This window comes from Salvelinus alpinus, chromosome 20 (assembly GCF_045679555.1).
Source record: "Salvelinus alpinus chromosome 20, SLU_Salpinus.1, whole genome shotgun sequence".
Taxonomy (NCBI): Eukaryota; Metazoa; Chordata; class Actinopteri; order Salmoniformes; family Salmonidae; genus Salvelinus; species Salvelinus alpinus.
This window is the reverse complement of record NC_092105.1, coordinates 26,742,819-26,803,766: the sequence shown is the minus strand read 5'-3', so window position 1 is coordinate 26,803,766 and position 60,948 is coordinate 26,742,819. Positions and strand designations below refer to the sequence as shown.

Here is a 60,948-nt window from a genome sequence, read left to right as displayed (position 1 = left end):
TGAAGGAAGTCTATACATACCAGTTCAAATGGCTGTGTTGTCACAATGTTTGTCAGAGGAGCTCTTGTTTCATGGGCTGGCTTTTTCTGCTTGACACAGCTACAAGTTTTAGTCACATAGTGCTCGATGTCAGATTGCATATATGGCCAGAAGAAGGGTCACGTACTAGTGATACAGTGCGGTCAGTACCTTGGTGTCCCATGTTATTGTGCAACTCTTCCATCACTTTACCTTTGTACTGCTCTGGTAGAACTAACTGCTTGCGGGCTGTAGTGATTCTGTACAGAATGCCATCACTGTCTATTGTCAATTTGTCCCATTCTCTGAATAGGCAATTTGTCTTTGGACTGAATTCCTTTTGCTCTTTAACTGGTGGTTTGGAACCAGACAGTTTGAAATTGAGCACAGGACGGATGACCGGATCAGATTTGTGCTTCTCTTATCCCATCTTTTGGGATCGAGCTGGTTGTTGCAGTGGTTGTCTCACCTTCAGCTGATACTGACATAGCTGCAGCTGAAAGTGACCAAGGTACAACAGCCTCTTTCTGTACCTCAACTGCTTGTATCGTGGCGGCAATGGTGTCTGGTGGAAGCTCCTCAGAACATTCTCTCATCAGTGACTCTACATCCAGTGGCATCCTTGACAAAGCATCTGCATCACCGTTCTCTCTGCCTGGCCTGTACTTTATTGTAAAGTGGAAATCAGCCAATTCTGAAACCCACCTGGAAGTGGTTGCGTTCAGTTTTGCAGTAGACACAATGTAGCTGAGCAGGTTGTTATCGCTGTATACAGTGAAGGTCGGAGCATAGTACAAATAATCATGGAACTTATCAGTGATTGCCCATTTTAGAGCTAGAAATTCTAGCTTGCCCGAGTGGTAGTGATAGTTCTTCTCAGCTGCTGTTAAGGTTTGAGAGCCATAAGCAATGACCCTAAGCTTCCCATCTTGCTTTTGATAAAGAACTACTCCCAAGCCTTGGTGTGACGCATCAATGTGTACAACAAATGGCTGAGTGAAATCAGGGAAACCTAAGACTGGTGGGTGAAGCAAACACTCAATCAGCTGTTCAAGTGCCTGTTGATGCTGGTCAGTCCACAGGATTGGCTTGTTTGAGGGCACCACATGACTTACTTTCATTGTTTTTGTTTTCCGTGGGTGGTCAGGTAATTTCTCTGAATCTGCTTTCAGGAGGTCATACAGGCAGCTGGCCCTCCTAGAAAAGTATTTGATGTACTGTCTGTAGTAAGTGAGTAAACCAAGCATTTGTCTGAGCTGGCCCACAGTCTCTGGTCTGATTTCTTTCAATGCTCTTACTGCTTCAAAATCGTCTGGGTCAACTCGGCTGCCCTCTGCAGACACTATTCTGCCCAAATAACGGACCTGGGGTTTAAAGAGATCACACTTACTTGGTTTGAGTTTAATGCCATACTCTCTGAGACGCTGCAAAACTTTTCGCACATCATTCACATGGCTGACGAAGGTTTTACTGAAAACTAGCGTGTCGTCCAGATAAGGAATGCAGATGTTATCCCGGAGCCCTTCCAAACACTCCTCCATACACCGCTGAAAAGCTGCAGGAGCGTTCATGAGGCCAAATGGCATACGTATCCCACTCATAGAGTCCCCACGGGGTCACAAATGCTGTCAGTGGTCTGCTTTCTTCAGAGATGAACCGCTGGTGATACGCTTTTCCCTGATCTAAGAGGGAGAACCAGGAATTACCACCTAAACTGTCCATGATGTCTTGGACCTGAGGGATGGGCTGGCGGTCGGGATGTGTCTTTCTGTTCAGGTCTCTGTAATCTATACACAACCGGAGGGTCCCGTCCTTCTTACGAACGCACACGACAGGTGAAGAATATGAAGAGTTTGACTTCCTAACCCAGCCCTGTGCTATGAGGTCATAAAGGTAACCCTTCATCTCCTGATACAGTGGCCTGGGCACTGACATGTATGTGCGCTTGACTGGTTCAGAGTCCTTTAGAGAAATAGTCATTTTCAATCGTTCAATGCAGCCAATGTCATTGTCTGATCTGGAGAAGGAGTGACACTCTTCTCTAAGCATTTGCCTAACAACCTCTCTCTGCTCTTCGGTTAGGTGAGTTAAACCTACTGGTGGATCCCACTGTTCAGTAGCAGTACATGGAGTTCGAACGCTGGTGTGATTCACTGTGGCTGGGGTGACAGTTTTTTCAAAGACTTGGGCAGGTAACACAGTCATAATGGTTTGTACTGTACCGACTATTGTGCGTCCTAGCAGGGCAATGTCGTGGTCAGTGGGGTTAGAGACATCAAGCCTGATAACTGGAAAAACACCTTTCCTGACTCTGACTAGTGTGTCAAAGAACTCAAGGTCGTCTGGCCACTGCGGGTTCAGGTCTGGCTGGAAAAGCATTGTCATGTCCTCTGAAAGGCTGGGAAGCTACACGGCACTCAATCTGAATGCTACTGTGTTTTGGTACAGCCACCTTCTCTTTCTTGGTTTTCACTGCGTATTCATCTGTCTGTTCTGCGCTAACAGCCTATATAAAAGCTCTCACCTTGTTTCTTTTGAGGCTTGGGAAAGCTGTTTTTACTGTACTGTATCGTTTAGTCTTTTCGGTCATTGTCAGGATGTGCTCGATAATATTGAAACCTAGGATGGGATGAGATAGGTGACAGCCTTTCATTACCAGCACTGGGATGATCAGTTCCTTTGTTTCGTCAGTTTCAGAGGCTAGCCGAAAAGTTGTTTCAATCCATCCCAGGTACGGCATTTCAGTCCCATTTGCTGCAGTCAACCTTAGATCAGCAGGTGAGTCCAGGATTCCTCTTTCCATCGTTCATCAATGACCGATACCTGAGAGCCTGTGTCCCATAGAGCTTGGAGGTGGTGGCGATTCAGGTGACACTCAATAAGGCACTGTCTGCCGACTAGCGAGGTGACCTTACGGGGGTGGCAACCTTGAGCTAGGGATGGTAAGGAGTGGGCATTTTCCTCTGTGCAGGAAAACCTTTCACTGGTAGAGTCAATTTTCAGGTGAGTGCATTTTTCCTTATGTTTAATCCAATGTTCGTTTTGACATACTTTGGAACAGTACAGTGTCTCTTTACATGATGAACATTGTTTCAGGTTCTCAAATGAATCTTCTCTGGCACAATTTGCACATTTCTGGGACTTTTTGGTAGCTACGGTTAACACTCGTCCCTCAGCGGTAACCCTTGCCCGTTTAAAGGGGCCTCCCTTGATGGTCTGACTCCCCTGATTTTACATCCAGCTTGAAAATGTTCTCCACTCCCACATCGGAAGCAGTGTGTGCAGCGTGCATCTGTTCTGGCCTGCTGGCAGACAAAACACCTCCTTGGAGCTTGAGCAGAGCAGTTGGCATACCGGTTAGGTGCATATTGATGCTGCACAGGGTCAGGTGCTTGGGACTGACTGTAGTTGCTGTAATACTGCTGCTGGGAAACAGGTGGCTGGGGGTCCCAATCTGGCCTCCTAACTGGAGGTGGGGCATAGGCACAAGGCGGTGACTGAAACATAGGCTGCTGTAATGTCTCCTTAATCTGAGCAATCTCTGCACCGAGACCTTTTAGAGAAGCTACACCTGTCTTCACCTGTCACCTGTCTTCAGCTAACTCTGTTAACAGTTCTGCGGGTATCTTAGCTTTGGCTTCCTTCACAGGACACTTTGCGGATGGCGTATCTTCTAACTGGACTACACTTACAGTTGTAGCAGGCTGTGGGGCATTAAACCGCTTTTTGTTTCGTCTTTCTATCTCATTAGCACAAGCAATGTTAAGCTTCTCTAGCAAAACCTCATCTGATGTTTCGCTATCTAGCAGGAGAGGCCGCATGTCTATCCTGATACTGTCACTCTGGAGACCTGTAAGGACTGTGTGTAAACACATGCGCTGGACTAGAGCAGGGTCATACTTAAGCCCTGATTCTGACTCCTGGGATGCAAACAGTACTTTTTGCCTCAAATCTAAGACGCGCATCAGGAAGCTTTGAGGGGTCTCCTTGCTATGCTGTGCTTCTGAAGCTAGCTGTTTGTAAAGCTCTGTTGCACTCTTCTCTTGGAAGTGGGAACGCAGGATACATCTAAGTGTGGGAAGAGTTAGCTGGGGTTTACCTTCCAAGTAGCTGCGTAGCTGTGAGCCTGGAGAAATAGCCCTGACTACTGCATCTACTATTTCTACCTCAGGATAGCCTCTGTTAAGTCCACTCTCGATCTGATGGGCAAGGCTGGAAAAAATCAGTTTATCTTTCTGGCCCGGTTCACCTATCTGACCAGAAATGTTTAACTCTTTGCACCAGTATGAGCTGGGCTGTGCATTGGGTGAGAGCGGCACGCTCCCCTGAAGATTGGCATGGGGTTGGGGCTGACGCAGAGAATCACTGGCTTTGGCTGCAGTAATCTGCTCAGTTCCCACCCCTTGTTGTGGGGTTACAGTTCTCAGTTCCTCTATTCTGTGATGTGTTCCGGCTGTTTCAATATCATGGTCAGTTTGCCCTGTTTTGTTATCTATGCCACTTATCATCTCTGTCATTGTGTCTTTAAGTAGCAACAATTCCGACATGCCGCCATCTTCTAACTCTGCAACTTCCTCTCTTTCAAGGAACATCATAATGTGAGTCATCAATGATATGCGGGATTTGTCTTGAACATCTCTTCTCTGTTTGCCTGATATGTCAAGGAAATTACATATCTCTAGTAACTTGTCTTTAGTCAGGGTGTACAATTCTCCTACTACCTCTTCCTGTAGTTCTTCCAAGGCGGTTGTCATGTTGACAGAACAGGAGGAACTTTTACTGTGCAGGAGTTGACTCTGAATTAGATGGTCCTTACTGTCTCTGATGGTCGATCGATGGCCTCAGTTGACACGTACTTAACCACCAACTTCCAGCTCCCCTCGAACAGCAACACTTTCCTCACTGCAGCCTGCCTGAGTTGTTATGTGGGGATTTAGCTGGCTCGGAATTCAGCGACCAGGATGTGGAAACTGGACATCTGGACCTCTACTTGAGCAGAGGTCAAGGGTCACAGTACATCAAGTAACTGACGCAAGCAGTAAAATTAGATTGAAAAAAACCAGAAAAATACACCTTATAGATCAGCGGAGACTGTGAAGCAACACAAACATTGGCAGACATGCATGCACACACACTATACATACACATTGATTTAGTACTGTAGATATGTGGTAATGGTGGAGTAGGGGCCTGAGGGCAAACAGTGTGTTGTGAAATCTGTGAATGTATTGGTATTTTAGCTGAATTGAGGCTTATTCAAGACTTAGGGATCAATATTGCTGTTACAAGATTAGCCAATATCACACCCAAAGTTTAAATGCAAGCCAGTGTGTGTGCGCCAGACGTCAGTGGATAAAGCGCAGCATGACCAACTAATGTCAATGTAAGTTAAAGCCTATAGCCCAGGCCTGGGAGCAGAAAGGCAGAAGGATGTGCACCAGCTAGCCATAAGGCCTCCATGAGGGATCAGTGACTCTTTACAAATAATCAGACTCATTACACTATTTAACAACATGTAATCCCCTGCATTACCAGCATCTCTGTGTGGTGCCAAGAGCTCTCCCACAGGGTCAGTGGATGGCTAGCCATCTGTGTATATGCGCTTCTCAGATTCCTCTGCTAACTGGGAGCAATGTTCCCACAATGCAAACACACTTCATATTCTAACCTGTACTGTGCCTTTCATAACAAAAATTAGTCATACTGATGTGGTCTTTTAGATATTCTGAACTTCAATCTATTTTGATGTGATCCATATGAATAAATAAACAGGGATGTTCGAGATGAGTCCCAGAATTTCAGTCAGAGAAATGAAAGTAAGGAGGATTGGTTATTCACCAAACATACTAAAAGCATGTACATTATGTACTCTGTAGAAAAACACATTGGCCCCTCATCCCTGACTGTGGAGGTGAACCAGCAAAAAACACCTGGCGTCTCTCCCATGACACCCTTCTGCAAGCTCCAACTCATCAGGATCTTAATTAGACAGATTTCCAGAGGTGTGGACTCGAGTCACAAATATGACGACTTGCAACTCGACTTTAACACCAATGACTCGTGACTTGACTTGGACTTGAGCCATATGACTCGACCTGACTTGATACCCTCCCCAAGCGCAAATATAAAAAAGTATGCTATTTTAAAAAGTGTGCAGCACTTCAACTCTTCATTTAACGGATTCAAGTTTGAATCGGACAGCAGCCAATCAAATTGTGCCAGCTGAGAAATAGTTGTGCGTGGCTATGCAGAGGAACGTCGGCAGGTGAATTCAGACGGAGCCCTTGGAAAGATGATACCCCAATATATTATTTTCGGATATACAGACTACGCTGTAGTCAACAAAAAACAGATTGCAACTTGCAAAACATGCGGGAAGAAAATGACAGACGGAGGCGCAACAACTTCCAACTTTGTTCGACATTTGAAGCTGCACAAAGAACGGTAAGTCGTGGCTAATATAGCCGACAGCTATATATAAATTTGCTAGTATAGCATGTAGGCTAACATAACATTAAATCAATGAGCCTTCATGCAGTCAGCCAGTGCGGGAACGTGATCATTGCACCCAAGATTGAGACCAGGCAAGATTGTGCTACTGCCTCGCTCAATATTTTTTTTATATGCTTACAGATTTGAACAATACCAGATGAACATAAGTGTCACAAGTGAACCACAACAGTCTCCAATCTCACAGTTAATGGAGACCCGTGTAGGGCAGTACAGGATTAATCATACACAGCAGAAAGCTATCAACAATGCAATACTGTCTGACCTGGTTATCGATTGCAACTTGCCTCTGTCTATTGTGGAAAACAAGAGTTTTCGTCACTTTCTGTCAGTGGTTGACAGTAAGTACAGCCCAGTGTGTCGTAGAACACTCTCGTTGTACGCTCTCGTTGGCTGGCCCTTGCTTCATACTCGTCGCCAAACCCACTGGCTCCAGGTCGTCTACAAGTCTCTGCTTGGTAAAGCCCCGCCTTATCTCAGCTCACTGGTCACCATAGCAGCACCCACCCGTAGCACACGCTTCAGCAGGTATATTTCACTGGTCACCCCCAAAGCCAATTCTTCCTTCGGCCGCATCTCCTTCCAGTTCTCTGCCGCCAATGACTGGAATGAACTGCAAAATCACTAAAGCTGGAGACTCTTACTTCCCTCACTAGCTTTAAGCACCAGCTGTCAGAGCAGCTCAGAGATCACTCCACCTGTACATAGCTCATCTGTAAATAGCCCATCCAATCTACCTCACCCCCATACTGTATTTATTTATTTATCTTGCTCCTTTGCACCCCAGTATCTCTACTTGCACATTCAACTTCTGCACATTCTACCATTCCAGTGTTTAATTGCTATATTGTAATTACTTCGCCACCATGGCCTATTTATTGCCTTACCTCTCTTATCCCACCTCATTTGCACATGCTGTATATAGATTTTTCTACTGTATTATTGATTGTATGTTTGTTTATTCCATGTGTAACTCTGTGCTGTTGTATGTGTCGAACTGCTTTGCTTTATCTTGGCCAGGTCGCAGTTGCAAATGAGAACTTGTTCTCAACTAGCCTACCTGGTTAAATAAAGGTGAAATAAAATAAAAAAGAACATTGACATCAAAAGTAGAGAACCTCGCTACAGAGAGATGTTCAAAACTGAAAACTCAGTTGAGCAACACAGACCATGTTTCAGTCACAGTGGACATTTGGTCCGACCGAAAGATGAGGGGGTTCCTTGGTGTCACTGTGCACTGTATGGAGAAAGATGGCGAGAGGATACAGATCAAGTCCAATCTCTTGGCCTGTGACCGCTTCAAAGGCCCACACACGGCCGAAAGAATCTGTGAGCAGTTTGAGGTCATATGTGATGAGTACAGCATTAAAAATAAATTGCACTATATCATTAGTGACAATGCTGCCAACATGAGAAAAGCATCCACGGTGTGCTTCCCTATTGAACAAGAAGATGAAGTACATGACGAAGATCACCTTGATGACCCAGAGCTCTGGAATGACCTAACCCTGGAAGACCAGCAAACAGTGGATGCTGCTATTGCAAAAAAACAGCGCTTGCAGTGTTTTGCCCACACTCTCCAGCTGGTGGTGGGAGACGGCTTGAAAGAAACAAAGTGATGACTCCTTCTCTTTCAAAGTTATCAAAAATCAGCTCACTGCTGCGTACAAGCACAACATTCAAAGAGGTGTTTGATGCTGAATTTGGGGAAAGAGGCATCCCTGCTGCTGTCAACACAACATGGAACTCAACACTGAGACAAGTGAAGGCAGTTATCCAATGTGACCATCTAAAGATCAGTCATGTTCTAGAAAAGGCTGGGCACAAGGAGTTGTTGTTCACAGTACGGGAGTGGAATAAGTTGAAGGAGTTGGTGGACATCCTGAAGCCATTTGGAGAAGCAACAGATATGACACGGGGAGAAGATAGTCACAATCAGTTGTTGTTCCCTCGGTCATGTCCTTGATTTCACCACCTGGAGCAGCGGAAGCCTCGAGTCCATTTCCTGAGTGGCCTGGTCAGAAGTCTCCAGGCATCCCTGAACAAAAGATTTCTTGGAATCTTCAATGTGAAAATGGCCAGGACACAAGATGGAATAACTGCCCCCTTTTCAGATCCAGTCTACCTCAAAGCAGCTGCCTTGGATCCAGATTTTTCTCTGATGTGGGCGGAGCACCATGTGCTGGTCAACGAGTAGGTGGCACAAAGAGTGAAAGGTAAATATTGAGTTTGAAGTAACTTTTTCTCATAATTTAATCCAATTGACTGCAACAATAATACTTTTTCAGTGTAACCCACATCACCAATACCGGCCTTTTTGTTTCTGCTATGCTTTTACATGTTTTGCCAGAACGGATTCTGCAAGATGCTACAGGGACTGAGCAAGCTGTGCCTCTTGTTAATGAGGAAGAGCGAGAGGACCATAGTTTTGGACAAGAAGAAGGGCTGTTTGCAGCATACTGTAAGAGGCAGAAGAAAGCTATTGGGACCACTCCAGCAGTACTTTGACATATGCAAAGGACAGAATGCCCTCTTGTTCTGGGCAATGAACAGGAAGGCTCTTCCTTCACTGTCCCGAGTGGCCATCAGGGTCTTGGCAGTGCCTGCCTCGTGCTCCAGTGGAGCGTGTCTTCAGCCATGGTGGCATCATACTGCGGCCTCATTGTGCACATATGACTTAGACTTTTATCAAATTTGGTCTTTTGCAAATGCAATGTATCATAGGGCCCTGAGATAAGAGAAAAAATGACTGTTTATGCATTACACAGAGACTCCATGTTCAGGTTTCATCTCCCATCTTTGGGATCTGGATTGTTTTCTCAGACATTCAGGCCAGTGTTCAAATTGTAAGCCTACTTGAAGTTCAGTATCAGTTGTTTTGATGTACCTTTTAATAAATGATTAACTTTTATGGCAGGATTGTTTTAGGTGTGTAGAGTATATCTGGAGAGAGCACTACAATATTTAGTTTTTGTTGTCATATTGATGTGTCTTTCTCATGGCTACCCATGTATTTTCCATGGAAATATAAAGTTTATTTGGAAAGTAATAAATATATATTTGTCAAAGCATTCATGATTTGCATAAATGTAATATACTATTACTCTTAAATATGAAATGGTATTACATTTGGTGAAGAGCACATTATGACTTGTTTAGTACTCGAAACTCAACGTTTAGGACTTGATAATTGACTCGGACTTGCCTGTCTTGACTTGGGACTTGAGTGCTAAGACTTACTTGTGATTTGGTCCCACCTCTGCAGCGTTCCACTACGATCATTTAACAGGGCTTATAGTCATACTTTGTCAACTGATCCGTCACCACATTTAGCTATCAGAGGAGACACATATTGCTATGGGAGCAAACATAAGCAAATGAGACAGCGCATACAGTCAACATATACTAATGACTCCATTCAAAAGAGTGGCTCACAGGAAAAGGGCTGCAGGTAGCCTAGTGGTTAGAGTGTTGGGCCAGTAACTGAAAGGTTGCTAGATTGAATCCCCGAGCTGACAAGGTAAAACTCTGTCGTTCTGCCCCTGAACAAGGCAGTTAACCAACTGTTTCTAGGCCGTCATTGGAAATAAGAATTTGTTCTTAACCGACTTGCCTAGTTAAATAAAACGTTACATAAAAAAAAAGACAAATGGATGGCGCCAAGTTAGCAGACAAATGTGTATTTAAGAAAAGCACTCAGACTTATTTGATATGTTCTTGCCACAAACACACTGGCTATGCCATGGAGGTCTGTAGTACTGGTTTAAGATTTATTGTGGTGTTGGTCATATCTTTACAGAGGTTATATACAAATTAGTAATATAGATGGAGTTATCGAAAAAAAAACAAAGAATTTAAACTAAATATTTTGATTCCAATATAAAAAAAAGTGTGTTTTCCTTTGATGTATGAGAAAAAGATAACTGATTTGAATTATATAGACAACTATCTTGATATTTATTTATTCTTAAAGCTAGATGAAAGAAAAGCATTTATCCACACTTATTTTAAGATGTATTCCAGTTAAGAAATCTTAACAGTTTCAACAGAAAATGTAAAATCTATAAAACACCCTGGACTAGTCCCTTCTAAACCAGGTTCAGTGGTACAAAATGATACATTTGCTATGCCTTTGCACATTTGTTTCTGTATTCAAAAATACAAATTAGACTCGGTTTCAGAAAATCTGACTATACCATACATGATCTGCTTCAAGCCCCTTAATCCCAGTTTGATTACTTAAGTAATCTTAACATAGATCTCAAAATCATCAGTGAGGTTTACATTTTTGAAAAGCTAGCAGTCCCGCCGTTGAATATATCCTCCAAAAAATAGAAACCCTCTATCGAATAATTGCATCCCTGTATAATGAAGAAAAAAAACACGGAACTGATTGACATATTTTAAGCAGAGACAAAATTGCCCCATTTCACATAAAAATGATCACACACACAACTACCTGATGTAGAATAACAAAATGGGAAAATTTAAAACAGAAAGTGAGGATTGCAAATCTCCAACTGCGCTCCCAGTGAAATGAAGAGGTTGTACAGAGACGATGTCACACTTTGCCCACGGCGACGTCACTAGGACTCACAGATCAAGGTCTCCACCACAAATTTGCTCTCAAAGTGACGGATCTTGTGGCAGTTGAGAGCTTCACGCTTCTGCATACCTGTAATGTGGGAGATGGAAAGGTTAAAATGCTGATCTACGCCTAATAAAAACCTGTATGAGATGCCACAATATGGTGGTTGGTTGTTCATACAGGCTCAGACTCATTGGGAGAACATTCTTTTAGAAAGATATGAGTCAGATACACTACATGACAAAGTATGTGGACACCTGCTCATTGAACAGCTCATTCCAAAATCATGGGCTTTAATATGGAGTTGGTCCACTCTTTGCTGCTATAACAGCCTCCACTCTTCAGGGAAGGCTTTCCACTAGATGTTGTGACATTGCTGCGGGGACTTGCTTCCATTCATCTACAAGAGCATTAGTGAAGTCGGGCACTGATGTTGGGGGGATTAGACCTGGCTTGCAGTCAGCGTTCCAATCTAGCCCAAATGTGTTCAATGGGGTTGAGGTCAGGGCTCTGTGCAGGCCAGTCAAGTTCTTCCATACCAATCTCGACAAACCCTTTCTGTATGGACATTGCCTTGTGCACGGGGGCATTGTCATGCTGAAACAGGAAAGAGCGATCCCCAAACTGTTGCCACAAAGTTGGAAGCACAGAATCGTCTAGAACATAATTGTATGCTGTAGCGTTAAGATATCCCTTCACTGGAACTAAGAGGCCTAGCCCGAACCATGAAAAACAGCCCCACACCATTATTCCTCCTCTTCCACCAAACTTCACAGTTGGCACTATGCATCCGGGCAGGTAGCGTTCTCCTGGCATCTGCCAAACCCAGATTCATCCGTCGGACTGCCAGATGGTGAAGCGTGATTCATCACTCTAGAGAACGCATTTCCACTGCTCCAGAGTCCAATGGTGGCGAACTTTACACCACTCTAGCCAATACTTGTGATCTTAGGCTTGTGTGCAGCTGCTCGGTCATAGAAACCCATTTCATGAAGCTCCCGACGAACAGTTCTTGTTCCAACGTTGCTTCCAGAGGCAGTTTGGAACTCGGTAGTGAGTGTTGCAACCGAAGACAGATGATTTTTACATGCTCCAGCACTTGGCGGTCCCGTTCTGTGAGCTTGTGTGGCCTACCACTTCCTGGCTGAGCCGTTGTTGCTCCTAAACGGTTCCACTTCACAATAGACTAGGGCAGCTCTAACAGGGCAGAAATTTGACTAACTGACTTGTTGGAAAGGTGGCATCCTATGACGGTGCCACATTGAAAGTCACTGAGCTCTTCAGTAAGGCCATTCTACTGCCAATGTTTGTCAATGGAGATTGCATGGCGGTGTGCTTGATTTTATACACCTGTCAGCAACGGGTGTGGCTGAAATAGCAGAATCCGGGGTGTCCACATACACTATATATACAAAAGTATGTTGCAATGCCCATGTGGTAGTTTTGTTAGACGTGTGTGCGCGTGCGAATACTTGTACGCGGACGTGTGTGTGAGTAGTGTGTTAGGTATGGGAGGTCTAACAGCGTGCTTAGAGACCAGTCAGTCATGATCTCAAGCTAAAAAGGGCTGAATGTAAGAGAAGCCTATTTCCTTTGGGCACGTTAGCATAGTTCTTCACTAAGAACTATGAAGCGTGCGCAAGGTGTGATGTATGGTGTGTGTGTGTATTTATGCAGGTGTGTACTGACCCAGGATCCTGTCTCTGCGCTGAAGCTTATAGGTGTCCTTGCCCTGGCAGAGGTTGTTGATGAAGAATCCCAGTTGTTCCACGTTGTCCAGGCGCTCTGTCACCACCATCTCCTCATGGACCAGGTAGGACTGGGGCATGTAGGCACCAGCCTGGGGAAGAAAGAGGAATAAAACATCGACTAACACATCCTATCATTAACATCATGAGATACTAAGTGGTTCATTTCAAAAACATTTAATGTCAGTCTCTCTTACAACATTGTAAAAACAGTATAAGGTTACATTGGGTGCCCAGACTAGTGCGTAAGAAATCGAATGTATTACTATCATTATTGTAACATGGTTCATAAAGCAGTTCCTGTTACCTTGATGTTGACCAAAAGCTCCAGGAAGTCATTGGGAGGCATGACGATGGAAGTGTTGAGGGGGATGACATAGCACTTGTTCAGGAACAGGTCCAGGTAGGCAGTCAGTCTCTGTGGAGAACCGCCAATAGAACAGACTAAGATAACAACCTTAAGAAATGCCACTGAACACAAACAATCCATGGTCTGTGGATTGTTATCCCCACAGAAACAAACAGGGGTTAGCAAAAAACAGCAGGGTTGAAGTTTTCAATTCAGTCAAGTCTTACCCTGTGGAAGTCGTGGACGATGTCGGCGGGGTCGCCGTCTTCGAACTCGGGCACGGGTACGTTGATGAGAGCCACATCCTGGTCCGCCAGTATGCGGATGTTCTCCTGGATCATCTTGAAGCTGGAGGGCAGGTCCAGCTCCACATCCTCCTCCTCCTGGATCATCATTGTCTCCTCATGGTACTTCACAATGTCCTCCTCACGGTACTTCACCCCACACACAAACACCCTGCCCTCCTGGTGGACGGGAGGACACAGAAAACATTTATATTCCCACTTTTCACTGCATGGAGCTCTGCCCTTCTAGCAGAATGTATCTTTTGCCATGTCAAATTAAAAAAACTCTAAAACATGTCATGTATTCAAATACAATAAATACAACATTCCAATCCTGCCAGTTACAGTATTCAATAACCCCTAGATAAACACAGGGGTCAGAGTGGTCCAGTCTCACCTCCAGGATGTAGTACCTGTAAAGGTAGGCCCCTCCCACAACCACGCCAGACAGCATCAGGGCCAAGCCCAGGCACACGCACCAGCACCAGGCCTTGGACTGCTGACGCACTGGCAGAGCCACCTCCGGATCCTGAAGAAACAGAGGGAAGAGGCAGAATGTGAGGCAGACAGACACACACACATACTGTATTTACAGGTTTCTAAGTCACTCAATCCCTCATCTTGCTCTCTTGAAACACTTCTCACTTCTGCCCATCTCTAACCTCTCCTTTCTCTGCCCTCGCTCTCCATTCATTTCTCTCACTTTCCTTTTCCACCTCACCCCTGTGTTCAAGGCAGTGTAGGAGGGATGGGCACAGCCACACTAGATATGAGAGTTTTGGCAACACTCCTGGTTCAAAACAACAAAAAGAGGTAGGGTTTGTTCAGAGGGGGTGCAGCACATTGGCAGGGGGGCTGCATGGCAGGCGGAGACAAAACAAAGGCTGTGTTTAAGGAACGGATGAAGAGGGCTTCATTCTCCCCAAAGAGGCACAGAGTAGGGTCGAGTGATGATGCAAATCAGCATAGCAAGAGAGCGAGACGAAGAGATAGAAAGGAGAAAAAAAGGTAGGTAGAGAAGGAGAACATAGAGAAAACAGAGGGTGGGGAGAGTAGACCATCTACAGTGTATATTCCTAATGCCTTGACATATTATTGTAGTCAATTTGTGATATCATAGACTAAGGCCAGGAGATGGGTTTGATCCTTGGATCTTGGTGTAATACAGCTGGTCTTAGCTCTATTAAAAAAAAAAAACTTGTGAACTAAAACACTAGCACTTGATTCACCCCAGACACTCCCAAACTTCCTGATCTTTATTAGGGAATTTCAGATGGGTCAAAGATCTAAGGAGGACTGCAAACCACCCAAAGTCCCTGCTGGCTATAATGAACAGCTAAGTGCTCTGATCAACAGCCATAGATTGAGCTGATTGAGGTTGACTGAGGGAGTGAGTCATGTAGACAAACGACACAGTGTTTATCAAATCGCAAACATGGGATTTCACGATAAGGTCTCTTCTTTAAAAACCCTCCACCACCTTCGTATCCCCTTGTGAAGGGACTTTCTAGACATGGGTCGACCCCTGGTCTAGCTGACCAAGGTAATGAGTATGGGCATTGGCGGAAAATCATTAAGTCTCAACATTCTTCAGTAATGCCCTGACGGAAAATTTCTCTACATTTCAACAAGAGGAAGTTCTAGAGCTGGCTTCCGAAGAAACAAGTTTGCTGACTGAGAACATTATTGTTGTTGAGCCCATCTGTACAGTTGAGGAGTATGACTGCATGAGTAAGCGTTTCTGGGTCCAAACAATAGTGTGACAGGAAGTGCCCACATTCTCAACCAAACTTCAGCAGAAAAGCTATAGCACAATGAGAAGCAAGCAATTCGCCCTTCCCAAGTAGTAAGAGCTAGCCTGACCTCAATCAAGTTAATGTCAACACAAATCTCAGAGCAGCAGGGTGGCGTTTCCAGGGAGACCCAAAGCAATAAAAAGAGAGACTAGGAGGGAGAAACACAGGGGAGTAGGCTAATAGCAAAAACCAAGAGGGAGCAAGGGGGAGAGGAACACTAACGTATATCCCATTATATCCACTCTGTTCGGAAGCCTTGGCTGCAAGTGATTTCCTAGAGAGGGAAAAAAGGGAATATTTGAGGCTTTCTGGCTGGTTTAACTTCTAATCTCTTCCCCATGAGATCAAAATGCCAGGGTGGTTTTGCCTTTGCTGACCGAAGGGGAGTTTCCAGGGATAGGCTTTGACTTACTGTAAGAGTAAATAGGGTCATATAATGCACTAAAACAGGAACTTCTGCTTCATTAGCAACAAGAATGACAACGTCTGATTCAAATGCTGTGTTGGGCCTACCTCACACCATTACACCCAGTGAAAAAAAAAAATCCCCATCATGGATGGTTTTGTAACTGAGTCTGTATGTGCACAAAGCCATGAACGGTTTGGTTACAATCGGTTTGGAGTCAGAGGCTTTATTAAAGTTTACTTTCATCCCACAACCGCACATTAACCTCAGGTTTTTTTCTCATGTTGAACTTTGATAGTATAAGGCTGCTCCACTAAAATTAAACTTGGTCTCAGTTTTGTTCCTCCAGTCTGTTCCAATTCACTTCCTTTTCCTTTTGTGTTCTTCTGCTCTGACTATGTTGGTTTCCCCATTTCTGCAGGAAGAAAGGGAAGAACATACACACATCCAGAAGCTGTATGCAGATACTGGACATCAGCGTAAATGTTATCAAGAAACATACTTTTGTCCCTGAAATAGACAATATGGGAGCATAGCTTAGTGTACACTGCAGAAAACCTAGTCAAGTGTTGTAAAGGCCCAGTGCAGTCAAACGTTTTAAATACACTGAACAAAAATATGAACGCAACTGTTGGTACCATGTTTCATGAGCTGAAATAAAAGATCCCATAAATGTTCCACATGGACAAAAAACATTTCTCTCACATTTTGTGCAGAAATTATTTTACATCTCTATTAGTGAACATTTCTCCTTTGCCAAGATAATCCATGCACCTGACAGGTGTGGCATATCAGGCATAACAGCACGATCATTACACAGGTGCACCTTGTGCTGGGGACAAAAGGCCACTAAAATGTGTAGTTGTCACACAACATAATGCCACAGATGTCTCAAGTTGAGGGAGCATGCAATTGGCATGGTGACTGCAGGAATGTCCACCAGAGCTGTTGCCAGAGGATTGAATGTTCACTTCTCTACCACAAGCTGCCTCCAACATCATTTTAGAGAATTTGGCAATACGTACAACCGGCCTCACAACGTCTAACCAAGCCAGCCCAATAACAGCAAGTTTTCAGTTACCCCTCCCAGACAGTCCTATCAAAATTCATGCTTGAGAAATTGCTCATAGCTAGGAAGCTATTTTTATTTCATTTATACCATTTTATAAACAATCACAGTAAGGTACTTAATTGTCACCCAGAAATGATTTGATATTGAGATAAAAACAGCTGCATTGGACCTTTAAAAATACTGGATGTGCTGTACTTTATGTAGCCTAATATTGTCCTATACTTTAAGCATGTTTACTCTCCCCTCAGACAGAGATGGTCTTCTGCTCTGCTAAGCCCCCTCAGACCACTGGCTCTAGGCCTACATCTGGGGCTGCAATCACATCGCTCAGTCACGCTAGGGTGACAATCAATGCTTTGTCTGTGTGTCCAGTCACACCAAGGAAACCACTACACACGAACACTTGTGCTCCCTCTCAGATAAATGCCATTTCTGCCTATGGTACAATGAGACGCCACATGAACTGTGTGTTTGAGGCTTGCTGTGTCTTTATGAGCTTCAAATTGTTGTTGTGCGTGTCCTCGTCTTTCTCTCTTTGGAAAAGCCACTACAGACAAACACGTATGCATCGCCTTTGACTATGTAATCATTGTGGTTTCACATGGTATAGAGGGCACCATTTGCTATGCTACATAAGTTGGGGGCTATGTGTTTCTATGTTATTTCTCCCTAGGGCCTTGAGGGTGAACTCAGCTGCTTATGCTTCCTCTTGTAAGAAAACAAAAATAGGTTGCGTCAGAGCCTGCTCTCCCTTGGCTCAACGTCTTCTTCCAGCCTCTACCTCTGTTCCGAGGACTGTCTGTCCCTCAGCTATGGGTTCCTGCAAGTTTCCACATGCTCCCCAACCTGCTGATGCCACAGATAACAAGCATACAGCAGGTGTGGCCAAGTTTCCAGTATGCAAACTACCTGGCCTAGACTAATTCAGTGGTACTGACCGTCTTCATAAATCAAGCCATGCTGTATTACCGCTGCATTTACAACCTCAAAAATAATAAACACAAACGGGAGATGAGTACAATTTGTTTTCTATAGTATGCCTCTTTTTAAATTACCTAACAAGGAGAGAAAATACTTCCCCTTCTACTTTCGCACTGACAGAACATCTTAATTCTAAAGTTCAGGAATGTAACACCCTGAAAAGAGGTAGAATTTCAGTAGCTCGGAGACAGGTAGTGTTTTACTGTGACCGAGGAAGAGCTCACATTGCACAGGCAACTAAATCCTTATCTTCTTCCTTTTCCACCCCAACATGCCCAGAATATATCCTCAGTAATGCTCAGTGAACTTATGGCCAGCACGTCTTATTTACGAACCTTTCTAACCACTTTAGGGCTAGCAAATTTGACCATTCACACACTATTTCTGCATAAAACGGTCAAATCATTGCAATATTATAGCATAAAACTGACCCATCAAAAGGTGGGCTTGTAATTTCAACCAATCACTGCACATGTACCGCATAATATGGTTCAATCAAGCACCACAAAGGTTTTCCCTCAGCGCATTTTTGCGACCAATTGCCATGAAAAATGTCAGAATTACCACAGCAAAATCAAGCATTTTTGCATGCAAATATCACACAAAAATCCCTGAAAAATCATGGGGGGACTGACTAGGCCAAGTCTATGCACTGGTGAATATTCGTCGCTCCTACTTTGCATTCACTTCCATACAACAAGCCATTTCCCTCCCATCTATAGAGACTGCTAATGACACATTCAAAACAGTCAATTTGAACTTTCATTCTATTGTACATTTGCATGCTCCATCCATGATTTACATGCAACAGTTTATGCATTTATGTACCAACGTGTTGCCAAGGTTGTCTAATAACAACTAGCTCAGTAAGTAGCTGATGTGTTCAGCTGACAGGAAAAGACTGAGGTGCTAACTCGATATCAGATCTGCTTCCGTATTCAAACAAGCCGACCAGACAGACATGCCCTTGAAAGTTGCCTAGTCGAGGCCATGCAAACTACATAGGGGGGGATCTGCTGACAACCAACTCTCTTGACTTCCTAATGTCAACTCTCTGGGCAGCCATCTTGTTTATAAAGTGGCTAGTAGGCAACTTGGAAAAACAACATGCGTTTAGCTAGATCTACTGTTTCTATAACTGGCAGTCTTTTGGTCATATCTTACCCACACAGGCACACTAATAGGTTTAACCTGACAAAGGTTAAGGCAAATAACAATACCACATTCTAGGGGTGCCTCTGTGTTGTTAAGGGGTGTATGTCATTATGAAGTTGGCCTATACTTACATAATATTATTGAACTATCAAGTGGTTGCAGGGCAGACTCAGGCTTGCTCTTGGTCGAACCCTTGACAGCACATAGGACACACCCTCGCAGCTGCACTGTGCCGGCTGCCAATCACTCTGCCCCTGTAAATGAGAACTTGTTCTCAACTGGCCTACCTGGTTAAATAAAGGTGAAATGAAATGAAACCTGTTAAATCAGGCAGTGTGAACAGAGCCAACCCTCCCACTGTCCGTCTCTCACTCCATCTGATGAGCTACTGACCTACACATTCCCTTAGACGGCTTCCCTAGCCAGGCGAGCGGCATCCTGCCAGCAGGGAAGTGGTGTAAAAACACCCTCCATTTTATGGAGCATTTTTACCTGAGACTTATCCCAGTGTTTTACTAAAAAGGCTCAAACTATTGAGTTTCCACTTCCATGGACCGTCTCCAGTCTCACGGCATCGGCGGACCTGCTCCGACTTGGTGCCACGGCCTGGCCACCGGTTCCTTTCATCTGGCTTCTACAATACAATGAATGGCTAACTGAACATTGGTAAAACACCTTGTCTTGATGCAGAGGTTGTTGATTCTGCTCGCCCAAAGTCCTGTATCACACTTCTGATGGAAACACAGTTCCCGAAAAAGAACACTAGAGCTTACATTAACATAGACACTGGCAACACACTGGTGTGGGGTAAGTCTCAGGTGAAGAATTCCCCTGAAATGCATTTGAAGCCTATGCCTGCCTAGCTAACCTGAATGCATGCTGCCTATTGGGCCCAAGAGTAGGCTACTTTGGTCATCTTGCTTTGTCTCTAAACTCATCCGAGTGAACATTTGGCCAGCAAGAAAACACTGACTACCCCAAATAAAAACAAGATAACTGTCCCCTAAACTACCCCAAAAAGTTCAAAGGTGCAAACATACTGTATAGGGTGATTCAATGCCAGCATGGGCAGATTTTTTTTGTTTTGTGGTATTAGACTGTTCTGGCAATTATCACATAGAACCTTCATTGGAAGGTTGTTTAATATGCTTTTTTTGTAACACAACCAACCATACACAATACAGACAACACCTTGGTGTCATTATACTCCTAATAGTGGGCTCTAAAATATGGAGTATCGCTACATTCTGAAATACAATTTCACATCCATATATTCAACATGAAAACTATTAATATGTTGCTATGTGCATAATAGCAAAATGTAGGGATTGAGATTGAGGCAGCAGCATCAACATCCCTGTGTTTTGAGAGAAATGTCTGGGTTTGACAGGTGTTGCTCACGGTTTGAGCAAGGAAACAATAACTGATTGGATAAATTGATCAAAGTGCTGTGCATAGCCAATATATGAAGGGCCTACATATCAACTTTCATAGCGAATGCTTTTGTTCATATGTTTTGTGCGTATTATTTGAATATTGCCAAATGCATCAGTAAAAAATATTGCGCCTCTAATGGAACCCTTGCTGTTGATAGATTGCAAAGCAGCATACAACTGACCTAAACGTTTGGAAATAAGTTCACTTTCGCATCCATAGCCTTTAAAATGCATCTCAAGTGCATTGTTCAGTTCACATCTAAAGGCTGGGGGTCATTTAGGATGTTGTTTTTTCAACAGGACAATGACCCAAAACCCAACTCCAGGCTGTGTAAGGGCTATTTGACCAAGAAGGAGAGTGATGGAGAGTGCTGCATCAGATGACCTGGTCTCCACAATCACCCGATCTCAACCCTATTGAGATGGTTTGGGATGAGTTGGACAGCAGTAAAGGGAACAGCTAACAAGTGCTCAGCATATGTGGGAACTTCTTCAAGACTGTTGGAAAAGCATTCCAGGTGAAGCTGGTTGAGAGAACACCAAGAGTGTGCAAAGCTGTCATCAAGGCAAAGGGTGGCTACTTTGAAGAATCTCATATTTGTTTAACACTTTTTTGGTTACTACACGATTCCATGTGTTACTTCATTGTTGAGGTATTCACTCATTCTACAATGTAGAAAATAGTAAAAATAAAGAAAAACCCTGCAATGAGTGGCTGTGTCAACTTTTGACTGGTACTGTATATATATCTACAGAAATAAGCTAGATATTGCTTCTGTTGGCTGTTTGAGTGTTTGTTTAATAGCCTACTGATTCCGTGAGCACCAAGCCTCATGCAACGGCAAAATGTTGGGTAAAGCAATTTCACAGATTTGGCAGTTTTTAATCTTTGCTATGCTGTAATAAAGGCTTTACAATTTTTTTCCGTTAGAACAGACTGCTATTAGGTATCATTTATTTAGTGTTGTTTACACTGTTCCAAACAGGCATTAAAAATGAATCTAACAGCACCTGTTTGTCACATAATATGCATGCAGCTCTCGCTCCTATACTCTCCTTTTTCTTGATTTCATTGTTATTATTACAATGATCATTATTATAATAATGTTGATATCATTAGTAGGCTTTGTATAGTATCCTTGTATAACCACCACCTAGCTGTAGGCCTAAGAGCATGTCCTGTTTAGTCTTAATACCGTAACTTATTTCAATATATAGGCTACTGCATCAAATCAATCATTAATTTGTTCATGCATCAGAGCATACGAGACATTCATGCTTTGAAATGCAATCAAGCATTTTAGTTTTAAAATTAAATAAGGGAGCTTTGAATTAGAGGTCGACCGATTATGATTTTTCAACGCCGATACCGATACCGATTATTGGAGGACAAAAAAAGCCGATACCGATTAATCGGACGATTATTATTATTATTTTTTATATATACAGTAGATCACAAAAGTGAGTACACCCCTCCCATTTTTGTAAATATTTGAGTATATCTTTTCATGTGACAACACTGAAGAAATGACACTTTGCTACAATGTAAAGTAGTGAGTGTACAGCTTGTATAACAGTGTAAATTTGCTGTCCCCTCAAAATAACTCACACAGCCATTAATGTCTAAACCGCTGGCAACAAAAGTGAGTACACCCCTAAGTGAAAATGTCCAAATTGGGCCCAAAGTGTCAATATTTTGTCATTTTCCAGCACTGCCTTAACCCTCCTGGGCATGGAGTTCACCAGAGCTTCACAGGTTGCCACTGGAGTCCTCTTCCACTCCTCCATGACGACATCACGGAGCTGGTGGATGTTAGAGACCTTGCAAGCCTCCACCTTCCGTTTGAGGATGCCCCACAGATGCTCAATAGGGTTTAGGTCTGGAGACATGCTTGGCCAATCCATCACCTTTACCCTCAGCTTCTTTAGCAAGGCAGTGGTCGTCTTGGAGGTGTGTTTGGGGTCGTTATCATGTTGGAATACTGCCCTGCGGCCCAGTCTCCGAAGCGAGGGGATCATGCTCTGCTTCAGTATGTCACAGTACATGTTGGCATTCATGGTTCCCTCAATGAACTGTAGCTCCCCAGTGCCGACAGCACTCATGCAGCCCCAGACCATGACACTCCCACCACCATGCTTGACTGTAGGCAAGACACACTTGTCTTTCTACTCCTCACCTGGTTGCCGCCACACACGCTTGACACCATCTGAACCAAATAAGTTTATCTTGGTCTCATCAGACCACAGGACATGGTTCCAGTAATCCATGTCCTTAGTCTGCTTGTCTTCAGCAAACTGTTTGCGGGCTTTCTTGTGCATCATCTTTAGAAGAGGCTTCCTTCTGGGACGACAGCCATGCAAACCAATTTGATGCAGTGTACGGCGTATGGTCTGAGCACTGACAGGCTGACCCCCCACCCCTTCAACCTCTGCAGCAATGCTGGCAGCACGCATACGTCTATTTCCCAAAGACAACCTCTGGATATGACGCTGAGCACGTGCACTCAACTTCTTTGGTCGACCATGGCGAGGCCTGTTCTGAGTGGAACCTGTCCAGTTAAACCGCTGTATGGTCTTGGCCACCGTGCTGCAGCTCAATTTCAGGGTCTTGGCAATCTTCTTATAGCCCAGACCATCTTTATGTAAAGCAACAATTCTTTTTTCCAGATCCTCAGAGAGTTCTTTGCCATGAGGTGCCATGTTGAACTTCCAGTGACCAGTCAGTATGAGGGAGTGTGAGAGCGATGATACCAAATTTAACACACCTGCTCCCCATTCACACCTGAGACCTTGTAACACTAACGAGTCACATGACACCGGGGAGAGAAATGGCTAATTGGGCCCAATTTGGACATTTTCACTTAGGGGTACTCACTTTTGTTGCACTCACTTTTGTTGCCAGCGGTTTAGACATTAATGGCTGTGTGTTGAGTTATTTTGAGGGGACAGCAAATTTACACTGTTATACAAGCTGTACACTCACTACCTTACATTGTAGCAAAGTGTCATTTCTTCAGTGTTGTCACATGAAAAGATATACTCAAATATTTACAAAAATGTGAGGGGTGTACTCACTTTTGTGATATACTGTATATATACACTGCTCAAAAAATAAAGGGAACACTTAAACAACACAATGTAACTCCAAGTCAATCACACTTCCGCACAGCCCTCCATGTGCTCGCCAGAGGAAGCCTGACTGCCATTAGGTACCGAGATGAGATCCTCAGACCCCTTGTGAGACCATATGCTGACACATGCACATTTGTGGCCTGCTGGAGGTCATTTTGCAGGGCTCGGGCAGTGCTCCTCCTTGCACAAAGGCGGAGGTAGCGGTCCTGCTGCTGGGTTGTTGCCCTCCTACAGCCTCCTCCACGTCTCCTGATGTACTGGCCTGTCTCCTGGTAGCGCCTCCATGCTCTGGACACTACGCTGACAGACATAGCAAACCTTCTTGCCACAGCTCGCATTGATGTGCCATCCTGGATGAGCTGCACTACCTGAGCCACTTGTGTGGGTTGTAGACTCCGTCTCATGCTACCACTAGAGTGAAAGCACCGCCAGCATTCAAAAGTGACCAAAACATCAGCCAGGAAGCATAGGAACTGAGAAGTGGTCTGTGGTCACCACCTGCAGAACCATTCCTTTATTGGGAGTGTCTTGCTAATTGCCTATAATTTCCACCTTTTGTCTATTCCATTTGCACAACAGCATGTGAAATTTATTGTCAATCAGTGTTGCTTCCTAAGTGGACAGTTTGATTTCACAGAAGTGTGATTGACTTGGAGTTACATTGTGTTGTTTAAGTGTTCCCTTTATTTTTTTGAGCAGTGTATATAATAAAAAATAATTAAAAAACGGCGCCCAAAAATACCGATTTCCGATTGTTATGAAAACTTGAAATCGGCCGTTCCGATTAATCGGTCGATAGCTCTACTTTGAATGCATGCAACTGTTTTTAGACTGCTATAATAAAAGGTACACATATTTAGTGTTGTCTAAACTGTACCAAATGGCCAGAAACAAAATACTATTGTAATCCAACAGCAACATAACTCACAACACTTACTGCTATACCCTTGATCTTGATCTCCAGTAGTTTCTACAACTAAGTAAAATGTCTTCCATAGATCTGACTTCACCTTTCCCTCCTGAGCAACCAGTAAACATTCACCCGTTCCAAGTTGCTTTCATGTCCTCCGCATCCATTTTGCTGTCGACATTACAGTGTTTGGAGTTTGTTATAACCAATTTATTGATGTTATTATGATAGGCTATAGGTCAGGCCCTATTGGTCACATGTAAAGAGAGCAAGGGTTGAGCGAATGGTTTTCCTAAACAAATTAGGGATTTGAAATGTTGCAGCTTCAGCACAGAGAACGCAATTAACACTTGCTGTGCTGTGGTGCCTTTTCTCTGCAGTAGGGAGGAGAGCGAGACAACATGCGCCAGTCACAAAGGCACTCGCTGTCATTATTATTATTATTTTTTAACAGTGTGCCCATCGGGCTCTTAAGTTATTTGTGTCTTAATTATTTAATCAAATAGTGTGCTTAAAGCATCAGACAAGCTCAATGCATATGTAGTTGATTTTATTCAAACATAGGGTGTCTTTATATGGAAAAATAAGTTTAAACAGTTAGACCAATCGATTGGTCGAAAGAACAGAACGACTCTCGGTAGACCAATACAAAATGTTTGGGGGGGGAACAGCGCTAGTTTAAAGAGTATATTGTGCCAAACCATACATCTAAAAATAAGCTAAATCAAAAAGGGTACTTTTGAGACATTTATAATAATATTTAATGTTGAATAAATTAATGTGAACATTTTATATTCAGAATATAGAAATACTCCATATTTTAGAGCACACTATAAGGAGTATAATGACACCAAGATGTTGTCTGTACCATGTATAGTGAAAGGATCATAGTCTTACAAACGGCATGTATAGGTCTAAAAAGGGCCCAAAAATGGCCACTTTCATTATATTTTTTAAATGTGTGATACAATGTAAAAAGCATGTAAAGTTATGTGTGTGGCAAATTCCAAACTTTTTCCCAACAGATATTATCAATAAATACATTCCAATAAGGCATGACATAAGGTATAGATACAACATCCTGCTGAAACAAGGTTCGTATCGCTCTGTTGTTGAATGGACCAAAAGAGAAACAAATCTTTCCTACTGATGAGTCAACAGGGTCAACGGAAGGTAGGCTCTGAGGGTCAGGTCTTGACAAGTTCCTGAATAATAAAGCAACACCTGAGGAAATGGCATCTAAAACAATTGCAAAATCTTTAGGTGCTACAGGGACCTTGGAAAAGTGATAAGAATTCCTTATAACTGAGTAAAAGACTCTGTGCATTTACCAGTTGGCTCACCAATAGGATATTATTTCGGAACCAATATTCTAAAAACAAAGAAGTATTTTTATACAATATATCCCGATTATTCCATATATAATATCTATGTGGAGAATAATTATGCTTATAAATTAAGGACCATGACAAGAAAACCTGCCGATGAAAAGCAGAATGTTTCACTGGAACTTTGTCAATATTATAATTGCAAACCAACATGAAGTTAAGGCCACCAAAAGTAGAGAAGAGGAATAAGGAATGAGGAATAAAATTCCACATAAAAGTGGGTCTTCTTAGGAATTGTTTTATCCAATTGATCTTAAAAGTATTATTTAAGGTAGTAAAGTCCAGAAAATTCAGCCCACCATTCTCATAAGTGTTCATTACAACAGTTTTCCTAATGTAATGGGTACGGTTTCTCCACAGAATGTTGAAAAGCATCTGGTCTATCTCCTTGCTTATTTTACTGTCAAGATATAAAGATAGAGCGTCATATGTTAGTCTAGAGATTAGAGGTCGACCGATTAATCGGGGCCGATTTCAAGTTTTCATAACAATCAGAAATCGGTATTTTTGGGCGCCAATTTGCCGTTTTTTTTTACGCCTTTATTTAATCTTTATTTAACTAGTCTTTATTTAACTAGCAAGTCAGTTAAGAACACATTCTTATTTTCAATGGCGGCCTAGGAACGTTCTGCTCGGGGGATCCAATCTTGCAACCTTACAGTTAACTAATCCAATGCTCTAACACCTGATTACATTGCACTCCACGAGGAGCCTGCCTGTTAGCGAATGCAGTAAGCTAAGGTAAGTTGCTAGCTAGCATTAAACTTATCTTATAAAAAACAATCAATCAATGACTGTCATTGCTCCAATGTGAACTTAACCATAAACATCAATGCCTTTCTTAAAATCAATACACAAGTATATATTTTTAAACCTGCATATTTAGCTAAAAGAAATCCAGGTTAGCAGGCAATATTAACCAGGTGAAATTGTGTCATTTCTCTTGCGTTCATTGCACACAGAGTCAGGGTATATGCAACAGTTTGGGCTGCCTGGCTCTTTGCGAACTAATTTGCCAGAATTTTATGTAATTATGACAACATTGAAGGTTGTGCAATGTAACAGGAATATTTAGACTCATGGATGCCACCCGTTAGATAAAATACGGAACAGAATAAACGTTTTGTTTTCGAGGTGATAGTTTCCGGATTAGTCAAAGGTATATGGTTTAGAGAGAAATAGTCGACGCGTTATAATTCCTGTAATAACTTGCGGCTGAATTTGAAAGGGGTTCCTTCGTTATTTTACTGTTCATGTCTTCCATAGAGAATGTCTTGATCTACTTCAAATAAGATCTGTGTTTCGTGCAGGCTTAAACCGCCTCGACGTTTTGATACCCGTGTAAATCTCACTAGGATAAGGTAACGTTTGTCAACATATTTTCATAAATCCACTCTACAAAAAAATGTATCTTCGCTTATATTTAGCCAATATTGATCAGAGTTACCTTGTCCTATGGATATCTACACGGTTATAAAATTGGCACGGTGATGTAAGCCTACACGAAACACAGACCTTATTTTAAGTGAATCTAAAAATATCCTATGGAATAAATGAAGAAACCGCTTTTCAGATTTTGCTAAAAGGTGTCATGGGAATTATGACTCGCACTTTGGTTGTCAATTCTTACCATGCCCATTATTAAAATAGGATTTCCTGCATATAGAAATTAAAGTTTTTGTTTTCAACATTCATCACAGGTAACTTAAACTCTATTTTTATTCAAACAGTTGAGAGTATTTGTCTCCTAAGCAGACTCTTCAGTATCATTGTCACTTCAGAGCTGTGTGCGTGTGTGTATTTGTGTATTATATTAAGTTAAAATAAAAGTGTTCATTGTTCATTCAGTATTGTTGCAATTGTCATTATTACAAAAATGTGTGTGTGTGTGTGTGTGTGATATATATATATATATTTATTTTTAAATAAATCGGCCGATTAATCGGTATCGGCTTTTTTTGTCCTCCAATAATCGGTATCGGCATTGAAAAATCATAATCGGTCAACCTCTACTAGAGATACCTTCAGCCTTGGTTATTAGGACTTCCTTTTAAAGGTAAGTCCCTCTCTAGCCATTGATTTAGCTACTTCTGGGTTTTGTTAATGAGGGGGTTAAAATTTAGTAAGCCTCTAGACTTCTGATCCTTTGTAATGGTTATGCCTAAATATGTAAGTATTTTTACTGGAATACCATAATATGAAGGTGTCACACAATCTTTGACAGCCATCAGTTCACATTTATTAGTGTTAAGGTATAGACCAGACGCTTTGGAAAAGGATTGTATCACATTGATCGATATGGGAATTTGGTTAGCATCTTTCAGAAAAAGTGTAGTATCATCAGCCAGCTGGCTTATAATAATTTCTTTACCAGATATGGAAATACCTTGTACAGGACTATTATTTAAAAAAATTGTAAGAAGTTGGGTGATTAATAAAAACAGGTACGGCGAGATAGGAATTAGGCAATGTTGTCCTCTCTTTAACTCAAATCTAGATGAGGAGCCATATTTCAATTTGATAGAGCTGTTACCATTTGCATAGAGAGTCTTAATAGCCTTACAGAAAAAAATCCCCAAAGCCACATTTCTCAAGGGAGTGGAAGAGGAACTGATTCTCTACTGTGTCAAATGCTTTATAAAAATCTAAAAATAATATGAAGCTATCCTCGGTTATTAGGTCTGAGTAGTCAAGTATGTCTAATATTAGTCTGACATTGTTAGAAATATATCGGTTCCTCATAAAGCCAGACTGTGTTTCAGCAATGATTGCATCCAGGACATCTTTAATTGTTTTTGCAAGTAGTAAGGCTAATATCTTATAGTCATTATTAAGAAGACAAGTTGGATGCCAGTTATCGTTAAGCGGCACTTATTTTTTAGGCTTGGGTATCAGTGTTATTAACCCCTGACTCATTGTAGGAGGGAGAATATTGTTTTTAATACTCTCTAAAAAGACTTCAAATAGGAAGGGAGCTACTTGTTCAGAAAATAATTAGTAAAATTCTGATTTAATTCCATCAACACCTGGTGATTTATTGTTCTTTAGATGTTTGATATACTCTATAATCTCTTCAACTTTGATGGGCTCATCACACTGTTTAGATTCTATATCACTGATAGAGTGAACATTATTCAGTGAGTCAAAAAACATATATATGGATTGCTGACAGTACGTATAGCTATACAATTTTTGGTAAAAATTGCTACAGTATTTAGCGACTCACCTTGTCCTCGGGAATGAGGGTTTCGCAGTCCTTTTTCACTTCCTTCTGCCCGAGGGCCGAATTAAAAGAAACCTTCACCATCGTGAAATGCACACTTTATTTGATTTCGAAAAAAAGAGAACGACTGTGTTTATCACGTCGAAATTGTTTGGTATCTTGCTGTAACAACTCCTAAATCAGACGTCGTAGTTTAACACAACTCGTACTGCTTAACTCAAACGCAATAGCAGACAGACTCTTCTCTACTTTTCTTCAGTATTTAGTATAGCTAGATGTAGCTCCGCCTCTTTCTCTTTTTGATTTAATGACCAACAGAGGGCGAGAACCGTCGCTAGCAAGCTTTCTTTCCAGACAACAAAATATTAGCTCAATTTCCTGTCCTGCGCAGTGGCGTGGCAACAACCATGGCGGTGGCTGACAAATCTACAAAAGAGCGGTTATTATTGGTACTGGACGATTTAGAGGTGTTATCCAGGTACGAAATTATTATTTTCTCACCCTTTAATAATTGTTATCTTAACAGCCATTCAAATGATCTAGTTTGTCGCTAATTCAAAAATGCCTTTGCCTACGTTTCTTGTACTGAGTGTATTGTTAGCGACCTGAGTAGAACCAAAGATTTTTATAACTAAACCAAGAGAGCACAGCATGTCGTTTCCAATGGGAACAAATGAGCCATAGTGGGCATAATAGGTAAGGAAGGGTCAAGAGCCAGCACGAGTTAGTGAGATCCTATTGGCGCGTTCTAGCGTCATCTGCATATTTCCGTTAGGGAACGCCTACTGTGAATTACTCGTGTACAATAACTCTTAAACAACTAGATTAAAAAAACAACCAAACAAACAAAAACTTTTGCAAAGGGTAAAGTCTACAAACCTTGGTCCACTCTGTTTATAACAGATTCTAGTTTTGAGAACAGAGAACTGTATTGAGATCAAATGATTAATCGACTTCGGCCAAAATCTATCTCGTTCCATCTTCTCCCACTGCCCGCCATTGGGCTTCCTCTCACTACCATATTTGGAGGTGAGGGGAAACGCCAAGCAGATGCTTCAAATTTATACATCCAGTGAAATATCTGTCTCAATCTGTGGTTGTACACTCAGAACAGGGTCCGGTTTCCCAAAATAATTTTAAGACTAAGTTCATTTTAGAACCATAGTAACATTTTAAGGCTAAATTCAGTTTAGGATTCTAAGATTAATTTAGCCTTAAGATGCTTGTGGGAAACCGGTCCTAGAAACGTAGGCATTTATAAATGGGTTGGACTTATTGAATTGACAACCTGGTCTCAGAGTATGTTGGATTATTCTGTAAGTAAATTCGAAACACTCTATATTGTATATGTTACGTTTCTTATGTTATGTATTAATATGTGGATGTCCATCACCCATTTATGATATGTTACAAACTACAATTCGTATTATTTTATGAATTTGCAAAATGTACATAACAAATTTGCAAAATGTACAATATTTTACGAATTTGAGAAATGTACAATATGTTCGGAATTTGCAAAACATATATGTTACAAATTCTAGCTAGGTGGCTAATGCTAGCTGGGTTATGGGAAGGGTTAGTAAACATGCTAAGTAGTTAAAGTAGTATGAAGTTGAAAAGGTGCTAAAAGGCTAAAGTTGCCCGTGATGAGATTCAAACTCTCATTTCGGTTGCTAGACATTTGCGTATTACGCCCGACAATCCCCCACCTTTCATTTTTACCTTAAGTAACCATCTGTCTTATGTAACCATATATCTGAGATACGTACAGAATAATAAGAAATGCTCTGAGACCAGGTCCGAATGGATGGTCAGGAGGACTATATTAACTCATCTTTGCAAACGCAATGTTCAAGTAACTGATTGGCAGTAATTTATTATCTGGTCATTTTCTCTGTCAAGTATTGTCTTTCAAACTGAGAAGTTCTCTTTTCTCTCCATTATCATGCATAGAAACTAAACCCAATATTACTCATATTTCAGGGAATTGATAGAGATGCTTGCACTGTCAAGGAGCCAAAAACTCCCTCAAGGAGGCGAGGACACTCAGGTAACAGGCTAACCCAATAATGGACTAAAGGAGCTTAACGTTACTCCGTAGGACCTTAGATATTCTGTTTAAAGGCAAATTGGCTTTGGAAACCAAAACAGCCAAATAATCTAAACGTGAATAAATTTTGGTACGGTTCTAGAAACATAAATCCCTTTACTTTCATATCACGTAAGAACTATTTCACAAATGCAAAATACACACTTACTGTACACTGTTTTAACAGTATTTTTCAGTAACAACACGTGTCTTCCAGTTTACACACGTTTGTAGACGCAGATGTCTAATTAGCACAGATTGTTCACTCTGTCTTCTGTCTGTTTTCTGTAAAAAAGCACTAACACCGAGGGGGTTTGATTAATCTGGTCCAGGGTACACTGGGCAATGCCCGGTCACTTCAAGGGCTAGTAACAGGCATCTGATTTAGCATTGAACTGCATAACGTGTTAAATATATAGACAGGTTGGTTGTTTAGCAACAAAACCGACACGTGTGCAACTACGGGGCATAACAGACAAATTTGGCTTAGATTGACAACATGTAAACTATATTTAGTCTCCAATGTTTATTGAAAACATAAATACATTTACACAATGGGTACTTGTTGTCTCTCAAACACACTACATGTGTCAAAAAGTATGTGGACTAGAGGTCGACCGATTAATCGGAATGGCCGATTAATTAGGGCCGATTACAAGTTTTCATAACAATCGGTAATTTTGGACGTCGATTTTGCCGATTTAAAATAAATAAATATATATATATTTTTTTACACCTTTATTTAACTAGGCAAGTCAGTTAAGAACACATTCTTATTTTCAATTACGGCCTAGGAACGGTGGGTTAACTGCCTTGTTCAGGGGCAGAACCACAGATGTTTACCTTGTCAGCTCAGGGATTCAATCTTGCAACCTTACGGTTAACTAGTCCAACGCTCTAACCACCTGCCTCACGAGGAGCCCGCCTGTTACGCGAATGCAGTAAGCAGCCAAGGTAAATTGCTAGCTAGCATTAAACTTATCTTATAAAAAACAATCAATCAATCATAATCACTAGTTATAACTACACATGGTTGATGATATTACTAGTTTATCTAGCGTGTCCTGCGTTGCATATAATCGATGCAGTGCGCATTCGCGAAAAAGGACTGTCGTTGCTCCAACGTGTACCTAACCATAAACATCAATGCCCTTCTTAAAATCAATACACATTAGTATATATTTTTAAACCTGCATATTTAGCTAAAGGAAATCCTGGTTAGCAGGCAATATTAACCAGGTGAAATTGTGTCACTTCTCTTGCGTTCATTGCACGCAGAGTCAGGGTATATGCAACAGTCTGGGCCGCCTGGCTCATTGCGAACTAATTTGCCCGAATTTTACGTAATTATGACATAACATTGAAGGTTGTGCAATGTAACAGGAATATTTAGACTCATGGATGCCACCCGTTAGATAAAATACGTAACGGTTCCGTATTTCACTGAAAGAATCAACGTTTTGTTTTCAAAATTATAGTTTCCGGATTTGACCATATTAATGACCTAAGGCTCGTATTTCTGTGTGTTATTATGTTATAATTAAGTCTATGATTTGATAGAGCAGTCTGACTGAGCGATGGTAGGCACCAGCAGGCTCGTAAGCATTCATTCAAACAGCACTTTCGTGCGTTTTGCCAGCAGCTCTTCGCAATGCTTCAAGCATTGCGCTGTTTATGACTTCAAGCCTATCAACTCCCGAGATTAGGCTGGTGTAACCGATGTGAAATGGCTAGCTAGTTAGCGGGGTGCGCGCTAGTAGCGTTTCAAACGTCACTCGCTCTGAGACTTGGAGTAGTTGTTCCCCTTGCTCTGCATGGGTAACGCTGCTTCGAGGGTGGCTGTTGTCGATGTGTTCCTGGTTCGAGCCCAGGTAGCGGCGAGGAGAGGGATGGAAGCTATACTGTTACACTGACAATACTAAAGTGCCTATAAGAACATCCAATAGTCAAAGGTATATGAAATACAAATCGTACAGAGAGAAATAGTCCTATAATTCCTATAATAACTACAACCTAAAACTTCTTACCTGGGAATATTGAAGACTCATGTTAAAAGGAACCACCAGCTTTCATATGTTCTCATGTTCTGAGCGAGGAACTTAAACGTTAGCTTTCTTACATGGCACATATTGCACTTTTACTTTCTTCTCCAACACTTTGTTTTTGCATTATTTAAACCAAATTGAACATGTTTCATTATTTATTTGAGGCTAAATTGATTTTATTGATGTATTATATTAAGTTAAAATAAGTGTTCATTCAGTATTGTTGTAATTGTCATTATTACAAATAAATGAAAAAAATCGTCCGATTAATCGGTATCGGCTTTTTTGGTCCTCCAATAATCGGTATCGGCGTAGAAAAATCATAATCGGTCGACCTCTAATGTGGACACCCCTTCAAATTAGTGGATTCGGCTATTTCGGCCACACCCATTGCTGACAGGTGTATACAATCGAGCACACAGCCATGCTATCTCCATAGACAAACATTGGAAGTAGAATGGCCTTACTGAAGAGCTCAGTGACTTTCAATGTGGCACCGTCATAGGATGCCACCTTTCCAACAAGTCAGTCTGTCAAATTTCTGCCCTGGTCAACTGTAAGTGCTTTTATTATGAAGTGGAAACGTCTATGAGCAACAACGGCTCAGCCTCGATGTGGTAGGCCACACAAGCTCACAGAATGGGACCGCTGAGTGCTTTAGCGTGTAAAATCGTCTGTCCTCGGTTGCAACACTCACTAGCAAGTTCCAAACTGCCTCTGGACGCAACGTCACCACAAGAACTGTTTGTCGGGAGCTTCATGAAATGAGTTTCCATGGCTGATCAGCCACACACAGGCCTAAGATGCTCAATGCCAAGCATCTGCTAGATTGGTGTAAAGCTCGCCGCTATTGGACTCTTGAGCAGTGGAAACGCTTTCTCTGGAGTGATGAATCACGCTTCACCATCTGGCAGTCCGACGAATGAATCTAGGTTTGGCGGCTGCCAGGAGAACGCTACCTGCCCTAATGCATAGTGCCAACTGTACATTCTGGAGGAGGAATAATGGTCTGGGGCTGTTTTTCATGGTTCGGGCTAGGCCCCTTAGTTCCAGTGAAGGGAAATCTTAACGCTACAGCATACAATGACATTCTAGACTATTATGTGCTTCCAACTTTGTGGCAACAGTTTGGGGAAGGCCCATTCCTGTTTAAGCATGACAATGCCCCCGTGCACAAGCGAGGTCCATACAGAAATGGTCTGTTGAGATCGGTGTGGAAGAACTTGACTGGCCTGCACAGAGCCCTGACCTCAACCCCATTGAACGCCTTTGGGATGAATTGGAACGCCGACTGCGAGCCAGGCCTAATCGTCCAACAGAGTCAGACCTCACTAATGCTCTTTTGGCTGAATGGAAGCAAATCCCCACAGCAATGTTCCAACATTTAATGGAAAGCCTTCCCAGAAGAGTTGAGGCTGTTATAGCAGCAAAGGGGGGGACCAACTCCATGTTAATGATTTTGTAATGGGATGTTCGATGGAATGTGTCCACGTACTTTTAGCCATGTAGTGTACATTTGGGAGGGGGGGCGCCCCCTTGTCAAATTGAACAGTAATCTGCACCGCTCTGTCATATCTGTTCCATAAAACAAATGTTTATTTTCTAATTAGTTTTCATTGGGAATGCAGATTAAAGCATTTTTTATCAAAAACAATCACTTTTGCATGTGAAAACACAATCTTACTTTGTACTACACGTGCTTAATTACGTCACTTTTGTTTTAAGCCGACATTGCCCTGGGCTTTGAACGGAGCACCTGGCTCATGCCAGGAGGCAGCCCAGTTCCAAATCGAATGCAGTCAACTTTCAGCCGGTGCGAACCCCCTAACATTTTTGGAGTGAAAAAATGTATTCCTCGCTGATATGAAACACATTATGCTTTCAAAACCGTATCGCAAGCGATGCATGTTAATGTTCAGACCGAGCGTTGGGGGTCTTAAACTCCCCCAATCAGATGCCGTCATGACTCTTATGTGTAATGTAATGGAACTGAGAGTCAGGATCAAGGGCTAGTAACAGGCATCTGATTCAACATAAAACTGTACAATGCGTTCGCTATATAGACAGGTTGGTTGTTTAGAAAAAAAGACAAGGTTGGCTAAGATTGTTGACAACATGTAAACTATTTCATCTCCAATGTTTATTGAAAACAAAGACATTTGCACAATAAGCACTTGTTGTCTCTGAAATACATTGTTACAGTTGTGGGTTAGCTAATGAATTGTAGCCATATTAACATAGATGTGACATCAGTCAAAACAAGACATGGTATCAAGAACAGGATGAAACTAGCTGAAACAAGCCACTTATGATTCCCCACATAGCTAGCAACAATGACAAGAAGTAGCCATCTGGCCATCCAGAATCACAACAGCACACAGACTTCTGCCCCATTGAAGCGTGCGCATCGTTTTCGTGATGTCAACTAACTCGTCTATACCTTTTTTTTTTATGTAGCAATGTCTACAATATTCACAGAATTAAATGTACACTATACCACTAAAATGTAGTTCTTATTTACATGTATTGTGAAATAGGTTTTTGAGTCTGCCTTTTCTCCATACAACTCTGACTCAATAGTAGTCTATACATTGCAATGTGCATGCAATAGATGTCAGAAGTCTAAATGGATGTGTTTTGCTGTGGGCAGATCCTGGAGCTGCTGGTACAGAGAGACAAAGAGTTCCAGGAGCTGATGAGGGTGGCCCATGAGCAGGGCAAGGTGCACCAGGAGATGCAGGTCCTGGAGAAGGAGGTGGAGAAGAGAGACTGCGACATCCAGCAGCTCCAGAAACAGCTGAAGGAGGCTGAACATATACTGGTGAGTACAGCAGAGCTGAGGACAAATGAGAAATCCTAAATAGACTATAAAATGGGTCACATTTTATTAACATGCAATTGGAACAAAACAGCACTTTGTTTCTGACTTTGATTCAACCTAACCTTTTTACCCAAACCTCTCTTCTAGGCGACTGCTGTATACCAAGCAAAGGAGAAACTGAAATCTATTGATAAGGCCAAAAAAGGTGAGCCTGATTTTCACAGCATTCATCTGAATAGCCGGAGAACTTTATGATAAATACTACCAAAGATAATACATGAAACTAAAAGTACTGTTGTCTTTCAGGGAGCATCTCCTCAGAAGAGATCATCAAATATGCCCACAGGATCAGTGCCAGCAATGCAGTCTGTGCCCCTCTCAACTGGGTACCAGGTATGTCCTGTTTCTGCCTATTTGAGCTTCTGTTATGCGGTCTTCGATGCCCTCTATTTTTCAACCCCCACCCCCCGCCAGATCCTCCTTCCCTTGCATGTTCCTTCTCTCCAGACTGGAAATTCTTCTCAGTACTGATGGGGAATATTTGAACCTCAGTCTCTGTCATAGCCGTCACTTGCATTCACAATACTGCTGTAATTACTCTTCAATCAACTTCATGGCATATTCCTTATAAAAGGTGATCCGCGTAGACCTTACCCCACTGACCTGGAGATGCGCAGTGGATTGTTGGGTCACATGAGCAACCTGCCAACCAATGGTGTGAATGGACACCTCCCTGGAGATGCACTGGCAGCTGGGAGATTGCCAGGTATGCTTTCGGTTTGTGTGGTTCCTCCTTTCGACAAATGGAATCAACTGTTTTTGTCTTCTCCTAGGATCTGTGTGTTTTGATATGTTTCTGTGAAATATACTGTAATACTAACCCTATCATTGTTTAATTACTCTTTCTTCCCTCCCTTCATCAGATGTGCTCACCCCCCAGTACCCCTGGCAATCATCAGATGTCTCAGTGGGCATGCTCCCCCCTCACCATGGCAATGACTTTGGGCTGGAGCCCCCCGGCCACAACAAGGAGAACGAGGACGACGTGGAGGCCATGTCTACAGACTCATCTAGCAGCAGCAGCGACTCGGACTAAGTGTGTGTGTCTGTCTCTGTCTGCCCATCTGTGTGTGTATATCTGACTCTGATTTGGGAATTGGACACACCCAGTACCTCATAGAGCCAGCTATCCAGCTATCCATCACACCCATAACATTTACGATAAGCATCAGTTGATACAGGGTTAGCTATCCGATATAGCAAACAACTACATAGAATCCAGAGAATATTGAGAGATACTCATCTCACGGTCTTGTTTTTCTCTGACCCTCTCTATTACCGGCTTGTTGATGAGACATTTGCACAACACTATCTGTGATCCCCAATGTAATATCACCAGCTCTCAAGTCCACTGTATCAGTTCAGGGGTGTATTCATTAGTCAGATTCGGTAATGGAAAACGGTTTGCAATGAAAACAAATGTTTCTATTGACATTTTGCAAAATGTTTTGCAACAGACAAAATGTTGTGCAATGGAATCCGACTAAGGAATACACCCCAGGGAAATGTCTGGTACTACGTGACTGATAACAGACATATTCCTTTCGTTGTCTATCAGGTTCCCCTTTATTTGTTTCTTTGCTGTTTTTTTAGGCTGGCAATTGGGGAATAGTGTTGAAAAGTACATGTACCTTTGTGTAGGAAAGAATATAACAGTATTTCATAAAAATAAAAATGTTGTTGCTGATTCGAACCCAAGTGCTCCTTATCATCTCTGCTATTGCTGAAAACATGTCACCAGGAGTGAATTTTGGAATTGTTGGTGCACTTACCCGAGTTAACTTTTTTGTTGTTTTTTTCAAAAGTAAAAACTGCTTATTTCAGGCAAGATTCATCAAGCACACCTTATATTCTTTATATTGAAAAACTGCATATTAATTGACTGACTTGTTGCTCCATGTGTAAATAAGGCTGTATATATTGTAGTTTTTTTCAGGCTTGTAAATAAATACAACTTTTGAGTAAATACTTTGTGTGGTGCTGATATCCTTGATACCATTTGACAGGACATTGTATAGTTGTAAGTATGCGCAATGTGGAGTTGACTTGACCATATGTATTTATTTATAGCCTTGTCTTCAAATTGTAAAGACCATGGGATGTGCACCAACCCTGTGTAAGGGGCACTTGGTTTACTACGCATGCGCCCAATTTATCGTTTGCTTCAGGGAAGGAAACATGGCGGCGTCCCTGATTTGTGGCCGATTTTCGGCTAGCCTGAGAAATTCTGGGGCCAGATCGACACTTACCACTGCATCCAAGGTAAGTGTGCGTTGGAAAAAAAGGGAACGAAATCCGGCTGCCTGTAGCTGTGATTACTTTTTTGCTGCCCCATCTTCGACGTCCAAAATTCCCCAAAAAGAGACAGGGTCATATTTGACATTAGCTCATCGCCATTGAGGCTGCTAGGAAACTGGCTATGCTAGCTACCTAGACATTGCTCATGTTTATCTCACTATCTAGCTATTTACTTTCACTTGTTAGCGATGGCAAAATGAATGTATTCATAAACAACTAAATGTATTAAAAGACGAGCCATTTTGGGGGTTCAGGGATTTGCGTTTGCTAACAAGAGATTTTCCGCTCACATAGTTCTAAACACAGTGACCTCCAACACCAAAGCGCCGACGTCAGAACGGGATGAATGGAGGCAATGCGACATCGAGGCTGTCGGCATCTGAGATTTAGCTAAATAGATTAGCTACAATAGCCAGCTAGCTAACTGTCCGATTTATAAGAGTTAGTGGGCCTTTATACATTCGAAAAACGTTTTTGGTGTCGATTCAATTGACGCCCAAATGACATGTTTGATGTATTCCTCTTTCATATCCGCAAACTTCCACTATTGACACACACGTTACTTCACATTTGTGTTGTGTGTATCTGTGTGTGCCCTCTTTTGTATGGATGTAACAATTCTCATTCAGTGTCCTTGCACAGACGATGTACTCCCCCTGACATGAGTAGGTACTGTAATTTCACTGCTTCACTAGTGTTAATGTACCCTCCTCCCTACATCACTTTCTCTCTCCTCTATCCCCTTCTCACTCTACTCCCTCTCTCAAGGTGCTGGGTGGTTCCTCTGGCCTGCTTGGGCCTCAGCAACAGTCCCCCCACCTGCAGCAGCAGCAGAGGAACCTCTCCCTGCATGAGTACATGAGCATCGGTCTGCTCAAAGAGGCTGGCGTCTGTGTGCCCGAGGGCAAGGTGGCCAGCTCACCCGATGAGGCCTACTCTGTTGCCAAGGAGATTGGTAATCTATAGCCTAATAGGATGTGGGCAAATAAATTGCAGTAGAGTAAATTGGGGATAAACACTTTGAATTGACAGTAGGCCTATATTATGTCAGACCAGGTAGTAGTGAGTCTGTATGCATTAACTAACCAATCTTCTTTGATGTTTGACTGAGTCAGGTATGGTCAGAGAGTGGGATGTATACTGTAATCTAGGGATGCCCCAGTATCATCGTAGTGCTATACTGAGAGCTCCGATAGAATGACTGGAAGTTCATAATACCTCATAAGAGTTCAAAAGACAGTAGGGCCAGGACGATACCAGGATCGCAATACTCGTGGAAACAAAACAAAAAGTGGATTTGACTTCTTTAGGAAAACAGCCCTAATGTTGTCTGTCATCCACGGTCACATTTATTTTCAAAAACTGTAGCACACAATATTTTACGTGCTGCAGGTTTTTAAAGGACCAAAGATTTTGGTCTGCTTCGTGTTTTCATTTTTTCCATGTAAAAAAATATTGCTATACTGGTATCGTCACAGCTCTATAAGACAGTGCAGTTTAGGGCTGTCCCCAACTGATACTTTTTTTTGGTATATTTTTTTAGCTTACGAGCTATGACTGCTAACGATATCTAGGGATGGTTCACTGAGTGCTCATATCCAAAATATACACATTTCACCTCACATGACCATTACGCACATTACACATGGTGGGTGTGGAAAAAATGTACTTCAATTCACTTTTGCGCATAGTCAATCACGGTGGTGGAAAAAGTACCCAATTGTCATACTTCATTTAAAGTAAAGATAATAATAGAAAATGACTCAAGCAAAAGTGAAAGTCACCCAGTAAAATACTACTTGAGCAAAAGTCTAAGTATTTGGTTTTAAATATACTTAAGTATCAAAAGTAAATGTAATGACAAAAATGTACTTAAGTATCAAAAGTTAAAGTATTAAACATTTCTAATTACAAATATTAAGCAGACAAGTAGGCACAATTCATTTATTTATTTATTTTATTTACGGATAGCCAGGGGTACACTCCAACACTCAGACGTGTGTTTCGTGAGTCCGCCAGATCAGAGGCAGTAGGGATGACCAGGGATGTTCTCTTGATAAGTGTGTGAATTAGACAATTTTCTGTCCAGCTAAGCATTCAAAATGTAACGAGTACTTTTGGGTGTCAGGGAAAATGTAGAGTAAAAAGCACAATATTGTCTTTAGGAATGTAGTGAAGTAAAAGTTGTAAAAAATATTAATAGTAAAGTACAGATGCCCCAAAAACTACTAAAGTAGCACTTTAAAGTATTTTACACCACTGCTTAATCATAATCAGAGGTACACTACATGACCAAAAGTATGTGGACAACTGCTCATTGAACATCTCATTCCAAAATCATGGGCATTAATATGGAGTTGGTCCTCCCTTTGCTGCTATAATAGCCTTCGCTATTCTGGGAAGGCTTTCCACTAGATATTTGAACATTGCTGCGGGGACTTGCTTCCATTAAGCCACAACAGCATTAGTGAGGTCGGGCAATGATGTTCGGCGATTAGGCCTGGCTCACAGTCTGCGTTCCAATTCATGCCAAAGGTGTTCAATGGGGTTGAGGTCAGGGCTCTGTGCAGGCCAGTCAAGTTCTTCCACACCGATCTCGCTTTGTGGACGGGAGAATTGTCATGCTGAAACAGGAAAGGGCCTTCCCCAAACTGTTGCCACAAAGTTGGAAGCACAGAATCGTATAGAATGTCATTGTATGCTGTAGCGTTAGGATTTCCCGAGACTGGAACTAAGGGGCCTAGCCCAAACCATGAAAAACAGCCCCAGACCATTGTTCCTTCTCCACCCAACATTACAGTTGGTACTATGCATTGGTGCAGTAAGCGTTCTCCTGGCATCCGCCAAACCTAGATTCGTCTGTTCGACTTGTTGTGAAAAAATTCTTACACAGAGACACTCAGTCAGTCTTAAATGAATCATTATTTGTCAGCGTGCTGGAGAGGTTCCAACCAACTCAATGCACCATAGTACACATGTCAATCAGGAGCTCTGCCTGGGCAGACTCAGCAGTTGTCTTATGTGGAACTATACACAGACAAGTTATTTTTGCATGATTTAGCATAATTCATTAATCATTACCGTTTTGTTTCATTCATGTGACCGACCAATACTGTTTCATAATATGTGACAGACCAACACCTCACAAGGCTTCTCCTCTCTAAGCTGAGACCTTGAAACTGATAACTTTCGTTTGTTCTCAAAACAACGTCTCGGCGTACTGCCAAATTGCAGCTATTGATAAGTGAGGATTTGTACAGTCAGCCACTTGCATGAACACAGAGATTGGTTTACATAAATAGGACACACAAATTAGTTACAAGAAAAGCACCAACATTCAAATTCCCATTACAGACTGCCAGATGGTGAAGCACCAGAGAACACGTTTCCACTGCTCAAGAGTCCAATGGAAGTGAGCTTTACACCACTCCAGCCGACACTTGGCATTGCGCGTGGTGATCTTAGACTTGTGTGCGGCTGCTCGGCCATGGAAACCAATTTCATGAAGCTCCCGACGAACAGTTCTTGTGCTGACGTTGCTTCCAGAGACAGTTTGGAACTCGGTAGTGAGTGTTGCAACCGAGGACAGACGATCTTTACGCGCTATTCGCTTTCCACTGCTCCATTGGACTCTGGAGCAGTGGAAACACGTTCTCTGGAGTGATGAAGTCTGAAGGACAAATCTGGGTTGGGCATATGACAGGAGAACGCTACCTGCCCGAATGCATAGTGTCAACTGTAAAGTTTGGTGGATGAGGAATCTGGAGTTGAGGTCCATATGGAAAGGGTTTGTCGATCGGTGTGGACGAACTTGACTGGCCTGCACAGAGCCCTGACCTCAACCACATCGAACACCTTTGGGATGAATTGGAACGCTGACTGTGAGCCAGGCCCAATCGCCCAACATCAGTATCTGACCACACTAATGCTGTTGTGGCTGAATGGAAGCAAGTCCCCACAGCAATGTTCCAATACACAAGGTCAACTTACTAAACTAGTCTACAATGTGTATTACCATGAACTTCAAATAGGCCTACCGGTAGACATTTACGTGTTAAAATAAATATGTGGGTGAACTCCGATTGCTGGTCGCAGTGAAAAAGGCCATGCTCCCATTACTTTCAAGTGCATTTTTGTTTTAAGGTGGGTAAATGCCGTTTACCTTACACTAGGCCTACACCACTGCCGGTAGCCTATCCTCTCAGCCAAGGCAATTTTAAACACATGAACACACGCAGAATAGGTATCCTACATACATGAGTTGAATCAAAGCACATTTTACACCCTAAAGTTGTCCATAATTCATGAGTTAATGCTTGTTCACAGATTGTGTGACATAAAATACTACCTTTCTTTCCTTACATTAATGACATTTGTGAGTGTTTGTCATTATTAAGCATTTTCATGAAAATTACAATTAAATTACAACATTGAACTTCAACCCTGTACAAATTATGGGTCTTGAAGATCTCTGAAAATGCACTGTAAATGAAACTATGCCTATGTAAAATGTAATATTTCGCTGTGAAAACCGTTCTCATGGGCACATAAATCCCAAATAATGTAGGCCTATGTCATTGCAAAATTGAATGCTTCTAACCCAAAGAGTTAACTATAGGCCTACTTTCATTAATGTAAACTTGTTGGATTAATTGGATGTGCAATGGTGTCTAGCTCTAGACTAATTGTCTAGTGACATCATCAATCATCATCAGCTGATCCAGGAAAGAAAACAAGTATTGATAGAAAATAATGATGCTTAAATAAATGCTACTACTTCTGGCCACGGATGTCACGGAGAATGCGTAGACCTGAAAAACAAAGCAATGAGCGCTCTAAACAGCTGACTGACAAAAGCAAATAATGATAAATCAACGGATAAATCGAATGCATTGGAATAAAGGCTATTTTTATCAAATTTGAAAGTATGCCTTCAAAGGAAAATCTATGCATGAAGGAGCTGAGGCCGAAATTCAACGTTTTTAAATTTATTTGACAAGGCAAGTCAGTTAAGAACAAATTCTTATTTTCATTGACGGCCTAGGAACAGTGGGTTAACTGCCTTGTGCAGGGGCAGAATGACAGATTTTTACCTTGTCAGCTCGGGGATTCGATCTTGCAACCTTTCGGTTACTAGTCCAACGCTCTAACCACCAGGCTACCTGCCGCCCCCATTACTGGATGGACAGTGCCGCCACAGAAATAAATGGTTTAAACCATGACAGAGAGCTGGGGGTGTTCGTTTCATTGGGAGATTTTCCTATTTCCCACTGTAAAACATATTTCCCACTGCATTTTAAACAAATAGGAGAATGGTTAGATTAGCATTATCTCAGGGGAGCTGAGCCCCCCCCCCCCCCCCCTTTGCACCTGTAGTTCGCACCATGATGTACAGTTGAAGTCGGAAGTTTATGTACACTTAGTTTGGAGTCATTAAAACTCGTTTTTCAACCACTCCACACATTTCTTGTTAACAAACTATAGCCGGTTAGGACATCTACTTTGTTTACAGACAGATTATTTCACTTATAATTCACTGTATCAGAATTCCAGTGGGTCAGAAGTTAACATACACTAAGTTGACTGTGCCTTAAAACAGCTTGGTAAATTCCAGAAAATATCATGGCTTTAAAAGCTTCTGATAGGCTAATTGACATCATTTGAGTCAATTGGAGGTGTACCTGTGGATGTATTTCAAGGCCTACCTTCAAACTCAGTGCTTCTTTGCTTGACATCATGGGAAAATCAAAAGAAATCAGCCAAGACCTCATAAAAAAATTGTACCCCTCCACAAGTCTGTTTCATCCTTGGGAGCAATTTCCAAACATCTGAAGGTACCACGTTCATCTATACAAACCATGTACTCAAGTATAATCACCATGGGACCACGCAGCCGTCATACTGCTCAGGAAGGAGATACGTTCTGTCTCCTAGATGTGAACGTACTTTGGTGCGAAAAGTGCAAATCAAACCCAGAACAACAGGACTGGTACAAAAGTATCTATATCCACAGTAAAACGAGTCCTATATTGACATAACCTGAAAGGCCGCTCAGCAAGGAAGAAGCCACTGCTCCAAAACCGCCATAAAAAAGCCAGACTACGGTTTGCAACTGCACATGGGGACAAAGATCGTACTTTTTGGAGAAATGTCCTCTGGTCTGATGAAACAAAAATAGAACTGTTTGGCCATAATGACCATCGTTATGTTTGGAGGAAAAAGGGGGAGGATTGCAAACCGAAGAACACCATTCCGACTGTGAAAAACGGGGGTGGCAGCATCATGTTATGGGGGTGCTTTGCTGCAGGAGCGACTGGTGCTCTTCACAAAATAGCAAAAGCAACATCTCAAGACATCAGTCAGGAAGATAAAGCTTGGTCGCAAATGGGTCTTCCAAATGGACAATGACCCCAAGCATACTTCCAAAGTTGTGGCAAAATGGCTTAAGGACAACAAAGTCAAGGTATTGGAGTGACCATCACAAAGCCCTGACCTCCAATCCTATAGAAAATGTGTGGGCAGAACTGAAAAAGCGTGTGTGAGAAGGGAGGCCGACCAAACCTGACTCAGTTACACCAGCTCTGTCAGGAGGAATGGGCCACAATTCACCCAACTTATTGTGGGGAGCTTGTGGAAGGCTACCTGAAACGTTTGACCCAAGATAAACAATTTAAAGGCAATGCTACCAAATACTAATTGAGTGTATGTAAACTTCTGACCCACTGGGAATGTGATGAAAGAAATAAAAGCTGAAATAAATCATTGTCTCTAATATTATTCCGACATTTCACATTCTTAAAATAAAGTGGTGATCCTAACTGACGTAAGACAGGGAATTTTTTTCTATGATTAAATGTCAGTAATTGTGAAAAACTGAGTTAAAATTTATTTGGTTAAGGTGTATGTAAACCTCTGACTTCAACTGTATATAATCCTTTATGACCATATGTAACTCTGATTAATTATGATTGACTATTGATGTTAAATGTTTCCACACCCAGTGTGTTTAGTGGTGAATAGTGACGTGTATATTTTGGGATGTGAGCACAAGTCTGTTTGACTTGACGAAGATCCATTTCGGATGGAAACATTGTCAACAAAGCGGTGAATTGGGATCATAAACAGTGTGCGGGCCTTCTTGTTCTTTACTAGTATTCTTTATTAGCCCAGCACCTAAGTTAAGGATGTGCGTATGACCATAAACTTTTCTAATGAGTAGGACTAAACGATTCACTAAGTACTCATTGCTAACACAGTTTGTTTGGTGGTGGATACAGATTAACTTGACAGCAACAGTCTAGTCATTTAGGGGCTTATGAGTGCATGCTTCTGCTAAAATGGTTGTTAGACAGTGTTTGACAATGTTTTGTGTAGTTTGTTACACACATTATCTCTGTGTATAAGTGGAATGTCCGGCATATCTGTAACAGTTACTGTCGCTCTCTCTCTCTGTGTCTCAGGCACCAAGGATCTGGTGGTGAAGGCCCAGGTGTTGGCTGGAGGCCGAGGCAAAGGCACATTCGAGGGAGGGCTGAAGGGAGGCGTGAAGATTGTTTACTCGTGAGTGTCAGAGACATCTCCTTTCAAACTGCACCCATTTCTACTCTGTCTGACCATGGCAATGTCAATTCTTCTTCACCTTTCTTACAGGCCAGAGGAGGCCCGGGACATCTCCTCTCAGATGATTGGCCGTAAGCTGTACACCAAGCAGACAGGCGAGCAGGGCCGTATCTGTAACCAGGTGTTCATCTGTGAGCGCAGGTACCCCCGTAGGGAGTACTACTTTGCCATCACCATGGAGAGATCCTTCCAGGTGAGGCCATTCTCCGCCCCTCCACGCCTCTCAGGTGACAACAGGTGACACCGTCAGATTTGACAGATTGGTCAGTTGTGTGAATCTTGATTTAAGAATGTTGTTGGTGATGTTACCACTAGATGGTGTAGTGGTAAAGGACATGGGTATGGACATGTTGGAAATGCTTGTGCTCCATGGGACTTGGTTGTCCTGCTGTATGCAGTTGGTCTTTTCACTCAAAAGGTTAGAGATACCAGTTGTCATTCCAAATCAAACTTTATTTGTCACATGCGCCGACTACAACAAGTGTAGACCTTACTGTGAAATGCTTACTTACAAACCCTTAACCAACAGTGCAGTTCAAGAAGAGTTAAGAAAATATTTACCAAATAAACTAAAGTAAAAAATAATAAAAAGTAACACATTAAAATAACAATAACGAGGCTATATACAGGGGTACTGGTACCGAGTCAATGTGCGGGGATACAGGTTAGTTGAGGTCATTTGTACATTGAGAACTTGATGACCGATGGATCAATTCAATCTTTTGTTAAATTTGTCATATTGCTGTGAGAATTATGTTCTATTAATTTGCTCCGTTTCAGTTTGATTGCCACTTGCCACTCAATGACGGTGTAAAATTACTGGTACTAATAATCTATCGGACCCTCCCTCTGAACAGGGCCCCGTGTTGATTGGCAGCTCTCAGGGGGGTGTGAACATTGAGGATGTGGCGGCGGAGAATCCCGACGCCATTGTGAAGGAGCCAATCGACATCATGGATGGAATCAAGATGGAACAGGCTGTTTCGGTACAGTTGGGATCGGGTTGTAAAAATACCTAGTCAGACAAGACAAAGCGAGTGTCAAACTCTTGATTTGTAGCTATTTTGGAGCACGTTTAAACAAATGACTTGTGGCAACATTTACTGTATATTAATATTTGGTCTGTCTCGAGTTTCTATCTCAAGAGAATGGCCCCAGAAGCCTCAAGGCCTCAGAATCATGTTAGTTATCCCCTCACGCAATGTCTTTCAAAGTCAGGGTTGACTTTGATACAGTCTGTGATGCTCATTCAACATGCCATCTCACTTACTACATGTCACATGTGCCTGCAGTGTTTCCATGAACTGACACCTCCTGTCTCTCACATTCACTTTACCTCTTATTGTATTTTGTTCCTCCTCTCCCTCACGTCCTCTCACCTTCAATTGAATTCAAAGTGTTTTACAAGCTGGGAATACATTACTTAGTGTTGCCAAAGTATATATTTTTTCGGTTTCTCACATTTTCTCTCTCCGCTTTCTCTTTCTCCAGATTGCCACGAAGATGGGCTTCCCTGCTGCTCTGATCGACGACGCAGCGGCTAACATAATCAAGCTGTACAACGTCTTCATGAAGTACGATGCCTCCATGCTGGAGATCAACCCCATGGTGGAGGACGCCTCTGGCCAGGGTACACACACATACTTGCTTTTCGTTCCCAGTGATGTTGTTTGTCACGCAAGTGTTAAGTGCTGGGTGAGAGCGTTGCCAGTCAGTGTTAAAATCTTGGTTGGAGGCTTCTCCCGTCGATCTATTACTCACTGTCAATCACGCTCGCTAATGCACTCCCAGTGAACAATCACAGTGGGAATTGCAGTACTTTTAAGTGATGGGCCAATTAGGCAGCTAAACCCAATAGTACTGAAGGAATGAGAGGGTGTTATTGCACAACCAACTGTCATCACCATAGCCATATATGACAGAGTATGGTGGCTGATGAGGGTCAAGTAAGAGGCACTATTTTAGCCTTGAAATGTGAAAAGCTTTCAAGTGCTTATATGTACTTCTAAGGACTTTGTGGTTATGGACTGAATTTACCAACCCTACAAGAAGAGTTGATTGACAGCAGGAATTGCCAATGATGGCCCTTTGACGCTACTACGTCAGTAAACCATACTTTTGGTGATATAGTGTATGTGTACACCACTTCAAATTAGTGGTTTTGGCTATTTCAGGGACACCCGTTGCTGACAGGTGTATAAAATCAAGCACACAGATATGCCATAGACAAACATTTGCAGTAGAATGGCCCGTACTGAAGAGCTCAGTGACTTTCAATGTGGCACCATCATAGGATGCCACCTTTCCAACAAGTCAGTTTGTAAAATTTCTGCCCTGCTAGAGCTGCCCCGGTCAACTGTAAGTGCTATTATTGTGAAGTGGAAACATCTAGGAGCAACAACGGCTCTGCCGCAAAGTGGTAGGCCACACAAACTCGCAGAACGGGACACTCACTACCGAGTTCCAAACTGCCTCTGGAAGCAATGTCAGCACAATAACTTTTCGTCAGGAGCTTCATGAAATAGGTTTCCATGGCCGAGCAGCCGCACACAAACCTAAGATCACCATGCGCAATAACAAGCGTTGGCTGGAATGGTGTAAAGCTCGCTGCCATTGGACTCTGGAGCCGTGGAAACGCGTTCTCTGGAGTGATGAATCACGCTTCACCAACTGGCAGTCCAACAGATTAATCTGGGTTTGGCGCATGACAGGAGAACGCTACCTGCCCCAATGCATAGTGTCAACTGTAAAGTTTGGTGGAGGAGGAATAATGGTCTGGGGCTGGATCGGGCTAGGCCCCTTAGTTCCAGTGAAGGGAGTTCTTAATGCTACAGCAATCAATGCCATTCTAGACGATTCTGTGCTTCCAACTTTGTTGCAACAGTTTGGGGAAGGCACTTTCCTGTTTCAGCATGACAATGCACCCGTGCACTTAGTGACGTCCATATAGAAATGGTTTATTAAGATCGGTGTGGAAGAACTTAACTGGCCTGCACAAAGCCCTGACCTCAACCCCATTGAACGCCTTTGGGATGAATTGGAACGCCGACTGCGAGCCAGGCCTAATCATCAGTGCCCGACTTTACTAATGGTCTTGTGGCTGAATTGAAACAAGTCTCTGTAGCAATGTTCCAACATCTATTGGAAAGCCTTCCCAGAAGAGGGGAAGCTGTTATAGCAGAAAAAGGGGGACCAACTCCATATTATTGCCCATGATTTTGGAATGAGATGTTCGACGAGCATGTACTGTATGGCCATGTAGTGGTCTGTCTATCTTATCTATACCTCAACCCACTGAACCCAGATTCATCCTTGACATGTACAGTACAGCCAACAAATGTTACACAGTAAAGCTATGTCACCTTGGACCAGGCATAACAAAAAGTTCCCTCAAAGTATAAACGGATATCTGCCTCTGGCTGTGTCGTAATGAAGTTACAGGGTCATTGGTTTTGTCGTCCAATGATGATGTCAGCCATCTTTGGCTCAGCCTCTTTCTCTTGTGTTCCTCTGACAGTGATGTGCATGGACGCCAAGATCAACTTTGACTCCAACGCTGCGTATCGCCAGAAGAAGGTGTTTGACATGCAGGACTGGACCCAGGAGGATGCCAGGGACCGACAGGCAGCCAAGGCTGACCTCAACTACATCGGACTGGACGGATCCATCGGGTGTCTGGGTGAGTGCCACAACACACCCACCACTGGTTCACTGCACCACACACCTAGCTTTGGTTCACTGTAGTAACAGTAGTGATAGAAATATTTTGTTATTTGTGTATTCATTCTATACACTGTGTGCGTGTGCAGTAAACGGGGCTGGTCTTGCCATGGCCACCATGGACATCATCAAGCTGCATGGTGGCACGCCCGCCAACTTCCTGGATGTGGGGGGCGGAGCTACAGCCCACCAGGTGATGGAGGCCTTCAAACTTATCACCTCCGACAGGAAGGTAAGGACTGAGAGTGGGGGACACTTGTCACTGTAACTAGCATTTCTCATCTCTGGTGGTCATTGAAGAACCATTAAGCTGCAGTATGTATTCACTGTGGCACAAGCAGGCACAGACATGTCACGTATTCCACACGTCTTCACCCTGACTTCTAACCCCTGACCCCAACTGGAATGAGATGGCTGGGTATCAGGATCATGAGCAGCCTGCAACTTATACTAATGATGTTTTGATGGGGGTAGTGGTAGGGATTAATTACGAATTCCTGATGTTTGGACCTTCAGGAAGGTCATGGTTATACAGTTGAAGTCGGAAGTTTACATACACTTAGGTTGGAGTCGTTTTTCAACCACTCCACAAATTTCTTGTTAACAAACTATACTTTTGTCAAGTCGGTTAGGACATCTACTTTGTGCATGACACAAGTAACAGATTATTTCACTTATAATTCACTGTATCACAATTCCAGTGGGTCAGAAGTTTAAATACACTAAGTTGACTGTGCCTTTTAAACAGCTTGGAAAATTCCAGAAAATTATGTCATGGCTTTAGAAGCTTCTGATTGGCTAATTGACATCATTTGAGTCAATTGGAGGTGTACCTGTGGATGTATTTCAATGACAACCTTCAAACTCAGTGCCTCTTTGCTTGACATCATGGGAAAATCAAAATAAATCAGCCAAGACCTCAGAAAAAAATTGTAGACCTCCACAAGTCTGGTTCATCCTTGGGAGCAATTTCCAAACGCCTGAAGGTACCACGTTCATCTGTACAAACAATAGCACGCAAGTATAAACACCATGGGACCACGCAGCCGTCATACTACTCAGGAAGGAGACGCGTTCTGTCTCCTAGAGATGAACGTACTTTGGTGCGAAAAGTGCAAATCTGGGCAAAGGACCTTGTGAAGATGCTGGAGGAAACAGGTACAAAAGTATCTATATACACAGTAAAACGAATCCTATATCGACATAACCTGAAAGGCCGCTCAGCAAGGAAGAAGCCACTGCTCCAAAACCGCCATAAAAAAGCCAGACTACGGTTTGCAACTGCACATGGAGACAAAGATCGTACTTTTTGGAGAAATGTCCTCTGGTCTGATGAAACAAAAATAGAACTGTTTGGCCATAATGACCATTTTTATGTTGAGAGTAAAAAGGGGGAGGATTGCAAGCCAAAGAACACCATCCCAACCGTGAAGCACGGGGGTGGCAGCATCATGTTGTGGGGGTGCTTTGCTGCAGGAGGGACTGGTGCACTTCACAAAATAGATGGCATCACGAGGGAGGAAAATTACGTGGATATATTGAAGCAACATCTCAAGACGTCAGTCAGAAAGTTAAAGCTTGGTCTCAAATGGGTCTTCCAAATGGGAAATGACCCCAAGCATACTTCCAAAGTTGTGGCAAAATGGCTTAAGGACAACAAAGTCAAGGAATTGGAGTGGCCTTCACAAAGCCCTGACCTCAATCCTAAAGACAATTTGTGGGCAGAACTGAAAAAGTGTGTGTGAGCAAGGAGGCCTACAAATCTGACTCAGTTACACCAGTTCTGTCAGGAGGAATGGGCCAAAATTCACCCAACTTATTGTGGGGAGCTTGTGGAAGGCTACCCAAACATTTGACCCAAGTTAAACAATTTTAAAGGCAATGCTACCAAATACTAATTGAGTGTACGTAAACGTCTGACCCACTGGGAATGTGATGAAATAAATAAAAGCTGAAATAAATCATTGTCTCTACTATTATTCTTACATTTCACATTCTTATAATAGTGGTAATCCTAACTGATGTAAAACAGGGAATTCTTACTAGGATTAAATGTCAGGAATTGTGAAAAACGGAGTTTAAATGTATTTGGCTAAGGTGTATGTAAACTTCCGACTTCAAATGTATAAGGAAACTTTTCAGTAGACCCATCCCCTAGTAGGTGTGTCTTGACAGACATGTCTGGAGATACCTGTAGGAGGGCCCATTCTGGGGGTGAGGTTTAATACTGGTGGAAGCTATGGGGTGACATTTATCTGGGAGATTTTAAATGGGGGATGACTTAAGGGAACACCTATGGGCGTACACATGCTAGTTTACGTAGCCTGAGGTGTGAGGTTTGATAGATGGTTAAAAGCTCTCTGGTAGTAGATTTGTGGGTAATGTTGATGCTTATGATTCTGTTGATGCTATATGATTTTTAGGTTTTGGTTGTTAATTGTCCTTTATGGATTTGTGATCATGCTTTGTGATTGGTTGGTTTTGTCTTGTTTCTACGGTCAATATCTTCAGTCATGTTTTCATGGTCAACATCTCTGCTTGCGGTCCTCAGGTGCAGGCCATCCTGGTGAACATCTTCGGTGGCATCATGAGGTGTGACATCATTGCTCAGGGCATCATCATGGCTGTTACAGACTTGGACCTGAAGATCCCCATTGTGGTACGGTTACAAGGTGAGACTGACCTCCCTCATGGAGTCATCGGCTACTGCACTGACATTTTGTCACGGGTCACCCAGTGACACACACAGTGGGCCGGGAGAGAAGGAAGGGGTGACACCAGGGCAACATTGGAGCGTGGCCTTTTAAAGGTCAAAGAGCAAGCTGCCTGTCAGGATTTGGCTATTCTACTACTTCCACACACAACCTGTGCTGTGGGACCCTGTAGCTCCCAGCTTTATTCCAGATGTACTCAAATAGATTGTGTGTATTTATACAGAACTCGGTCACTCAGTTAAACTAAATGTAATTGGACTAAAATGATTGCCTTCACAAACAAATCATAGACTTCTATTTTACTGTATGTCGTCTTGAGCTATTTTTTCCAGTCATGCAGCCCAGGGATCATCAACTAGAATTTTTTTCATTTTTCTTGAATGGATGATTTACAAATAATTTGTAGACTGTTAATGGACCGCAAGAGGCCTTAACAGATGTAATGTTTAACCTTCCTTACATTTTTATACAATCACATCTCCTTTATAATGCGAGGGAATACTTAGGAACAGATTTCCTAATTGAAAATCACTTGTAGCCGATTTCCTGTTTTTAGTCTTTTATATGATTTATTATGATGAAATAGAACCAGTTGGGGAACCGTATGTAATGTTCAATGCCTTGCATGTATTGAGGCTCTTTCTACTTTCTGCAAAATGTCCTTATCAATGATGATCACCTACTCTAATATGAAATGTAATCTAGACCACATTTATAACAAACGCTATCAGCGACTTACATGAGCAATTAGAGTTAAGTGCCTTGCTCAAGACCACATTGACAGTTTTTCTTTACCTAGTCGGCTCAGGGATTCAAACCAGCGACCAATGCTTTCAACTGCTAGGATACCTGCCACAATATAATAGGACTGAAATGATGAAATTGCAGATTAAAAGCTATATAAAAGAGAACCAAAGAGCTTTGGAAAAGATAGAGGCTGAAGAGAGACTGCTGCTCTGCTGTGTTTCAGGATCTAGAGTGGACGATGCCAAAGCTTTGATCGCTGCTAGCCCACTGAAGCTCCTGGCCTGTGACGATCTGGACGAGGCCGCTAGAATGGTGAGACACACACCTCTCTCCCTTTCTCTACCCCCTTCGGCCCCTCTAAGCACCTTGGGTGTTGTGTGTTTGGTACAGTAGGTCTATGTGAATGTGGAAACTAAGGAATGTCAAGCTTTGTTTGTGAGGGTCCAGAGTAATGGGGTGTGTTTGAGACAAGGGGCATCAACAGGGTAGTGTGTGTGTCCATTGGAACTGTCAGGGTATAGTGACAGTTTAAATGCAGCTCATCGCCATCCTGCCTGGCTGAAGTGACACAGCCTGAGTTTTATAGCTTTGATTTCTGGCGGAGCTAACAGCAGTGGCATTGAATCAGAGCAGAGGCCCCCTTCCTCTTATCTCTCCCCTCACTCTCCCTCAACCTCTAGTCTGGCTTAGGGCTCTCACTGACTCCCACCATCTCTCTCCCTTGTTTTTGGAGTGATCTACTCCAGAGATGAGCATCAGTTAGCCAGCACAGTGGCAGCTTGGCATGACCACCTCATGGAAATTACAGCCCCTCGCAATCAAAACCTTTTTAGCTTTGTTAGTTTTTTTGTTTGTTTTGAAATGAGACAACTCGTATTGTTCCCTGCTACTGTTTAGCTCTGTGCTTGTGTTAAACTATCCTCTTTCTCACTCTCAGGTTGTAAAGCTTTCTGAGATTGTGTCGTTGGCTCAGGAGGCTCATGTGGACATCTCCTTCCAGCTGCCACTCTAAGCCACTCCCCCTGAACCTCGACACCCCACCCCCAGCCTCTCGAACAGCAAGAAGAGCCTCTCACTACTGAGCGAATACTCCAATACAACACGGCCCACCAACTTCTCTGTTAGCTCTGATTCTCTCTCTGTGGCAAGGCTCCAATATACACATGTGCATACACACCACTAATGTGGGAATTTTTGCTCTCCTAATCTTGACTTTCCTCCCTCTGTTTTGTTATGTATGCCATGGCTAGTGTGTATTGTCTGTTCAAATGCAACACATTAACATGCTTTTCAGATCAGACACGGGGCGTTCCTTCAGATTATTCCATTATTACTCGCTCTGTTTTCACTTTCTTTCCGTAAGGAGAGACAATGATTCCTAGTTACCTCCTCTTCCCCCACCTCTCTCCTTCAGCTCCCAGAATGCCTAGCTCTAGTCATAATGCACAACCCCCCCCATCCTTGCTCTTTTCTTTGAGAGGGTGATAGACCTATCTATTTACCGGTACATTTTGGGAGAATTTGTGCTGTCTGTAAAGGTACAGCTAATTCCCCTTAGGCTTCATTCTCCTGGATCACTGGGCTAGAGAGAGAGTTATGTCGCTGTCAGTCATAGTCCTCTCACCCTTTAAATCTCTTCCATCTGCCCCTACAGGAGAGGCTTTTACTGAGTGCTTCTGAGAATGGGAGATGAGATGGGGAAGTTGGCCACTATGCAGAATTTAGCTCATCAGAAGCTAGGGGATAACACTTGGGCTTGTACATTGCTGTTAGGAGGACCTCTTATGTCACTCATTTAATTTCCATGCAATTTTGAATGCATAGCTGGATAAAAGCTTTCTAGTACTCTCGTTTTGAACCAGTAAGAGTTCTATTCTTTGTGTGTGTTATCGAAACTACTGCCTATCTGGTTGTCAGCATGTTTGTGTATTTGTCTCTTCCTTCTCCTCACTCTCCCCTATAAGAGCCTGCTACAGTGTATGTGTAGTCTGCCACTGTCATGGGAAAACCCTTTTTCACTTCATATGACAACACAAATGGGTGTGTGCAGTGTCCTCTCAACTAAACTGTTAAAAGATTGTAATTAAGTCCTCTCCATATCTCTCTCTCTCTCCATTCCTATCTATCTCTGTTACTCCCTAGCCCTCAGAACACAGAAACAGTTATTGTGAGTTGTCAAGACATTTATTATATCTTGTAAATAACGAGACCGCTGTTATCTTCTGTAAAATATTTATGCTTCTCTTGGGGAGTAAAGAAAAGAAAAAAGAAATGTTTGTTTTAGTTTTGTTGCACTTGTACGGTACTTACAATGTGAAAGTTGTCTGCATCTTGTATGGCTGTTTGGCAACAAATGACAACAAAAACAACAGAGGAATTCCTCATCTCCTAGTCCACTGTGTGGATACGTACTATGTTAAAAGTTTAGAAACAGGATTGTGTCAGAGCAGGGTTACCTCCTGTTGCCAGCACCGTCTGTCTCTGTATTGCGCATGTGGACTGTGGCATTGGTTTTGACACGCTTCAAGGATACATTCGCCTTGAGCATCCTTGAAGCCAGGGGCCACAGCATATCAGGAGCTAAAGGCTGTGACTCAGTGGGTTATCGCTGTGTGGGTGGACTGAGTAGGTATACACTGTACTGTAATAAGGTCTTGTGGGTCGCAAGGTAATGGAAGTTTGATTGCTGGAGAGGATATTTTGCATTGCTTTAAGTACGTAACCGCCCCCCCGGATCCTTTTCCCCAGAGCTGAAGATTTGAATCACATTCTGCGCAAGTGTTTCTTTACAAATCAAATCAAATGTATTTATATAGCCCTTCGTACATCAGCTGATATCTCAAAGTGCTGTACAGAAACCCAGCCTAAAACCCCAAACAGCAAGCAATGCAGGTGTAGAAGCACGGTGGCTAGGAAAAGCTCCCTAGAAAGGCCAAAACCTAGGAAGAAACCTAGAGAGGAACCAGGCTATGAGGGGTGGCCAGTCCTCTTCTGGCTGTGCCGGGTGGAGATTATAACAGAACATGGCCAAGATGTTCAAATGTTCATAAATGACCAGCATGGTCAAATAATAATAATCACAGTAGTTGTCGAGGGTGCAGCAAGTCAGCACCTCAGGAGTAAATGTCAGTTGGCTTTTCATAGCTGATCATTAAGAGTATCTCTACCGCTCCTGTGGTCTCTAGAGAGTTGAAAACAGCAGGTCTGGGACAGGTAGCACATCCGGTGAACAGGTCAGGATTCCATAGCCGCAGGCAGAACAGTTGAAACTGGGGCAGCAGCACGGCCAGGTGGACTGGGTACAGCAAGGAGTCATCATGCCAGGTAGTCCTGAGGCATGGTCCTAGGGCTCAGGTCCTCCGAAAGAGAGAATTAGAGAGAGCATACTTAAATTCACACAGGACACCGGATAAGACAGGAGAAGTACTCCAGATATAACAAACTGACCCTAGCCCCCCCACACATAAACTACTGCAGCATAAATACTGGAGGCTGAGACAGGAGGGGTCAGGAGACACTGTGGCCCCATCCGATGATACCCCCGGACAGGGCCAAACAGGAAGGATATAACCCCACCCACTTTGCCAAAGCACAGCCCCCACACCACTAGAGGGATATCTTCAACCACCAACTTACCATCCTGAGAAGGCTGAGTATAGCCCACAAAGATCTCTGCCACGGCACAACCCAAGGGGGGGTGCCAACCCAGACAGGAAGATCACGTCAGTGACTCAACCCACTCAAGTGACGCACCCCTCCTAGGGACGGCATGAAAGAGCACCAGTAAGCCAGTGACTCAGCCCCTGTAATAGGGTTAGAGGCAGAGAATCCCAGTGGAGAGAGGGGAACCGGCCAGGCAGACAGCAAGGGCGGTTCGTTGCTCCAGAGCCTTTCTGTTCACCTTCACACTCCTGGGCCAGACTACATTCAATCATATGACCCACTGAAGAGATAAGTCTTCAGTAAAGACTTAAAGGTTGAGACCGAGTCTGCGTCTCTCACGTGGGTAGGCAGACCATTCCATAAAAATGGAGATCTATAGGAGAAAGCCCTGCCTCCAGCTGTTTGCTTAGAAATTCTTAGAAATTCTTTACCTCTACTTTACTCACACATTTTTGTGGTGACCCTCCCTTCACATTTCTCCCTGTCGATCGTGAATGATAAGTATTTGTTTTACCAGTGAAACGTCCATTCAGCATCTGAACACCAACCATTTGATCGCGGTTTCATGGAGTTATGCATTTAGATCTTGAGTTGTACAGTGTTGTTTAGAAGCAGTCCACAGTTTTTTGAATGATGTTCAGTAGATACATTTTAGAGCAGATGGTGTTAAAACGGTACCGTACCTTTTGCTTTGTTTCTATCAAAGCACATATTTGGCCTAGTGTTATGCTCTGTTGAGTTTTGGCCACGAGAGAAATGCGATCATTCTCACAATCATCCTAAAATCTCATGAGGTTGTTTTTTTGTTGTCTTGCAGTGTCATTATACTATGCTATTGTATTTGGTTCTGTTATTCAGCTTTGATGCAACTTTATTAAACAAGCACCATTTGCCAGAGTAGCCTGTTTTCTAGAAGTAGGGCGCAGAAGCTTCGGGACCTTTAGCTGTCAGGAAGATGGGCCCAGAAAAGTCGGATCCGCAGCCACTCTGTTGCTGGACGTTTCTTTAGATGTTGAGAAGGAAGATGAAAACGATGTAGGGTCTGTTATTGTTTACTTACTGCTTCAAAAAACACACACACCATGATATTTTTCCAGAGCTAGCAGTTAAAGATTGGACTGCCTGGTCCTGATATAAGGACACTCTATATTTGTCCTTCATAAACCTGTTCAAGCTTGGGATAAGAATATGGGTAGACGGAAGGCAAGAACAACACAAGAATTATGGAGATGTTCCCATATTTTAAAGGTAGGGGTGTGTCTCTCATGGCTTCATACATGTGACAGTGGCTGCCAGCATAAAAAGCTATTGATGTAAAATGCATGAATTGTCTTATTTCTATGTGAAGGTGATTGAACACAACCAACATGAAGGTGAACAAATGCTTTGGGTATCATGTAAAATACCTATAGTATACCTGATGATGCGCATGTGTTTTCTGTTCAGGGAAAGTTGCATGTTTGAACATTGAATTACCTATTCTACATACAGCCTTGGTTCAGTTAGCAATGTTCCCCTCTAGCCTTGATCATAGGTTGGCTTGTCAGTGTTAAAAATATAAAAAGCTGACTTTAATCATACAAAGACCCCTGGCAGACGCATTGAATTTATACCTGTAAAGAATGATGCTGGCACGCACACACAATCCCTAACGCCCATCATCGAAGGCACTGCTTTGAAGCCTTTGCAGTAAAAGAAAAAAAAAGCTGCACTGGATAAATTGGTGAAAGACCCCTGACAGAGACATGTCTCTCTCTCCTCTAATCGCCTCTCTCCTCTAATCGCCCCTCTCCTGCCCTCCTTCCCTCTAGCCCGTTTATACATGGTTCTAACATGCGGCTGTTGTCCTGATCTTGTCCACATTTTGATTGTGCCCATTTGTCGACAGGTGTAGACAATCAAAAGACACATTGTGAACAGATTGTGGTTAGATTTTCCTGAGCACCTCCGGAGGTACTAGAAGACGCATCTGATATGGATAGCCTTGAAGTATAAAATAATCATGACAATGAAGGCATACAAATTTGGCCAACCTCCCCAAAAAGAAGTCACATCGGCCAGGTAAGGTAGTAATTATGGACAACGATAACTCCAGACTTAAGATCACGGTCTTCATTAAAAACCAAATGCCTGCTGGCACTGTGATTGGATGCCACAGTCCAATCAAAATTAGATGACGCAGAGATATTGACCCGAATGACAGAAAAAGGGTTCCCACGTCCAACGCCATCACAAAATTCAGCCAATGTCACTCAAAGCAAATTAACTCTAGGTCAGGCTTCTACTGAGGCCTGCCTTTCTGCCATGTAGTGGGAAGAGGGACACATTGGGGTTGTCTGGGGTTAAGGCCCTAACTCTAGCTTCATGCCCACATCCTGGCTCATCCCCTAAGCCTCAACCCTAACCGTAGCTTCATGCTCCCAGCTCAACCCTCGCTTCATCTCCACATCTTGGATCAACCCTAATCCTAGCTATATGCTCTAGCTATAACGTGACGCATATCTTTTCACATTAAATGCAATGTATTGACTTATTCGTCACGCCTAAAAAGCTTACCAGACTGACTCTTATCAGTTGGTAGCAGGCTGACAAGGAACAGGCCCGACCACAGACTGTGAACACATTTAATGCAGACAAATATCTCCCAGACACTTCTATTCAACTGTCTGAACCAACGACTCAGCAAAGAACAGCACCATTAAGTAGACAGTGGAGTGCATTATCCCTGCTGGTCTACCGGTGCATTCAACTAAACTAAATAAACCCAGACACCTTGGAACATTGTCTTGTCCTTATCTGAGGGTGTGGAGAAGCAGTGTCACATCTGTCTTTTGAAGTGATATCTCCCAATAGGATAAACTCCTGCTGGCTACATCATAACAGCTGGGTTGTCTCTGAGGGGCTACAATATTTCCCTGTCTCCTGGTGTCATGGGTAATCCTAACCGTGCATGGTCACCAGCCTTGTGTTCTGTTCCTTGGCACACTGCGCTCTGTGAGGATCATGGAGTTGTGCCCTAGTCAGCAGACTAAGCTCCATGTGGGATGGCATTTGGTTTTCCAGAAGGCCTGGGTATGCCAGGGTTCCCAGAGAAGCCTTCATGTGGGCTACTCATACCCGTCAGTCAAAGTCAACCTCATTCACTGTACGTACATGGTGTACTAACTGCAGCTTAGTGGCTGGGAGAGAGAGAGGGTGTTCTTTTTTCTAGTTCTTTTTTCTCATCCTCTTCACCTCTCACACATCTGTTTTTCACCCCCACCCCATATACACAATCACTCCCTTTCCATTTCAATCTCTCACTCCTCCATTCTCTGTCCCTCTGTGTGTATGTCTCCCCCTCTCCAATGCTATATGACAAGAGTGTATAAATCTCTGCTGGGGATGAGTGATGGCGTCCAGTGGGAGCAGCGGCATAGTGTTTCCTTCTGTTCTCTTATTTGTGTGTGATAAAGGGCATCAATCTGATCCTGTCTGTCAGGAATGATTGGGTGGGTGGGGAGATGGGTGGGTGGGTGGGTGGGTGGGCGGGTGGGAGTAAGGAGATAAGGTGTGTTCTCATTTTTCATACACTAATGTCTTAGTGTATGAAAAATAAGTTTTAGTCTTACCTCATAAACCCAGTGACAAATTTTGATTGAATACAGTAGGACCTAGAGCTCTGAAAAACCAACAGACTGGTAGCCAAGCTGCTGATTATTTTGTCCCAAGAGATGGTCTATGATGTGTTGTTTTTATTGTTTTCTATTGGCCGCAGATGCTGACCAAGCCAATTCACAGTTCAGGACCTTTAATCTCACTGCCACATGCAGTAGCTGCACTCAATATCACATATTAGATACTGTCTGGAGAGTCCAGACTAGGAGCTTTCAGCCTTGTATTATGTTTTTCTAGGCAGGTAATCTAAAGAAAAGAATCATCCACATTCATCTGTTGTTGCTTGGGCACAGTTATTTCAAACAGTTACAGGGAGATTAAGTCAAGAGCCTATTTTTAAACATGCAGCGTCTTCCTCTCCTCTCTTTAAAGTAGAAGCTCTGTCTAAAGAGTTGTAACTTTTTTCCTTTCGTTGTGTCCTTTCTTCCACATTCAATGATATAGCTAAACATGATAGGTGAAAGCAACATGGTGTGTCAACCTATCCAGTCCTTTCATCAATCAGTGGTAATGAA

General features: G+C 42.7%; 3 protein-coding genes across 3 annotated transcripts; 2 read left to right on the top strand and 1 right to left on the bottom strand.

Moving 5' to 3' along the window:
• Positions 1-10,284: 10,284 nt before the first annotated feature.
• On the bottom strand, positions 10,285-29,287 carry LOC139546589 (integral membrane protein 2B-like). The gene is made up of 6 exons (XM_071355141.1): positions 29,000-29,287; positions 13,895-14,026; positions 13,441-13,677; positions 13,172-13,282; positions 12,806-12,956; positions 10,285-11,203 (listed from the first exon to the last, which is right to left on the bottom strand). Exons 1-6 carry the CDS (start codon positions 29,078-29,080, stop codon positions 11,115-11,117), a joined length of 801 nt encoding a protein of 266 aa, XP_071211242.1. The 5' UTR covers positions 29,081-29,287; the 3' UTR covers positions 10,285-11,114.
• Positions 29,288-29,291: 4 nt separating this feature from the next.
• Positions 29,292-37,980, top strand: med4 (mediator complex subunit 4). The gene is made up of 7 exons (XM_071355142.1): positions 29,292-29,474; positions 30,983-31,049; positions 35,784-35,954; positions 36,102-36,159; positions 36,261-36,347; positions 36,589-36,720; positions 36,878-37,980. The coding sequence occupies exons 1-7, from the start codon at positions 29,404-29,406 to the stop codon at positions 37,048-37,050; spliced, it is 759 nt and encodes a 252-aa protein (XP_071211243.1). The 5' UTR covers positions 29,292-29,403; the 3' UTR covers positions 37,051-37,980.
• A 129-nt stretch (positions 37,981-38,109) lies between these two features.
• LOC139546588 (succinate--CoA ligase [ADP-forming] subunit beta, mitochondrial) lies at positions 38,110-55,385 on the top strand. Its single transcript, XM_071355140.1, has 11 exons — positions 38,110-38,276; positions 39,081-39,267; positions 45,773-45,872; positions 45,963-46,125; positions 46,790-46,918; positions 47,424-47,562; positions 49,450-49,611; positions 49,742-49,884; positions 52,204-52,324; positions 53,337-53,425; positions 54,051-55,385. The coding sequence occupies exons 1-11, from the start codon at positions 38,193-38,195 to the stop codon at positions 54,123-54,125; spliced, it is 1,392 nt and encodes a 463-aa protein (XP_071211241.1). The 5' UTR covers positions 38,110-38,192; the 3' UTR covers positions 54,126-55,385.
• Positions 55,386-60,948: the final 5,563 nt, after the last annotated feature.

Bases quoted from the DNA above. Each gene is read 5' to 3' on its own strand.
- LOC139546588 (XM_071355140.1), top strand. From the start codon at position 38,193: ATGGCGGCGTCCCTGATTTGTGGCCGATTTTCGGCTAGCCTGAGAAAT. The intron at 45,873-45,962 runs GTGAGTGTCAGA...CCTTTCTTACAG, and splicing joins GGCGTGAAGATTGTTTACTC to GCCAGAGGAGGCCCGGGACA. The intron at 46,919-47,423 runs GTACAGTTGGGA...CTCTTTCTCCAG, and splicing joins AGATGGAACAGGCTGTTTCG to ATTGCCACGAAGATGGGCTT.
- LOC139546589 (XM_071355141.1), bottom strand. From the start codon at position 29,080: ATGGTGAAGGTTTCTTTTAATTCGGCCCTCGGGCAGAAGGAAGTGAAA. The intron at 13,678-13,894 runs GTGAGACTGGAC...CCCGTCCACCAG, and splicing joins ACAGGTACTACATCCTGGAG to GAGGGCAGGGTGTTTGTGTG. The intron at 13,283-13,440 runs GTAAGACTTGAC...GGTTCTCCACAG, and splicing joins TCGTCCACGACTTCCACAGG to AGACTGACTGCCTACCTGGA.
- med4 (XM_071355142.1), top strand. From the start codon at position 29,404: ATGGCGGTGGCTGACAAATCTACAAAAGAGCGGTTATTATTGGTACTG. The intron at 29,475-30,982 runs GTACGAAATTAT...CTCATATTTCAG, and splicing joins GATTTAGAGGTGTTATCCAG to GGAATTGATAGAGATGCTTG. The intron at 35,955-36,101 runs GTGAGTACAGCA...CCTCTCTTCTAG, and splicing joins AGGAGGCTGAACATATACTG to GCGACTGCTGTATACCAAGC.